At 34.7% G+C, this 65,341-nt stretch overlaps 3 protein-coding genes and 2 long non-coding RNA genes across 16 annotated transcripts; 4 read left to right on the top strand and 1 right to left on the bottom strand.

The window, feature by feature from the left end:
* The first annotated feature begins 15,383 nt into the window (after positions 1 to 15,383).
* On the top strand, positions 15,384 to 21,838 carry LOC148782245 (Ribosomal L29 family protein). Its single transcript, XM_088864799.1, has 2 exons — positions 15,384 to 15,738; positions 21,495 to 21,838. Exons 1-2 carry the CDS (start codon positions 15,406 to 15,408, stop codon positions 21,672 to 21,674), a joined length of 513 nt encoding a protein of 170 aa, XP_088720925.1. The 5' UTR covers positions 15,384 to 15,405; the 3' UTR covers positions 21,675 to 21,838.
* Positions 21,839 to 23,347: 1,509 nt separating this feature from the next.
* LOC105421303 (peptidase) lies at positions 23,348 to 29,128 on the bottom strand. Of its 2 annotated transcripts, XM_088864800.1 has the most exons (3): positions 28,920 to 29,128; positions 28,655 to 28,760; positions 23,348 to 23,543 (listed from the first exon to the last, which is right to left on the bottom strand). In XM_088864800.1, exons 1-3 carry the CDS (start codon positions 29,112 to 29,114, stop codon positions 23,524 to 23,526), a joined length of 321 nt encoding a protein of 106 aa, XP_088720926.1. In that variant the 5' UTR covers positions 29,115 to 29,128; the 3' UTR covers positions 23,348 to 23,523. The 2 variants fall into 2 exon arrangements, with proteins under 2 accessions (XP_088720926.1, XP_011626513.1); XM_011628211.3 differs by having other exon boundaries at positions 28,655 to 29,114.
* Positions 29,129 to 36,364: 7,236 nt separating this feature from the next.
* On the top strand, positions 36,365 to 48,006 carry LOC148782244 (uncharacterized). Of its 8 annotated transcripts, none has more exons than XR_016054047.1 (5): positions 36,365 to 36,586; positions 38,105 to 39,148; positions 39,254 to 39,329; positions 47,520 to 47,621; positions 47,887 to 48,006. It is a non-coding gene; the product is annotated as an uncharacterized LOC148782244 (long non-coding RNA). The 8 variants fall into 8 exon arrangements; XR_016054050.1 differs by lacking the exons at positions 47,520 to 47,621; positions 47,887 to 48,006 and adding an exon at positions 41,748 to 41,935 and having other exon boundaries at positions 38,105 to 38,207; positions 39,037 to 39,148; XR_016054048.1 differs by lacking the exons at positions 47,520 to 47,621; positions 47,887 to 48,006 and adding exons at positions 40,568 to 40,671; positions 41,748 to 41,935.
* Positions 48,007 to 48,056: 50 nt separating this feature from the next.
* On the top strand, positions 48,057 to 55,082 carry LOC148782243 (uncharacterized). 4 transcript variants are annotated; one of them, XR_016054056.1, is made up of 3 exons: positions 48,057 to 48,624; positions 48,737 to 53,573; positions 54,232 to 55,082. It is a non-coding gene; the product is annotated as an uncharacterized LOC148782243 (long non-coding RNA). The 4 variants fall into 4 exon arrangements; XR_016054054.1 differs by having other exon boundaries at positions 48,057 to 52,640; positions 53,433 to 53,573; XR_016054055.1 differs by having other exon boundaries at positions 48,057 to 52,640; positions 53,136 to 53,573.
* A 6,170-nt stretch (positions 55,083 to 61,252) lies between these two features.
* Positions 61,253 to 62,216, top strand: LOC148782242 (transcription factor bHLH36-like). Its single transcript, XM_088865333.1, has 3 exons — positions 61,253 to 61,500; positions 61,631 to 61,915; positions 61,995 to 62,216. Exons 1-3 carry the CDS (start codon positions 61,258 to 61,260, stop codon positions 62,064 to 62,066), a joined length of 600 nt encoding a protein of 199 aa, XP_088721459.1. The 5' UTR covers positions 61,253 to 61,257; the 3' UTR covers positions 62,067 to 62,216.
* The last annotated feature ends 3,125 nt before the right edge of the window (positions 62,217 to 65,341 follow it).

Here is a 65,341-nt window from a genome sequence, read left to right as displayed (position 1 = left end):
TGCACCGACAGCTCTGACTGGGTCCCCAACTTCCAATGTCGGGCCTGTGGTCCAGCTTACAAGTAGGCCCAAGCTCCTTTTTCTTCATTTTGCGTTATTTTCTTTATTTTATATTACTACTCTATTTCTAAAGAATTTACCAAATTTCGTCTCATCTTTCCTAAATTTTTCCAAAATTTCTTTTGGTTTTAAGCGATTCTTAGTCAGCAGGGCTGGTGGTCCACGGGAAAGAGGTCTTTTCCGGACTTCCTGTGGATCGATAATTTGATGGAACCCCTAATCTCCATCGAAGGTGTTTACATGAGAAACTGAGCTAAAAGTGTTATTTTTACCGATATTTTGCGTACAAATAGTCTGACGCCTACCGTGGGCCCCATCAAACTAAAAATCGCTTAAAACCAAAAAAAAAATAAAAAAGCCACCCTGAATCTCTATTTGAGGGATGTTTTTCCTTTCTTTTTTTTTTTTCTTTTTATTAAAAAATCAGGAAAAGAAAATATATGAGGCATATGCAGGACTGAAAGAGTGTGTAATCCACCTTGGCCATGCACGACCATGTTTATATGAATTTTTTTATGATGGTTCTTATTTAATCTTAGTTTTGTATGTTGATTATATGCTTTTGGCATGCAAGGATAAGGCTAGGATTGATGATCTCAATGCATCTTTGAGCAAGAGTTTTGAAATGAAAGATCTCGGATCTGTAAAACAAATACTTGGAATTGAAATCCAAAGAGATCGACGGAGTGAGAATTTGACACTTTCACAAAATAGCTTTTGTAGAGAATATGCTTGATAAGTTTGACATGAGAAAGGGAAAGCCAGTGAAGATTCTATTAGCTCATCATTTCAAGTTGTCTTCCAATCAAAGTCCGAATACTGTGGATGAAAAAGAGAATATGGCTAAGGTGCGTATGCAAATGTTGTGGGATGTCTAATGTTTGCCATGATGTGCACTTAACTAGACATAGCATATTCGATTGGTGTTTTGAGTCACTTTATGACAAATCCCGAAAAAGCTCATTGGGAATGTGTAAAATGGGTGCTTCATTATTTGAGAGGCATGAGTGATTATGCCATGATATTTAGCAAAGGCTATGGACACATTTAAGGCTATGTTGATGTAAATTACGTCGGTGATCTTGATAGAGGAAGATCAACTACCGGCTATGTTTTTAAGTTCACAAATGGACCGGTAAGGTAGAAGTCTAAGCTTCAATCAATGGTGACATTGTCTACCACCGAAGTTGAATATATGGTGGCAACCGAAGCAAGCAAAGAAGTGGTTTGGTTTCAAGGCCTCATAGGAAAATTGGATATCAGTTCCAAGCCCATGGAAATACTTTGTGATAATATGAGTCCCATTAATTTGGCCAAGAATCTCGTTTATCAAAAGATGACGAAGCACATACTAGTCTGATACCATTAGGTTCAACAAGTTGTTAAAGATGGTTTGTTTCGGTTGGTGAAAGTTTGAACCAAAGAAAATGTGGTGCATATGCTCATAAAGATGGTTTCGGTAGAGAAGTTGGAATAGAGATTAGGTTCTTTAGGCTTCATAATGAAGTAAAAAAGGGATTCTCAGCAAGGCAAGTGATTTGCTATCATGGTGGAGATTGCTGAATGGTGATAGATAAATCACCTTTTGGATGATTTTGTATTTTTTCCATTTGTTTTTGGGTTTTTTGTCACTACAATTAAGTAGCTTGTATAAAAGCAAAAAGATGAGGTTGTAAGATTCTTTTTGGTTAGAACTCTTCTCTCTCTAGAAAGGAGCTAAAACTTCTTTTGGGTTATGTTGAGAAAGGAAATGAGGTGAATAATGATTTCTTATCCTATTTTTGGGAGAAATTATATGAGCTTGTAGTGTTCATATTTTTGGATCATCCAAAGTGAAGCGGGGTAAATCGTGGTTTTTAATGATCACAAGAAGGTATTTTTGATAATTTTTTCATCAATTTTCTCCTTTGAGGTAACATAGTGGAATACTTGCTGGCTTGCCTATGAACATAGTCTTATGGGGTGAATCACGTTAAATTCATATTGTGTTTTTTGGATCTAATTTTTTCTCATGACTATGTTCTCCATCTCTAATTTATTTTATTAAATTATTGCATACGATCCTTGAGCTTATTGTTGGATTATCGATTTTACATATTCGTCATTGAGTGTGTGATATTCGGTGATCAGTTAAAATGGGGTTTCGAGTATTCGAATCTCCAACACTTCTCAAAAAAAACAAAAAAAAAAGACGAAAAATATCATTTTAAGTCTTTTTTTCAAAAAATAAAAATAGAGAACTCTATTTGTGTTAAAATGAAGAAGAATCAAATTTTAAGGCCATTTGTCCTTCAAAACAAATCATTTTAAGGCTATTTTCAAAAAGAAAAAGAAAAATCTCTATTTGTGTTAAAAAAAAGAAGAATCAAAATTTAAGGCCATTTGTTCTTTTAAAAAAAAAATTCTAAAAAAAAAATTGTATTTCAAATCCATTTTATTGCCATTTTTTTCTAAAAAATAAAATAGGCGGTTTTAAAGCCATTCTTTTTTTGAAAAAAAAATAGTTGCTAAAAAATACATTTCTAGGCTATTTCATCTTAAAAAAAATTCGTGTTTTTAGCCCATTTTATTTCCTAAAAGAAAATTCCCTTATTGTAAAAAAAAAAAAAAAAGGCATAAAAGAGTTGCTCCGATGCCTTTTTGTTTTAAAAAATAGATTGAAACAATTTATTTATTTATTGAAAAGTAGATTCAAACAATTTATGTACAAGTAATTTGAATAAGTTTTGAACTTTTGATATGGTTATTTATTTGAAGGATGAGGTTTATATAAGTCCAGCGCTTTATAAAAACAAAATAAAGCCTCCCCTCTAATCCTCATTCGAAAAGCACTTTCGGCAATTGAAATCTCTATGATGGCTCTAAAATCATTTTGCATCACCGATAATGAAATTTGATATTAAAAAAATGGTACAGATCTTATGGATCTATTAACACTTATTTTTTTAGGGCGAAATGGACGGTCTAGATAATTTGTATATACATTTTGAGTTTGAAATCCTTTTTTTTTTTTCTACAGTGTTCAAGCCAAGATGATCGATGTAAAGGTTTCCTAATGCTTGAATTGCAATTGTTGATGAGTTATGAGGTGATGATTTACTTATTTTGATTCGGCTGCTGCCCTATGAACCCATTTTAATTCAGATTAGGGTCCTTTGAATCAATCCATTTTCATTTAATATGTTCAATCATTTGAATCTGCTTTTCTTTGAATCATTTACACCTTTGTGTTCTTTAGTTTTTTTTTCCTTTTTTTGAATTTTCATCATTTTCAACCTGACCCGATCAGATAGGTCAGATCGAGGTCTAGTGGACATTAACCCAACTATTTGAATCTAGGTCCAAGTTAGACTATTTCATATCAGCTTCACCCTAGACTGCCCTATCTCTTGGGTGGTAGAAGATGCGAGAATGTTAGACAAAAATGACTTTGTTTTTATTTGTGTGCGCTCAATGGAATCCATAGGATGCATGCTTTTGTGACCTCCATGAAATGGGGTTTTGCTACTTGATAATGAGAAAGATCAGAAGATCCCTTATCAGATAAGGACCCGGCTCTTATGCGGCCAAGCTCGCATATGTAGAAATGCGGGTCTATTAATAAAATTATTTTTGATCTATTAATAAATCTATTTTTGAGACGGAATTTTGGACTTAATTTTTAAGGACATGTAATCTCTAACGTGAAGATCATGAATATGAAAAAATAAATAAATTTTAAAAACTAGAAATAATAATTATAGTAGGAAAACATTTGAACTGTTAGTTTCCATTGATTTTAGATGGAACACCTACTTACATCCATCTTTAAGATGGATGCTTTACACTTTTTGGACCGCATATGCAGCCATGCGGTCTAACATGAAGATCATGAATATGAAAAAATAAGTAAATTTTAAAAACTAGAAATAATAATTCTAGTAAGAAAACATATGGACTGTGACCGTACGATGAAGTTTGGATGGTGATGAAGGTAGATGAAATCACTGTTCATTTTCGCCTATAGGCGTTTTGTAGTATCTTCCTATAAATATTATGGTACTCTTCCCAATGACATACATGCAAGCTAGATAAATGTCTTTTGTTTCACATGATCATATTTTTGTATATATTTGTGATTTATTTTAGCCATGAAATTTGGAGCTCCTTAATGATAATTTATTATTATTTTGTTTGGTGATAAGTATTTTTATGCAGTTTGATGCAACCAAAACATTTTGTTCCCACACTTGTGGATGGATCCCACTTTTGTTAGGGCTCTATTCATTGGTAGAACCCAACTCAGCGTCTGATGCTCTCGCTAAATAGGGAGCAACATAAGGCAGCAAACATGGAATTTTTTTGGGCAACATTTTGAGTATATGGTCTCCAAGTTTTTGTATGTTAATATCTTGTTTATATTTTGGATGTAAAACATTTGTTGAGTACGTTTGCGGGTTTTTGTATACAGCAACCTATTAGTGGGCTGCCTAACACTTGTATTTGGTTTATTCTTTATATTAACACAACAATGAACACATTAAAAAAAAAAAAAAAAAAGATGTAAAACATTTGTTGAGCCCCTTTGCGTATACATCAACCTATTGTAAACTATGCTCTCTTGGTAATTATGCTCTCTTGTAAACTATGCTCTCTTGGTAATTAGTTTCATCTATTGTAAACTATGCTCTCTTGGTAATTAGTTTGTGCAATGTTGATGAACTACTTGTGTTATGAATAACAAAGACTAGATTTTGTGTGTTCAAATTATTATACATCGATTTAGAAGTTGTATAAAAGATTTGGGATTTATGTTGTATAAAAAAGGTATTAGGGAATGTCAGCAAAGCACAAAATTCATTCGGCAACTCTAACTCTCTCTCTCTCTCTCTCAAATACACATATCAACAACTAGTTCTCACCTCATCTTTCTCTCTCTCAAATACCCACAAACACATCAACAAAAAGAATGCCAAGGAGATTTTGGCACAAAAAAGGCATATAACCAAATTTCTATTGCTGATAATCATAAAATCGTGCATTATGGACTGCTACAAATTGAGAAGCAAGCAAAACACAAGATATCTTTAACAATTTTCTTGGATTGACATATGACATTGTCTTGCTCAGTTTCTTCAACAAAAAAAGGTCATTGTCTTGTTCAATGGTAGAATCCTGAATTCATAGTAACCCATCCTTCTTGGTCCTCTACGGTAAGGCACTGTCGTTCTCAGAAATAGCAACCCATCCTTCTTGGACCTCTACTGTAAAGCACTGGGAGAACCTACAAAAATTTCAAGCAACAACAGATACTTAGCCATTCAAAATCAGCTAAGCTGCAATTGATACTGTCTCAATTTTTTTGATGAAGGAGCTCAGAAAATCCATAACAACCAAAAAAAAAAAAAAAAATTCCACAACCCACTAATTATTACTCTTTTTTTAGAATACACATTACAAATATCATGACTAGGTTTTATATCTTATAAAGAAAAATAATTATTTTTTTTACCCAAAATGCATGTCTTGCTCGTGTACATTCATAGAGAGAGAAGGTACATCTCTCTCTAATATCTGTGGCTCTACCGAAGAAGAAGGCACATTGCTTGTTTCCTTTTCACATATTAGTAATTCATTGAAACTAAAGAAAGAAATCATAATATTAAGAGAGAAAGAGAGAGAATACATTTGCCCTGGTTTTTAGAAAGATAGAGATTCCTTTCTCTTATGTGCCTTGCATTGCTACTGTACATCCAAAGAGAGAGAGTTGCTCTTGTAAAGAGAGAACTTCCACGCGTCTTCTGCCCTGATTTTTAGAGAGAGAAATATGTTTTCTTTTTCGTTTACGCTAGTTTTTAGAGAGAGAACTCCTCCGTGATCGTGTAGAGAGAGAACCTAACTTGCTATTTTTATGAGAGAGAACTGCTTGCGTAGAGAGAGAAAGTGTGTGTTTTAATAGACTGGGATAGAGTTCTTGTAGGTAACCGGTTACCTGCTTGGAAGTAGGTTAACCGGTAAAGCCCGATCTTTTTCTCGAGATTACAATTAGGATATGACGGGGATCCTGGCATCGTATGTCAATGGGTGTGTTAGGGTCTTGTAGGATTATTACTCTATTATTGTTATTGTTGTTGTTGTTGTTAGATTAGAGAAAATTAACTTTGGGGCGAGCAAAACAAGTATTTTACCCCATTAACATTTGAAGAGAGGAAAAACATGAGAACTGAGCAAAACTAGAAGAGAGAGAGAGTTGCAAAAGTTGAAGAGAGAAAAAAAAGAGGCAGGAGCTGCAAGTGTATGGCCCTGCTCTTTCCTACTCATACTTCATTTTTTTTGAAAAGTATATAATGAGATTATTTATAAGGTGGTCACATTTTATCCTGATTGAAATTAGTTGGCTACATTTATTTTATTGACTAAACTCAAAATTCAAAAAGAATTTTTTCGAACTTGATGACACATCTAAGCTATCAGATTTCACATTGGATGGTTATAAATAATTGTGACTTCCTTATACCAAAGGTAAATGGTCTCATATATACAACACCTTATTTTTTTTAGAACAAATTTATTTCTTAATGTGAGAAATTAACGATCCCAATTTCCCATTTTTCTTTGGAGCTTGTCCATTGTTAGATTTAATAAATGGTGGATAAGGCAGAGGGAGTTGTCATACAGTTTGCTACCATAAGAGCACGCTATGCATATGCCCATTTCATATTTTACACTTGCCTCCCGCTTAAGCTGAAATTTTGTTAAGACTTCTCACCATCACTGAACGATACAAAATACAAAAAAATAAATTGAAATAAATAAAATTGGCAAAACACCCATGAATACTATAGGTGTTTTTGACCAAAACACCACCCATGAATACTATAGGAGTTTTAGTTCATTTATTATTTATTTATTTTACATGTGTATAATGATAAGAAGTATGTATATGTCAAATTTGAGATTAATTTAATATAAAAACAATAAAAAAATAAAAAACACTATATACTGTTAAAAATGAGACTTGAGTGTAAAGTATTAAATGTAAGAGACTATGTCTAACTTCTAAAAATAAAATCTATAAAATTTTCCAAATTTTTATTCGCAAAATAAACTAATTTTAATTTTTAATTTAAAAAACCCCCTAAGAAAAACTAATTCAAAAGTATCTCCAGTTATGTACGTAAGCTACCCACGTTTTTCGCTTTTGCATCATCTTAAAAATACAAAGGAGCTAGACTAATTTGAATATAGGGAAAAGTTTATATAAAATGTCAATTATATACTTTTGAAGTAAGGCGCATCTCAAAAACCTATTAAAAATGTTGTTTTGATGTTGAAAAACCCTCAAATTGATAATCTCAATCTTGAGATGTACGGATATGAAAAAAAAAAAATTTAAATCATGAAAATAATGCATCTTATAACACATTATCTAGACTATCTATTTTAAGAATTTTTAATTATTTCTAAGTCTGCTTGATTTGTATCATTTTGAAACTTTGAATTTCATAATTAAGGGTAACAATAGATTTTGTGCCATTGTAAGGCTTTTTAGTACTGAAACTATATCAATCAGCATGGTTTCGATGTGCCCCTTGCTACAATAATATAACAGTAACACCTTATACATACCTCACCCATACATAAAATTATTTCTCATTTAACTTTCCCTTGCTTACTAGCTGTTAGTAGTACAATTTGGAAAGTTATAAGAGGAGCAGTATTATGGGAGGTATAGAAGGAGCGTAATAGAATGCCTTTTGAAGGCATGTTTTGCCTTTTGATAGAGTTCTCAATAACATCAATCACTTGATTTGTAGTTGGTTGAATGTTACGAAGGAGTGCAAAGATTTTTTGATTTGCAGTTGGTTGAATGTTAAGGAGTGCAAAAATTTGTCGCAAGTGGATGTGATGCTTGATCTTCATAATTTAATCCATCATAGAGTTGTCAAAAGTAGGTCTGTAGGGGAATGGACACCTCCAATACATGGTTGCTTCAAACTCAACTTTGATGGTAGCTACTTTGTGTTAGTAAATCGTGATGGAGCGTTGATCAAACCCACGATCAGAGAAGGGGTGCCGTGAGGCTGGTGATCGCAGAACCCAGATTTTCTATCTCTTCACTTTTAGAGAGATATATGCCTTTTCCTTGGTGTGTGCATCATCTCTTTGGCTTCCCATTTTATAGGGAGAAGAAAGGGTAACTGTTGCATTTCTCTTACTGGTCTCTGAGAAACAAAAGGGTTCCCTGATCTCCAATGGATTTCTAAAGGGTTACGTTCATATGGATATGACCATTGGATGTGCCTTTTCCTTACTGTGTGCATCCTCTCTCTAGCTTCCTATTTTATATGGAGAAGAAGATATAACTGTTATATTTCTCCAACTGGTATCTGATAAATGAAAGAGTTCCCTGATCTCCAACGGGTTTCTAAAGGGTTACATTCATATGGATATGACCGTTGGATATATGGAATTCCTACAAATGTAGGTTAAGACAAGTAAGGCTTCATAGCTATACGGGTCAACATCTCTCACTTGACTATGATTGCTGAGCATAATAAGTTACATACATACTCCTACTTTTAAGTATGACCTTAATAAGTTACATGCATACTCCCACTTTTGAGTATGACCTCTAAGAAAATATCTTTTCATGAGGTTTTTCTCACGTTTTTATGGATATATCTCTTATAACAAACTTCTATTATGAAGATTTTCACGCTAATGCGAATTTGTCACTCATGAAAAAATGTTTAACTGAAAAAAAAATGTTTAAGTCCCATTTAGTTAATAAATGTCAATCATGAGGATTTTCACGATAATACAGATTTATTACTCATGGAAACTGAACAGACGTCCATCATGAGGATTTTCATGTTAATACGGATTTATCACTTATGAAAACTGAATAAATATCTATCATGAGGATTTTCACACTAATGCGGATTTATCACTCATGAAAATTGATTGACTTAAACATTTTTAAGTTCCATTAAGCTAGTGTATTTAGACAATGTGTTCAACACTTAAACCTTTTGTTAATGGATCAGCGGTCATATCTGATAAGGGCAAGTAACTAACAGTTATTTCACCTTTCTCAACTACATCTTGAATGTAGTGATATTGAACATCTATATGTATTTCTTTGGAGTTATTTGCTCCACTTTGAATTAATTTGTTTATAGCTTGATTATCATAAAATATTTGGATTGGTGCATCGATTATTTACAACTTCACGTCATCTATGACGCGTTTTATCCAGACGACAAAGTTACAAGCAGTGCTACATGCAATGTATCCTGCTTCCTGTGTATATCTAGTTGTACACCATTGTTTATTGCTAGACTAAGAAACAACTGCATCTCCAAAAAAGGAAAATATGTCATGAGGTGGACTTATTATCGTCCTTATCCCCAGCAAAATCTACATCTGAATATCCTATAACTTTAAGCTTATTTGCTTAAAAACACAATTTTAGATGTTTTGTTCCTTTACTATACCTTAGAATTCTTTTTACTGTTTTTCAATGAGTTATGCTTGAATTACTTCGATATCTACTAACAAGTCATATGACATAACTCAAATATAGTCTTGTACATCTTACTGCATATACCAAGCTACCAATAGCTTGTGCATAGGGAACGTAAGGTTTTTTTTGTCCGTCTACTGAACAATCATTCTTAGACAACTTTACTCTCTTTTCAACAGGAGTAGACAACGACTTACAATTTTTCATTTGAAAACTTTTGAAAACAGAGTCAAGATATCTCTCTTGGCTCAAGCACACCATTTTTTATTTTCTACCTCTAGTTATTTTTATGCTTATAACATAAGATACTTCTCTCATATCATTTATCTCAAACCGAGAAGAAAGCGATGACTTAGTCTTATCAATTATTTCTAAGTCATTTCCAGCTATTATGACATCATCTTCATAAAATGAGAGTATTGAGAATTCCTCCTACTCTTCAATACATACACACAATGGTCCAATCTATTTACTTCATATCCCATATGTGGGATGGCATTATGAATGTTAAGTACCTTTGTCTTGAAGATTATTTAGACCATATAAAAACTTATTTAATTTGTATACTTTATTTTCTTGGCCTTTAATTATGAAGCCCTCAGGTTGCTTCATGTAGATTTCCTTTAGTTTATCATTCAGGAATGCAATCTTTACATCCATTTGGTAAAGTTATAGTTCTATGCAATGATTGCCAAATTATTTTAATGGATATAAATGTTGCAATTGGGGAATAAGTGTCGACTCCCTTTCATTGGGTACCATCTCTTGTTTCTAGTTTACAAGTTTGTCATCACCTTTCTATCCAAATTTTACTCCACAATGGAAACAAAATTCAGCTGCAATAAGTTGCTGCTATGAATAATACAATTGAGCATTTGAACTTTGAACTAAAAAAGGGTTTGTAAGTGAAATCTTAGGACATATGATGTGACCGTCTGAACTGTTCAAAGAACAGTTAGACTCATACATTGGCCATGAGTTATCAGAGCCGTTAAATTCAATGTTAGATTTAATTGTGGACTTTTAGACTTCTCTTCGTGAGAGAGTTCTATGAAGCAACTCTGTAAATTAATGGTAATATTTTTACCGTAAAAAGACAACACGAATTCTTAAAGTCACTGCTACTTTAGAAAGCAAGTTCTCACATTGCCTCTCTTTTTCTTCTATATCAATAAGCAGGTTTCACTTATCTATGTTGTCTAACACCCTTGGAACCCAAAGATGTCATGGTAAAAAACAAAAAAAATCTCGATCCCTACTAATAAATGTTCGATCCCTACTAATAAATGTGCCCCACCATTATCCATATATCACAATACAATTTTTTTTTTTTTTAAGAGAAAAATTAAGAATGCAATACTTGTAGCAAATTGAATCAAACAATAACGAGAATACGCCATGACCATGTAAAATCATTGAATACTCAACTACAATTTTAGAATGCAAGCACAAATGTCAAGTATTGCATATCTCTTCACTTCTCTTCTTTTAACATGGTGTTGGGACCAATTACTCAGAGAAGATGGAGCAACTCTTATTTCACCATGAAGCAAAATTTACAAAGCTCTTATCTCCTATTTACACCTCTTTTGGCCTCATATTTTGTGAAAGAGAACTCAAATGCTTGAAAGACGGAAATTTTATATTTCCCAACTCCATTTTGAAGTACCCAGATGCAAGAGAGAAACTCTTCCATCTTCCCTAACTAAAAAAAACCATTGTATCAGCAACGAAGTACTTCTCTCCCACAACAACTCGAGATTAGAATCATTATAAGGATGAGGGAGAGAATAGGGGTGTGCTCCCTTAAAAGAAGGAAGAGGGAGAGAATAAAGGTGTGCTCTCTTAAAAGAAAGATGAGGGAGAGAATAGGGGGGTGCCCCCTTAAAAGAAGGAATAGGAGAGAGTTTCCCCTTTTCAGAGAGAGAAAACCAGGACGAGGAAACTCTGAGATCTTAGGGACCAGTGATTTTTTTTTTTTTTTTTAATTTAATTTCAACTGCACGGATAATTGTATTCATAAAGGCAATTATATCTTTGTGACATAAAATTCGACCATATGAAATCTAAAATATCTATCCTTCCATATTATTTTGTAATTCCAAGCAATCTCTTAAACAAAGATATACATGCTAATCTTTTAAACAATTGTGATGATGGTCTAAAGCGCCAGATTAAGGTTACCAGCATGATACTTGTAAATTATTGTTATGATTAGGCATTTTATTTTATATAAACGTATTTATTGCCCCATTATTTATTTATTTATTTATGATATTTGAATGTAATTAATGCACTTACTGCCTTGGTGTGATATAGAAATTGATACTTGATATTTGTTCTTTTATTATAAGGGTTCACACACTTTGATATTGCTCTTGCACCCTTAATAAATAATATAAAGGGAATTTTTTTATATTACATTTGATAATTATACTGCTTGGTTATAGTTTTGAAGAATGTCCGTTTCATATATTTTTTTAAGGCATCAATTAATAATTGACATTATTTATGAAATAATTGCAGTTCTCTTTGTCTAGGAAAGATTGTCCAGTAGAAAGACAAAAAAAGCCTAACGTTCCCTATGCACAAGCTATTGATAGCTTAGTATATGCAGTAAAATGTACAAGGCCAGATTTGAGTTATGCCATAGGACTTGTTAGTAGATATCAAAGTAATCCAAGCATAGCTCATTGGAAAGCAATAAAAAGAATTTTAAAGTACATTAAGGGAACAAAACATCTAAAATTGTGCTTTCAAGCAAATAAGCTTGAAGTTATAAGATATTAAGATGCAGATTTTGCTGGGGATAAGGACAATAGTAAATCCACCTCAGGACATATTTTCTCTTTAGAGAGGCTGTTGTTTCTTGGTCTAGCAAGAAACAAAAGTGAAGAGGCTGATAATCGCAAAGCCTATATTTTCTATCCTTTCACTTTTAGAGAGGTATATGCCTTTTCCTTGCTGTGTGCATCCTCTCTCTGGCTTCTCATTTTATAGGGAGAAGAATGGGTAACCGTAGTATTTCTCCAACGGGTCTTTGAGAAACGAAAGGGTTCACTGATCTCTAATGGGTTTCTAAAGGGTTACGTTCATATGGATATGACCATTGAATGAAGGGTTACATTTATATGGATATGACCGTTGGATATATGGAATTCCCACAAATATAGGCCAAGACACGTAATGCCTCATAGCCATACGTGTCAACATTTTGGTAATCCGCGAGAAGCTGGAATGGGGGAAGTAGTTAGAGATTGAAATTGGGACGGCATCCTTTGGTTTTGCTGGACCTTTGGGTCAAGCTACAACTAATCACGCAGAATTAGCAGCATTTCTTCAAGGACTTAAACTTTTCAAATCTTAGAATGCGGGTTTTTGTTGCTTGGTGGAGGGTGATTCGATGAACGTGATAAAATGGTGCGAAAATGAGCAATTTCTGCCTTGGGCTCTCAAGGCTTTATGGTGTGAAGTTCTTGACTTGGTTGGATTGCTTACTATTTAGATAACTATTGGGCGGATTCCTTATAGCTAAAAGGGGGGTGCATCTTTTTAGGCTTTTGGGTGTAGATGATGTAAAGTTATTGTAATACTTGCTTTTCAGCAATAAATCTCCTAACATTTGTCAAAAAAAAAAAAAAAATCTAATACAAAGTGGAGCAAGTAGCACTAAAAGAAGACACATAGAAGCATAACATCACTGACCTATTGACAAAGAATCTAAATGTGGAACCATTTTTTTAAGCACACTAGCTTAATGTGACCTAAAATTTTTTTAAGTAAATTGGTTTCCATGAGTGATAAATTCATATTAGCATGAAATACTCATGATGGATATTATGGACATTTGTTATGAGATGCATATCCACGAAAGCATGACAAAAACCTAATTGACAAAATATTGCCTTAAAAGTCATACTCAAAAGTGGGAGTGTACTTATGACTTATTGTTGTGCTCGACAGTCATGGCCAAATGGGAGATGTTGGTATATACAGCCCTGAAGCCTCATGTTACCTCACCTATTTTTATGAGGAGAATCCCATGTATAATTATTTTAATACTTATCTATTCTTAAAACATTTTTCTTAGATGTAATATACAAATAAATAATTATTTTTTTAATATTCATGTGAGATGATGATAAGCATATAAGAGTTTGTTTCTTAAAGACCCGTGGAGAAATAGAATGTTGGGCCCCATCTTCCTTCATATAAATATTGGAAGTTAGAGATAGGGAAAGCGCAACAAAAAATATTTATAGAGCTGTTGTGTTTACAAAAGCTACTTTTCACTGTCTAAAAAAGAATTGTTGAAATAAAGTCCGGGTCATGCAATAACGAGCCTCATGGCATACCCCTCATGCTGGCTCGACGCTCATCCACAATTCAAAATTCTTGTTTCGTTCATTAAAAACCCTACATATTTGCTGTGCCCCAATCCCCACAACTATACCGCTAGATTCTTACTGATTTTCATATAGGCACGGTCAGTCTAGTCCAGGTTGGCTTGTTGTACCAAGCCTAGGTCGCGAGGTTATTAAGGGATGATGGGTTTATTGAGGGTTATGGCTAGACGTTTGTACGATTGGAAGAGTTAAGATACATGTGGATGCTGCTTTGTTTGACTTAGTTGGCTGTGAGGTGATTTAGAGTCAGTTGAGGCTCAGGGATTGTAGGTATTTCGTTAGTTTAGGATTGATTATTTTTTTATAGTAGAGAACTTCGTTAGTTTAGGATTGATTATTTTTTTATAGTAGAGAACTGTATCTCTTATTTCTTCTTCTTTTCTTACTGTTTTATTTTTATTTATTTTTATTTTTATTATTATTTTTTGCCAAGGGTGAACATTTAGAGTAAAAGAAAAAATTATAAAAACCCCAATACTAAATTTTATATGCAACTTTTTCTACCTTTAACTTTTTTTTTCTCCTACTTTTTCCCAAAACAAACTTGTAAATACCCATGAAGAAAGAAGAAGTTCATTTTTTAGACGAAAATACCCTTCTCATATACAAAAATCATTTTGACGTTGACTTTTGGAACCCAATAGCATATTGCTAGAGCGCACAAGTGTGGGACCACAACTGCCAGATCAAAACTAGGTACTTCCGGACCTCTTTTATAGTGCCGAAGCCATAGAATCAAAACTAAGTACTTTCGGACCCTTTACGTAGTACCGACACCGTAAAATCCAATAACATCTACTGTTGGACCACCTTTTGCAACTGTCGGACTGCCTTTTGCAACTACCGGACCGCATCTTACATAGCGACGGAGCTCTATTGCCACATCACACTTTACACAATGCAAGATCACTGCCGGATCATACTTTACACAATGCCAGGGCCTATTGTCGAACCGCATAGCGACGAAACCCCTACTGTCGGTATACTTTACACAGTGCCAAGGGCCTACTGCCTGACCACATATTACATAGTGCTGGAGTTCCTATATTGGCAAGATAGAGGAGATAGAGGTGGATAAGGTAAAAATAAGAGAGGGTATTTTAAGTATTTTTTTCTATTTTTTATTTTGATTGGGGAATTCACATAAAAAGCATATTTTGGAGAGAAATTTGAGAGAAAAAGATAAATAAGAGATAAGTTGCATATAAAGTTTCGTTTTGAGGATTTTTGTAATTTTTTCTCCCAAAAAAAATGTCAACCTTATGTAAACTTTTCCGTTACTTTTGATTTTTTGGTGGGCTGCTGCAGGAAAATATGAGAAAAGGGGCAGGGGTATTTTCGAACATGAAAATAATGACCATAGCCAGGAGAACTGGGGGGTTATCCCATTATCCATCCAGTCACAGCGACGAGAGTTGCGGAAAGAGAGAGATGGGTGGGGGCGTGTTGGATTTGTGTTCTCTAACCTCGGGGCTTTCTCTCTCTAAACCGCTCTCCTCAAAGATTTCACTCGCCAACACCTCTTTTCACGGTTTGAGGATTCAACCCGTTTGCTCCATTAGAAGTGGTTTTGTCTCCAAACAATTCACAAATGTGAAGATGATGGCCAAGAGAGAGGAAGAGTTGAAAGACATTAGAGGAAAAACAACGGAGGAAATCAATGAGGAGATTGTCGATTTGAAAGGGGAGCTTTTCATGCTTCGCCTGCAAAAATCAGCCAGGAATGAGTTCAAGTCCAGTGAGTTTGGACGTATGCGCAAAAGGGTACATTCTTATGCCCTAATTCTAGGTTTTATTAATGATTTACTAGGTTTGTTTTTCTTTTTGCTTTTTCTGCACGTATTTTTTTTTTTCTGAATTTTTTGTTTGATTCTAGTACAAAGGAAGATAGATTTAACGAGTGTTTTTCTGGGGATTATCTTTCTGTTATTTGGGTTTCTTTGCGTTTGTGAAACAGCAATATGAAGCAGCAGTATGTTCGACAAGCGCATGTTTAGGTTATTTATTTATTTAATTTCCAAATAAAAAATCATTAAAAAAAAAAAAAAATTGTAATGTTGCAGTTTGAAGTTCAATCTCCAAGTTGGAGCTTGAACTTCCCTTAAATTCCCTCAAATTCAAAACTATGGTTCAGATAGGCTCCACCCAAATTCTCAAATTAAAGAGTATTCACAAAAAATAAAATACAATAAATTAAGTTTTAAAGTTGGAAATTTAATCCTCAAGTTACCTTTTGCACACTGTCTCATGCTTTAGTAACTGGTTTCTTCTCCATGGGTGCTGCTCCTACTCTCAATTCCTGTTCAAAACTTGCTTCTACCCAATTCCTCAGGTTGTCCTAAGTTCCAACCCTATTCTCTCTGTAAATTCTAGTTACTAAGTTAAGACTTATTTGGAAAGTTTGGGTTTAGGTTGAATTTGATATAATCTATGTTCTGTTTGGATTTTGGTGAACAAGACTAAGTCACTCTCATTCTTTTTGGGGAATGCAAGACTGTTGGACTACGATTTCCTCAGGAAAAAAAGATTTTGGATTATGAGTACCGGTCTTCACGTCATGTCTGAGAAATTGTGATGCTACTTTAATATGATCAAATCATTTTCAGTGGGATGGTTATCCAAATGTGAGTGTATAATATGCTCAAAGATTGTTGGACTATGAGTATAGGTCTTCACGTCATGTCTGAGAAATTGTGATGCTACTTTAATACGCTCAAATCATTATCAATGGGATGGTTATCCAAATCTGAGTGCATACTATTACATGCATTTAGTAGATTTTTGCCCATTTTTCATGTGAGATCGGTCTTTGTAGTGATATTTTATTCTGTCAATTGGATTAAGGACCTATTGAATCAGCCAATTTGGAAGAATAATCAGAAGCATTGGATTGTATTTTAAAAGAGAGAAAAAAAATGTATCTATTTCGAGTTTTAAACGTGGCATCCCATAATGCTGTTTTCTGAGGTTCAAGGCCTCGCTTACCCACCTCAAAATTCAAATAAAAGGAAGCCATTTCTTTCTTATATTCATTTAGGTTTTGCTTGCTTGATGCAATTGACTTGATCCTCCTACTTGTATGCTCTTTGTTGAAACAAACAGACATTTGAACCACATCGTAATCGCCAATTATTTTGAGGCAAGCTGATTAGAACCCGAGAAAATTAATTTAAGCTGTGTAGCAAACAATATAGCCAACAAAAAGATTAGAGCAAGTTTCAAATCATAAAATTGGAAGCTATAAATATGATTCCAAAGGCATTAAACACCTGCATATTCATGCCCAAGCAGCTATAATTGTTAAAATTTGAGTACACTTGAAAGTAAATCAAGTACCTACATAAAGACCTAAGAAACTTTAACACTTGTTTTCCTTTAGAGCCTGCTTGTTTTCCTTTAGAGCCTGCTGGCATCAGCGATGAATATTCATGATAAAGTTTTGATTCTTAAGAAGAAATTTTTTTGTCATTTTCCTGCTTGTCCTCATCGACCTATTCCAAAATAAAATTTCATATATTTGCAAGAAAGAGACGTGGAGAATATCTGAAAGGGAAGAAAGCTCCTAAGTATGGACTGGTATATTAACCAAAATCAAACAGCTTTGATGTGGTTTTACCTCCCTTCATTGCTGTTTTACCTCCCTTCATTGCTTAAGGACTCCACAATAGCATCCGTTTGACACAAGGTCAGGTGTAAGTAACTTGGCAACTTGAGATCTCACAACTTGAAAACTTAGGTTTGCCACTCTATCATTTGGTGTCCAGTCCATGTGTTATGTATAAAGCTTTACTAACTTATAAGGATTCCTCTAGAGTCAATTATTAATGAAGGACTCTGCCCTTAAATTTAACCAGGATTCATTTAACTTACCTAATTAGATACCAATTTGGACTTGACTAATTTTTGTTTACAACTCAGGGGTATATAGATATATATTTTTTTAAATCATTTTCTTACCACAAACACACCCCTGAGAGCCCAAAATTTGCTGATGGACTTGTTTTTGTATGATTTATCCACTAGATACATTGGAGAAAAAACCACCAAATTTGACGGATTTGAGATATTGAAAAATCAAATTTAGGTTTTTGCCCGATCTCAAAAGGTTGCAATTTCATTGAAGCGATTGGTTGATATTCCATGAAATTTGTTCCCAACCCTATTTTTGCCATGTCTGTTTTTCGCAATGAGCAAGGGAAAAAACTTGGACTTGTGAGATTTTAGTTATCAGGCTTACTATTCATTTGAAGATTTCAGGACCTCAGATCGACTAGGTCCAAACTTGAAACCCAAGTTTGGTTTGGGGGTTTCAATCGGGGTTATATGAGGAAGCTTTGACGAGGACTTGAGGCATTGATTTGCACCGATCAAGAAGTTTGATGGATTGGCTTGAGGCTTGAGATTTTGGGTAGATCTCATTTTTTTCAATTTAAATTCATATAATTGGCTATTCTTGGGGTAAATTTTATTTTTATCACTTCTTCATATTATCCATATTGTATACACTTGTTTATGTTTTGCTTAAATTTTCTATTTTTACTAACATATTAAAAAAAACAAATTCTATTTTTACTAATTTTTCTCTATTTCTCCCATTATGTTTGGGCTTTTTGGGCTCTTTGGGCAGCTCAGTGAAGACTCGGGCAAGTTGATCGGACTCGCCTGAGTAAGGAGATTGGTTAGGGTCAGAGTTTAACAGCCAAGCGATATTTTCGAATATTGGCTTACAAAGATTGGTTGATTATGTGGAGTTGTTCAAAAACTCAAGTCAGTGGTAAAAAATGAATCCACTCGTTAAATTAAATGTGAACTCGGAAAACCTGAGTTTTTCAAATTCTTGTATGAATATTTCTATAAGCATATATTTATATATTATGGGAGTCTAACCTGGTTGTCATGCAGCTCATACCACAGTGCTACCAGGTTGTAAGCACCATTATTTCTCAAACTAAACATCGATAGTTGTATACAATGAAATACTTGGATATATCCTCAGTTTTTTCATTTATAAAATTCATCAACCTGGCAATTGAGTTGACTCAGGCAAGTTTTTCCACCTTGAATATGAGTTTGTATTCATTGAATATGCATGTAGGAAAAATAACTTCTTTCTGCTTGGAAAGATCATGTTTCCGTTCTCTTTCATTCATGGTCTGGAACATAGTTGTCTGGTGCGGGTGCGTTCTTGGGAGCGGGAGCTGGCCGGGGTCTGCAGAACCGTGGATTGTTGGAAGCACCTTATGGTTGGGATCGTCGTCCATACGATCCTATATCAAGGGAGCACGATCCTTGTCACGATTCCATGAGGAAGGAATCCCAATAAGATGTTTTAAGGGATCGATAATGATGCATGGGTTCACAGTATCATTGGGCAGAAACCTGAATCAGTGCCGAATAGAGAAAACATCATATGCATTGCGCTATGCACTTGAGAACCGCGGTTCAAACCTCCTGGGAACTAGGATCACAATATAGGGATCCGTGTTCCATCCAAGATCCCTATCTGGAATTGCGGGATCAAGGTTCCGGAACGGATCCGTGACCTTTCCTTCAAGGTTCCAGCAACTATACTTTGGAATGTCTTGATTCTTGGTGTTGTACTCATGTATAAAGTATGGGCGCCATTTCACGTACTTTTTAGTTCTATTATATTATCTTGTGATGGTCAACACCACCTCTAGGAAGCATAATCTTTCTTTCTCATACTTTTGATAGGGTTGAAAAGTTTAGGGAGTCATTTGCTGGCGCCCTGTGTTAGGAGACCTAAAGCGATGGGCATTGCAATCTACTGTGGAATATACGGGTATGTAGAAAGAGGCCAAGCATTCTTTCCATTTCTATTGTATTACAGTGTAATGGAGTGTGCATTTTGAAGGGTCACTCCATTGCTTTTGCTGTTGGCAAACACTCGGCAATGTCTCCCCTTTGAACTACAGAAACCTTAGCTGTATTAGATTTTTATGCCATAAGAATGACTCGCCAAACCGAGCCTATTTCTGAGTTTAGTGACCTTATGCACAGAGGAGCGCCGTTCTTTGGAGGGGAATATCTGAAGTTTACTAAGAAAATGTTGGATATTTTTGGGTACTAAATGATGTTAAGGGCAAAATAAAGATTTACCTAGGGAAGTCGCCTTCGATACGGGGAAATGTAGAGGTAGCATTGTATTTTGATACTAACTCAGTTTAGAAATATGGTATAATCTCTAATGTTTGCTTATCAAATATAATTTATCCAATTATATCGAAAAAAGAAGAAGAAAAGAAAGAAATACGATGGCATGAAAGAGAGACATGGAATAGTACTTTCTGTTGAGGGATTCTAGACAACTATGTAAAAGCAATGAGCATATGGAGAACGTGGCATGAGGTATTGATGCACGCATTGCAATATCTTTTGAACATGCTATAATCAAGGATAGTTGTCCAATTGTTGGACAACTGTCCAGGAATTGGATAACTATCCTTGATCACATAATGCTGCCCAAAAATGGAAAGGATGTATGTTCCAAATGTTCATTGTTGGAAAGTTGGTCCTGCTTGTGTCGAGGATAATCTGGAATTTTTTGTTTGAAGAGTAAACCATTTTTTAGTGTTGCAAGGGACACAAGAGGCTGGTTATATGGCGGAACCAAGAAGTGTTGTGTTGACATTGTTATTAAAGTTTGTGCTACATGTTATGTGTATTTTAGTTATATATATTTCTGTATCTGATGATGTAGTGTTTATTAATTACATCTAAAGTGTATTGTTAAGTATAATGCAGTGTACATGAAAATGTATATAATAACTGCATTGTGGCAGCGGTTATGGATGAGTACCATGACCATGTGTTTTGGAAACATCCTTTTTCTTTTTTCTCAAAGACGAACTAAATGCAAAAATTTATGTCATGAATAGGTTAGATGTTTAAGATGAACAAGCATTGATGCATACCTCGTTAGACCTTGTTTATTTCACTGTAAAGTATTTGACTGTCACTTTTTATGTTTTAGGGTGTTAAACCTTAGATGAGGATCTTATACCATAGAAAGTCATGAATGGCTTTGAAAATCATTTGAGAGAGGTGATAGAAGTCTAAACTTCAATAGTTGTGAAACACAGTCACCTTGACCCATGTTCCTTTCTCATAGAGACTGCCTTGGATGGATCTTTTCATCTTTCATTGCAGATTCTTTTTGCATGTTTTATGAGACATCCAACACAATTAATCCTAGCATTCTATGTGTGTCACAAAAGGAATCACTAAAAACAGAGAGAGAGAATGTGCTTCACAAAAGGAATCACTAAAAACAGAGAGAGAGAGAGAGAGAGAGAGAGAGAGAGAGAGAGAGAGAGAGAATGCGATTTTGGAAAAGCGGCCAAAAATAATTTTTAACAAACTTTGACTCTCTCTCTTTCTCTCTCTCTCTCTGCCATCAAATTGAAGTTCACTCTCTCTTGAGCAGTTTCAATCAAGTATTTTTTATCTGGATGCCCTTAGTCTGATTTTTCTTATGATGTCGAGGTTTAATCGTATAGGTTGCTCGAATGCTCACTGTGAGAAGAGAAAGGGAGATTGAAGAAGGCATCAACAAGCGGTTGTCAAGGAAGCTTGATCGAAAATGGAAGAAAAGCATTGTTGTAAGACCGCCTCCCTCACTGCGAAAGAAGCAGGAAGAGGAGAAGAAGGCTGCCGAAGCATCTGAAAAATCAACTTGACCTGTTTAGATTATTCATGGAGCATTGTTCATTGCTGTAGTCTATGTAGCTTCACTGTAGTTTATGTAGATTCTTTTTATGAAGCCTCATTTGCTTGTATTTTCTTCTGTTTTGTGGGAACATGGGAAATTTTGTTTTTGAATCATAGAATCAAAATTTGATCACACTTGCGCTCTTCTTGTGTTTCTCCTCTACTTTCAGTATAGTTATATGGTGGTGACCTCTCCAGTGTTGTAGCCAGGCTCTGTGGTGCTCTTTCTCAGCCCTTAGGTTGGATAGGAATCTGCGTGTGTGTTCACAGTTGCCTAATGCAGTGCGACCATGCAAGCGACTATTCTCCTGTTCTTCAGTTTGATACATGATTGAGACAAATTTTACAGGTATGTGAGTGAGAGAGAGAGAGAGAGAGAGAGAGAGAGAGAGAGAGAGCTATTGATAAACCTTCTTGCATTGTCCCAAGCATTTTCCTTATTAGATCTTACTGCCCATGCATATTCCTCAATAAATCTTACTTGGGTCATCTCAACTTTGGATCTTTTTCTTGCATTATAAATTTTTTGCTTTATTTACACTACTTCACCCATAGAATGGTTAGGACTTCTATTTATTTTTTTCAATTCTGAAAGTACGATCTACTGTGTCTGTGGGACAGTGGGAGCAAATCGTAAGTTTACATCCCCATAGGCAAAAGAGAGACCGGGTGATTTAAAATTTTGGGATCCACTTTCACAATCTAGTTTGCAAAGAGAAATGGATTCTGAGTTTCTATGCGCTTCATTTGACTTTCGGAAAATATGACGGATTTGTTTTCAAGCATTCTTGGAGTGCATATGCAATTTTTTTTTTTTGTATGGCTGGGTGGAGTGGGTCACATTACCAAACTGTAGGGTGCTAGAGATACTCTACTCGCAGCTGGGGTTTCGCCCAAAGGGTGCAGATGTACATTTTTTTCCCATGGGCACACAGACTTGGCAGTTTAACTAAAGTTTAGCCGGTTGTTGCTAGTCAGTGTATACAGTGATTTAAACTTCAGCACATCGCTTTTATATTACACAACGAAAATGATTACGCAATGAAAATGATATGAACCCCTTGCGAATACAATTTATATCTTATGATGCAATAAAAAGGACTTCACTTTCACAAACTAAATCAAGAAAATGCATTGGGATTTGTACCACAAGAAATTTTGTTTTTGCTACAAAAGGTTATAATTAATCTTAATTGTCGGATGTAAAATCCGATGATTAGGTGTGCCTCACAAAGTTTGCTTTTTGTTTTTGACAATAGTCTGATAAAGGATGCCTCAAGCGGCCAGCCACTTTATCTCACATATTATAGCTAAAGGTGATTATTATTTTCATGTATGAAAGATAATGGCTTTATTATATACTTTCTCATAATAAATTATATGGCACATAATCATGAAATCTTTTTTCACAGATAAATTGGAAGAATTGAGTAAAAATTGTGTCTTGATCATGAATTTTTTTTGACAGATCAAATGGAAGAACTGAATAAAACTCGCACAATTAACACCTTTGAGAAATTGTTTGGACACAACAAAAATTCATATAAAATATCATTTAATTCTATTTTTTTGAAACTCCACCCTTGATCACGATATATACACCCATCGCATGTAAGCTATTGAATATTTAGTCAGTGTCAAATAAAGAAGGCCCGCTTAATGTTCCATAATTGAACGAATTTTAAATGTCTGTTGAGGCCTAAACAAGTGACTACATTTCGAAACACTGAAAAACCTCTAAAAAACAAAGCTAGTGGACAATGTACATCCACAATTTATATAATGTAAAGCCATATACAACCCCGAATATGGCGAGTCTCATGGGATAAATTTTGAACCTGCAAATCACAAAGTAAACATCAATTAGTATAAATAATTTATGAAAACCCACTTTGCAGTTTCATTTGAAAATTTGGGAACCACCTAAGGATCACCAAATGATTATTTTCAAGAGAAAAAAATTTGAATTTTAAACTTTTGAACACTTAGATCATACCCTCCAAAAATTGAACGGCCTTTGTTCAATCTTGAGATGTTATTTTTTTTCAGGCCTATAAAGAGTGCAGTTTGTTTTCTATTGAGACTAGGCTGGTCACATGTGCAAATTTTGATGTCCTAAAAGTTAATTCTAGATTGATATCCTAAAGTTAATCTTAGATTGAGTTTTACATGAACGAGTAAATAGACAATATACTCCCATAGGAGCATAATAAATTATGCCTCACCAACAATGTTCACTACTCTCTACTGGCCTCAACCCCCAATCAGTTGAATATAGGGAAATGTCAATCACTTGAATTTAGGGACATGGTTTCAAAAAAGATGTTTGCTTTGGGGAATGCCAAATGATTTTTGTACTGTTGTCGAGCGTTTTCGGTTTCAAACAGGTTGTTGGCAGCTCCTTAATCACATGATGTCAACAATGGATGGTTGAGAACTATCACTACCCTGCTCTGAACATATCAAACTTTGAATCCCACCCCTCAATTGTTTGTTGCATATTGAGGAGCTAGTAACATGCACTTGGAAATACAAACCGTATCACAACATATTTTTTCAAATTTCCATATTAGTAGAGTGAAACTCTCTTAATACTTTTAAGTGGTGCATTAGGGAACAAAAGGTATCATGGGTTTTAAGGCCGATTTAGATGCAGATTATATATATGTTCTTCTTTGAATGTGTCGTTCACCCGTGCGTATCGAGGCGAATGAGGTGGCTGATTTTTTGGCAAAGCGAGGATGTTCTTTGTTTAATCTTGTAGTTTATGAGTTGTTGCTGTTTGCTTTGTAACTTTTGTATGGACGAAAATTTTATCAATAAAGATCTCAACATTTGTTTTTTTTTGGGTAAATAAAGTTGTTAACATTGTCAACAAAAAAGCTTTTTGAAATTTCAACTTCAAATGTATATAATTATATACGTCTCTCCCACTCTAGGTGTATTCAATATTAAGGATGTTTACTTATAAAGGCAATATTGCAAATTTAGCTAACAAACTAGGGCATAAATTCTAGGGAAAGAAATAACTAGCTATTTAACTTTTTACCCTTTTTCGCAACTATTGCGAGTTATAATTATGTGTAATTTGATAGGTATTTTAAAGTTAGATCAAAAGAATTATATAATATATTAAATAATTCATCTCTTAGATATTTTGATAAATTTCCCTAAATTCTATTAACAATTTAACGCCAATTATTTTATATACGACGTGCTTCCCATGCTCCTAGTCAGTTTGGATGCAATAATAGTCCAATTAGCATGTGGCAATGCAGATTTGCATCAGAGAAAAATGGTATTGCTAATAATGGTCATTGCTTTTCTGAAAAATATTACCATTGAAAAGGTTGGCAATGGATCCGGTCTGTGGGTCCAAGTTTTGGACCCACAGGTAGGGTCCGGCTCTAATAACGGATAGCCGGATAGCCCCGGGTCTAGGTATGGGTTCTGCTACACCCGATCCAGCGTGTACCCGGACCTAAAATTTTACTTTACCCAGAGGCCAAAGTCCCAACTCTAAATCATTTCAATATTTTTTGTCTTCCCCTAGTTCCCCAAATAGCCAAACCCTATTGCCATCCTCTCTCTCTCAGTTTTTTTGGAGACTTAGCTCTCTGTTTAGATCTCAAACGTCTCTCTCTCTCTCTCTCTCTCTCTAAACGCTCACCCTTAAAAAATTAGTTCTATATTGTTCACCATTGTAGGCTACAAAAAAAAAGCTCATAGTGGGGGTAGCAATGGATCCGACCAGAACTGAGACTCGACGGGATAGACCCAGGACCTAATGAGAATGGGTATCGGCTCAACTTTTAGACCCAACCGGTCAGATCCGGGTCGAAAACCTAAACTCGAATACATTAGGGTCTGGGTCCAGATACGGGTCCAGCCGGACCCGACCCATTGCCACCCCTACCATTGAAAATGTAACGATCAAATTTGTAGACATAGATCTTCATAGAGGAAGATAACTCATTGGAACCGATTTTACATGGACCCCAACATGAGTATCATGCTAAATATCCAGTAGTTTGGTCTTGGTCTAATGGCAATATGGGCATACATTTCTTTGTTGCAATTGTTTTAAAAAAATATAGAATAAAACTATTTACCATTGGCATATGGAACTTGCAGTCAACCATGGTCATTGATTATGAAATTGGGAGGCTTGATTGTGAACTACTAATATTGAATTAAGTGGTGTTATGGTATTCATGCTATTAGTGTTCTATAATATAGTATTTTAAAGTATGTAATATAATAGTTCATTTTTATTGCATGTAAATGTGATTTGAGCAGTGGTAGGCTTTATGAACTTGGTAGAAGCTTATGTGCTCTAAAATTAGGTTGGACATAGGGCGTAGGGCTTCTTCAGTAGAATTCATGTCTATTGCTGCGCCAATCATATTTGATATTTCAATATTAATATAAAATATCAATATTTTAGATTTATAATATATTTTAATAAAAATTATTATATATGTATCATTATATTACCTTTTTGAACCTGAAGTAGTAGACATTTCAATATTATTGAATGCAATACATGTCCCAACAATATAACATTGCGTTCATCTGCATAAGGGGGGCGCCAAGCTCAGGTTTTCTACTCATAAATAACAATGCATACTAACTTTTTGATACTATTACAAAATGTTCAGATAAATATGAGGGGTACCACCAAGTTTGGGGTTTCTAACCATATAACATCGTTTTATTATTACAAGATATTAAGATATATTTATGTTCTGGGCCTTGTGGCACTGCTACTATTAATGAAGCGGAAGCTTGGGATATGCTAAAAGGGTTCAAACTATTAAGAGGCATGGAGTGCGGTAAAATTGCTTAAGGGGACAACAAACATTATACCTTTGGGCAAAGGGAAACTAGGTTCCTATGGAAGTTAACGTCGTTATTTATGGAGATTAGAGAGCTTTTAATGTCTCAATCTGTTGTCATGTGCTATAGGGAATCCAACAATGAAGTAGATTCTCTTACCAAAAGTGGTGCTCACCATGACTCAACTACTAATTTTGCTTAATTGTTTTATATCTCTTTTTTTTTTTATTTCTCTTGAGTAAAATATTAATATTAAAAAAAAGATATTTAAATACATGTTATTTTACATGTCTTAGCATATTGCCTACACATTGTACACCATAATCATCTCAATGATTGCTTTCAGCCACACCCAAGAGACCTAGGAAAGGGTTTGAACCCCATACCTCCTTTCCCAAGTTTATACAATCACATTTAAATTTCAGGTGCATTAAATGTTATTATAATATAATAACCACATTGATATGTCTTGATACTTTTTTTTCATATTGGCGTTTTAAGTTAATAAATTAATATAAATATCACGTGCCGACACAAGACATCAAATATTGGGTAACACTTACTGAACCCCTCGTATAATTGGGTGTAGAGGATTTTTCTATTAAAATTTCAATTAAATGTAAAATGACTTTTTAAACAAAAATGAATCTTTAAACGTTTTCTTGGTGAAAATTATAAAAGTACATTGGACAAATATATAAAATTTCACAAATTACAGGGAAGAACAGCAGCATCATTGTTCGTTACCTCAAACATTAAGATCCCTCTTTAAGCAATCGCATGCTATGATCCGATCCAATTTCCAATATTTTATTTAAATAGTTTCCCATAAAAAAATGGAGCACCTTAATTCAAATTTTCAGATAAATTTTATACTAAAAATTTATATCAAATTATTGCAATATAAAAATATTACAATTTAATGGCCGAATTGCATCCTAACTTTGGTAAGTTAATTTTCTAAAATAACAGTTTTCTGGTTGAGTTGGCTTGGACTCGACCGAGTAACTTTGTCTTGACAACCTGCATAGGAGTCTTATTATATATTTTAATCTCTATTTTTTTTGAAATATTTCCAGATATAAATCAATTTTTTTATATAATTTTTTATATTTTAATGATTTCAAATTACTTATTTTATTTTTTTTATTTTTATTTTAAAGAATTTATTGTATTTGTTTTGAATTTTTGAGGTCTAGTTTGGTGCTGTGCAAACTGTACAGCATTCACAGACTCCCTCTTGTCCACTCAAACTCTGGGAAGTTACCCGGACTAGCCTTATGGGTAAAGCTGAAGAGCCCAAAAAATATTAAAAAATAAAAAAAATAGAAAAATAGAAAATAGAAAACACAACCATAAAATTAGTTTTTGAAAAAAGTTTATATAAAGATGCTGCTTTATAATGAGAACTACGGATGCCCCTCAAAAGTCCATGGGAATAGGTAGTTTTAATGTTGAAAAACTTTCCGATTGATCATTTCGACATTGAGATGTATGATTATAAAAAATAAAAAGATTTTAAGTCCAAAAAATAATGCATTTTACAACATATTATCCGCAATTTCTATTTTCAAGATTTTCATATATTTATAGATCTAGTTGATTTTAACTATTTTTTAAATTTAAAAGTTTATAATTAAATATAAAAATAGATCTTGAGATAATATTAAAAACATTTTACCTCAAAATTACATACCATGATAAAATTTGAAGGTGCACCTTACCTCTACACCTACGGATGCATCAGTATGCAAACTGCACCCTTAGTTTTTTTTTATCATTTGGATAGTTCTTAAGGTAGTTCGTTTGTTTTTCAATTTTTCATAAACATTGAAGATCTAAATCAAAACTTTTAATTACACTTTTAATAAAAATCTTTTACAGAGACTTTTCATCTTTTTAGACCTATAATGATTTCTAATACTACTTTCTTGTTTTTCGTTGTTTTCAACTATATTTGAGTTATTTCACCCATTTCAGGGCTTGGCCGAGTCCCTTAGCAGAGACGAGTTGACGACCCTGCTCTGAACCAAACCGAGTTTCTGAACATTGTTGAACTAAAAGGAGAGAGAGAGAGAGAGAGAGAGAGAGAGAGAGAGAGAGAACGCACCCGGGTGAGGAGGGAGGCGCATGGTGTATGGGGCGAGGGAGGGGCATGGGCGTGGTCCACTGCGAGAAATCTCTGGCAAAGAAGGTCCAATCAGGCAACAAAACCCCTGCAACAAGGACAAGAAGAGTCGCATAGGTAACAACCATTTTCTTGAGAGAGAAACAAGTGTACAACCCCACTATGCACACCACTACCCCCACGCAAACAACACTCAGCTCAAAACCCTTCTCTGCATCTTCCTCTTTCTCTCCCCTCCCCTTCTCACCTGCCATTCTCTCTCTCTCTCCAGGCTTTTCAATTCTATGGCTTCTCTCCTGCTTTTTCCTTTACCCCAATAAGAGATCCTCTGTGTCTCTCTCTCTATAACCATGAACTGTGCCATGAAGCAGGTCTTGGATTTAATGGTTTTTGTTGGTGAGCCACCCCCGAGCATTGAAGTCCTCGATGTTGAAAACTTCATGGGCTCAATAAATGTTCCCGCATATTGCCGGTTATATCTTAAATTTGTAGGGTAGCCAATGGACCTGGAGTTGAACCGGGGCTCTAGGGGTAGACCCGATCCGGGTCAATGGGTCCAAAAATTGAATCCAACGGGTCGAGTCTTGGTCTAAATTTTGAATCCAAATACTGTTTGGGTCTAGGTTTGGGTCCGAGTCCCGGTCCGATAATATTTTTCGGGTTCCAATATATGAAATATATTTCAATATTATTAAAATACATAGATATTTTAATTTTTGGGTTAGGCTCCGTGAATTCGGGTATGCTGGATCTGACCCAACCCATTGCCATTCCCATTAAATGAATTGGGTTTAGCCAAAAGAAATTCTACTCCCTCTTGAGTATATTGTCGATTTACTCCCTTGGGTAAAATCCTACAAGGACTTAGTTTTAGGACCCCAAATTTGAAAGATATAACCTCTTTAATACTTATATTAACCTTAATAGAAATAAAAAAGTATACTTGCACCTTTTAAAATTTTATAAAAAATAATGTCTCAAGATTGAGTAGAGTTTGTTCAAATTTTAAAAGGTAAAGTCTAGGTAGTAGGAAACTCAAATTTTAAAATCTTCTTTTCAAAGTACTCACCTAATAATTTTTAGGTGGCTCCCAAAATTTCACATTTGAATAAAAATCCTCCCAAGTAGGTCAACTACATGTGCTCGTTGGAAAAATCTTATCAACAATTTCACGATAATCTTGTGTCTTGACCACCCGATCATCACTGTGAAAAAGAAAGAGTTCAAAGGTTAACATATGATTTTAGAGCAATCAAAATGAACGGTCCAAAAGAAATCTGAAATCCAAGTTTAAAATCATAATTTTTTTCACCTTTTCTGTTTGTTTTGAAGATTTATAATATTTATAGTATTATTTTGAAGATTTATAATCGTGGTAGTTGGGTCATCCATGTGTGCAGCTGCCAATAATCCAGGCCAGACCTCGGGCTTCGTGCCACAAGAGAGTAACTGTTCATCGGGCCGGGCCATGCCTTAGAGACCGGGTAGAAATTGTCCAGAGAATCCCGAAAACTTGCCACCGGGTCAGCCTTGACTTTTTGGCCCTGCCCAATAAGGCCTGGCCCATTTAAAACCTTTCTTTTTTTACTTTTTTTTTATTATTAATTTTTATTTTTTAAATCTTCACACGTCAAACTTTTCTAGCTTTTCTTGTTTATAGAAAAAAAAAAAAGTTAAAATGTTTCATAAAAAATTTTAAACTCATCCTCTGGCTCTAGAAACCTAATCTCCTTATAATTTAAAGACATGGGTGGAAAACTAAAATTTTAGATGATCGACAGATGGAAAATCATCATTGTGTCTTGTCATTAATGACGAGGTTCATTTTATTATTTGGCAAAACTTCAATGTATTACCCTCGGAAGCTTTTGGGGGTTAACATAGTATCCCTTTCTCTTGTTATTTTAGTTTTTTGTTCACTAATTCATGACCATTTTGGCTCCATAGACTAGTACATAATTGAGCTAGAATTATTTTTTTCATGTTTCACAAAAGCTCATGTATTTTATGATTGTTTTTGCAGGTGTATGTCACATTTTTTTTTGTAACATCAAAAGTTTTACAAATTTTGGGCTTCAAAACTTCAATCTTCATATGAAGCAGGTAATGAGTTACATGTATGAATAGTGGGTTGAATGAAGAGTTAGCTTGCAAACATTATGCTGAAGATTCCACCTAGATTGAAAGAAATTAATGGAGTAGAATGAAGTTGCAAAATGTGAAACTTTCTTCCACCTCAACGTTGGACTTTAGTTTATCCATGATCTAGGGAAGGAAAACCCTGATGTACATAAATATAGAAAAAGCATGGTAATAAGAAACATCCTCTCCAAATTTTAGCCAAATTTGCCGTAGGAATTAGGAGAAAAGACCAAAAGAATAAGGGGTCATCGACCTATTTTTGTTGTTTTTTTGGGTGAATGATACCTGCAGTAGCATGAAAATAGTATGCTACTCTGGAGATCTCTTAAAAAATAGTAGCAGATTGATCTAAAATTTTGGATTTAAGCATTTCAGGGGGCCTTCCCATCACCGTACAACATTTCAACTCCATTGCTCCCTCGGTAAATTGACCCACTTTTCTATGGTACGAGATTGCTGTCTATGCTACCAAAACTTTTCTTGAAAATATTTTTCGAGAAAACATTATCAAATGAAGGTATTTTCATATGAAAGCATTTTTCTAGAAAGCATGTTTTTAGAAAACATTAGAAAATATTTTCTCAGAAAACAAATTTCTTAGAAAACTATTTTTTAGAAAACAATTTCTTAGAAAACTAGTTTTTAGAAAACATTTTCATATGAAAAGTATTTTTATATGAAAACATTTTCTAGATTTTTTTTTTTCTAGAAAGCATTTTTTTAGAAAACATTTTCTCAAAAAGCATTGTCTGGAAAACATTTTCTCAGAAAGCATTTCCTTGAAAACATTTTCTCATAAAGTATTTTCTTAGAAAGAATTTTCTCAGAACACATTTTCTTAGAAAGCATTTTCTCATAAAGCATTTTTCTGGAAAATGCTTTCATATGAAAATGTTTTCTAAGAAAACATTTTCTAAGAAAACATTTTCTAAAAAATTGTTTCTAAAAAAATATTTTCTCGAAAATATTTTTTGAGAAAATATTTTTAGGAAAATATTTTCTAGAAAATGCTTTCATGAGAAAATAGTTTCATATGAAAATGCTTTATATTTTCTAAGAAATTGTTTTCTGAGAAATATTTTCTAGAAAGTGTTCTATGAGAAAATATTTTTCAGAAAAATGTTTTCTAGAAAAATTTTGATATGGAAATGTTTTCTTGAAAATATTTTCATATGAAAACATTTCTTAGAAAACATTTTCAGATGAAAATATTCTCTCAGAAAACATTATCTCAGAAAACGTTTTCATATGAAAATACTTTCTAGAAAATGTTTTCTTAAAAATGCTTTCATATGAAAATGCTTTCTAAAAAATGTTTTCTAGAAAATTTGTTCTAGATTTTTATTCCGGAGGTTCTCCAATTATAAGGATCCTCCAAAATTTGCTCGGGTGTGTGATTGTTTGTGGGGATTTTCAAGCCTTTTTTACTTTCTTGGTAGCTAAACATAGATACCTATTTCTTGTTGGAGCATACAACCTTGTATTTTTGTTTATGGGCCGCTTCGATCAGAAACCAACATCTATCCTACCTTTTTATGGTTTTAGGGTGAAATGAGGACTTGGTGCCCGCCTTAGATTAGAAGTTTGTTTTTAGGAATAGGTTACCCCAATAGGGTTGGTTTGATGCTCTGATACATAAATACGGCCAAATAAATTGCCACCCTGAATGTCGAGCACCCAGTTGATGCGAAATGCGAGACATTTGATGATGTTTGGTTGTCATTAGAGGCTTCTAATTCCATCGACTTTTGGTGGTACCTTTTATTTTCTAGGTTTTCCCTTGCACAATTCGGTTGGACAGGTACCTTCACTGGTTTGCTCCCACATTGATTGCATTTATTATGCTATGTATTTATGTTACCTTCGCGGAAATAGGAATCCCAAAAATTGGATCCCATCAATATCCAGTTAGAAATAAAATATGAGAGATCACGAGCCATAATACGAGAAATAAAATATGAAACACACAACCACACAAACACAAAGATTTACGTGGTTCACCCTAAGAAGGCTACATCAATGGATACAACAAACTGAAACCCACTATACTAATAAAAGTTACATCACAGATTTTGGGATAGAGATTTATATCTCTAACCCTAGACAAAACCTAATAAAGCAAACCCTTTTAGATCCGCTATTTGGATCGGCACAACCCGTCGATATCTCAGCTCTATTCTACAGCTAAACCACTATCCAAGAAGAGGCCCATCTTAGATCCACAATTGAGCTATTGTACACGAGGAGAACCTTGAGAGCAACTGAGATTTTCTCTCTCTAAAAGGTGAAACCACTCAAAATCTTTATAGGACTTTCTATCTCTAAAAGATGAAACCGCTCAAAATCTTCATAAGAACTGCTTCTCTACAAGAAACCAGCCTATCAATCTACAGGAGACACATCCATGGTGTTTTTCTCTGTAAGAAGCTCTCTTCTCTCTAAAAGGAGGTATTGTCGATGCGGAGGCGGCCCTGCCTCTCTCTTTAGAAGAAGATACCTTTCCCATATGATGACCCAAATAAGGCTATCTCTTTAGAGAAAGCCACATTTCCCATATAGTGATCCAAATAGAGTACACAAATTCTCTGCACTTTCATCATATATATAAAAGGTTAGGAGTTCACACCAAATAAAAAACTTCATATAAGTGTTACATATATCTCAAGAACCAAGAGATATTCTAAGAGTCCTACTCCTTTTGAATTTATATTTCCTTTAAGAAACTTGTCAATATCAATCTCAATTCCACATAACATAAGATTTCCTTATGTGGGTGATTTTGGATAATCACCCTATCCAACAGTTTAGTCATAGCAAGGTTAAAAGGGTTTTATTGGATTTGACGTTGCCGATCTTCCAATGCAGAGGGCAGCCATTTTATGAAATCGCATCTCACTATGAGGAATATACCATGACACTGCCTTCATTTTCTAGGTTTGTGCCCACACTATTTGCTCGGGATCGGTTCCTTCATAGTTTTGCTCTGAGCTCAATACCATTTGTTGCGATGGGTGCCATTTTTGGTTTGCTCCCAGCAGGTTTTGGTGGGCCTCATTAAAGGTTTTTTGCCATACAATTGGTTCATATAGGCATCAGTTTGCGGGTATTTTTGAAGCACCTACTCCTACTCCCAGTGCAAATAATAGAGGAGGTGGTTGCAACCGTGGCTTTCCGACACCAAGTATATCTGAAAAGCCACAGAAACATGTCTACAATAAAGCCCCTACTATAAAAAGCATCTATATAACATCTCGGCCCCAAAAAAGGCACATGAGTGCCTTAATATCCTGAAGACATTTCTCAAGTTTTAACCTGATTGGGGAAGGCTACAAGGAGATACAAGGAAAGTGAGATAAAGAAGTATTATGCTTCATAGGTGTACAAGCAAACAACACAGTAATACTCCTGGAAATCGACCTCAAATGGCCTCTAGACCATCCCGGACGACGGCAGAAGATTGAAAGACCCTCAAGCCCCAACCCCCAAAATTCAATCCAAATGGACATTTCTAGTCCTACGTTCCAAAATTGGGTAGTTTCTATACTATTTAAGATTCCACATCTAGTTTCCAAAACTAGCAACATGCTACAGCGCATCCTCCGAAATTGGTGAACTTTGTGCCCTTAGATCTCTTTATCCGCAACCTGGATCAAGCCAAACTTTGGATATGTCGTGCTCCTCGGCTAGCGTTGATCTTTTAATATAGGGCTCACATTTGATCGTTGACTGGATTGGAAGCTATCCTAGAGAGAAATCTGAAAGTTCTCAAGCACATGCAAAAATTAGTTTGCGTGACCTCTTCGTCCTTTAACGATCATAATTTCATATCCGACCATCGAATCAAGCTCAAACATAGTGTATTTCGATTGTGACTTGATTATCGTTGATTTGGCATAAAAAAAGTCACGATCGTTGTCCGAGACAATGACCATCCAAGGTTCAAAAGTGGGCAAAATTTTTGAGATAACAAAAAATTGATTTTTTGGCGACTTGCCAAAATTATAACTTAGTAAATTGGGAGTCATTTTGCATGATTCTCGATGCAAAATGTGCAAAATGATCGTGTCGGTATCCCCTTTGATCTACCATTAAAAACTCAAAATAAACTCGGTATTTTTAGAGTAATTGATTGGAGAACACAAGAAAAGTTTGCATGAAAACCCTGAAACCCCAAAAACATCAAAAACTTCATCAAATCTCTATGGTTCTTTGTAAATCATATACCAATATGATGATGATGAGACAATCTATGATTTTTTGGCGATAGATTGTCTATTTTGGTGTCGGAAATGCCAAAGCCAAGATACTATGTGATCGGGGTTGGAAGAGGCCCTTTTTGAAAGACCTATTTGAAAATTTTGAATTGTGCATGGTTTTTTTGGTCAATTTTTTTTTTTTGCACGAATTTCAATTATATTTTTGATAATTTTATTTTCATTCAATTCTTTAGGGTTTTGGACATCTATACTTGTTTAAAAGGGGAGCTCTCCATAAATCCCTAACTCATGTAACTTAAAGAGATCTCATTTTGCTTTAGGTTAATGAAACTCTGATACTTCGAAAGAAGAAGAGAGAAATATTTTGCAAAAGAGTTCTTATATCTAGCCTTAACCCAAAGTTAGTTACTTTTAATTACTTTAATCAAACTTTAACCCACTTTAATTAAGTCTCTACACTTAACCAAGAGTCTCGTAAACCCTAACCTAATCCCACTTTCTTAACGCAACCACTTATCCCACGTCCCATCCTACTATCTAAGCTACGCTTTAAGCTAAACCATAACCCATAGCTAATCATGCACCCCATCCTAGTCTATACCTACCATACTCTCTAGGCCCCACCATACCATACTCTACAGCCAATACTCATTGTACTCACTCTACCCTACTACCCACCTTGCACCATACTATACTTCCCATGTTCATCCAACCCACTTAGCCTAAGCTGGTTTAAGAAGGCTCTCCTACGTAGTGGCACCTGTATGAGCTAGGGCCCGGTGGACCCTGTTGAAGGATCCCTCAGGGTGCATCGGCTAGTTCTAGCAGCTTTTCCCGTTGTCGTCTACCGTACCCTAGGGAAGGTGTTGCTGTAATTCTGTCGGATTCTAGTCGGCCTCTCTTATAGCCACATACCTAGATGCCATCTATCTACTCACAACCGAAGCCGAACCAAACCTAGTAAGCGCAAAGGACACACCAATCATTGTGAGTGTGCGAACACCGACGAGGTTGGGAACGTGAAGGAGTCGGATCAAACCGCGTTTGTGAGGGATGTTGGAGGGCTTTCGGTGGCAACCCTATGCCAGGATGGATCTAAGAGGGCTAAGTGCCAGGCGCGTCCGATTCCAATTGTAGATCCGAGGCATTTCAAATTCGTTGGTTACCCATGGCACTGCATCACACGTTTTTATTCAAGGACGTACTGCAAGAGCAACCGGGTCACACTCGCGTGCGTACACGTGCACGCAAGGGCGGCATGGGGGGATGTCCGTGGTGGCTGACCGTCCAATACCCTTAAAGGTTTGCTGTCGTCTAGACGTTGTTTGTAATGCAAAGTGCCCTATCTACTTTGCCTTCAGCATGTGGGCTGCACTGGGTGCCTTTTTAAGGGCTTGCTCCTGGGTTCACAACCGCAAAGAGTGGTGCAAGGTGCCATTTTAGGGGCTTGCTCTAGGTTCACCAGGTATATTAATTTCTTTACAATTGCAAGGGGCCATTAAAGACATAAATCCTGGTTGCTGGGCAGGCTGGTTGTGACCAACAGGATTTGAAGGTGCATCTTACTTTGATTATTTAAAGTAGTCTAGTCTGCTTTTGATAAAATCAGTGATTTAAAAATTGGATCGGTGTCTCGAATCGGGCACCACAAAATCCATTCGGATATGTGAATCGACGTTTCGGATCGGAAATCAAGCAGAATCGGTAATTTTTATCTCCAAAATCTTTAAAAAATCATTATAAATCTCTAAAAATAATATTATTTTCATTTGTAAATGAATTTAGGAGTGGTGCATTATGCATTTTCATTACTTTGTAAAAATAGGTGATTATTGAGACATCGTTTTTCTATCTAGATGTTTATATAATTAAAATAAATAAATTAATAAATAAAATATAAGACTTAGTTATCATTGTAATTAGTATAATTATTAATTACAATATTATAATAAACGTGATTCAAAAAACAAGGGTATGACCCTCACAGATAAATAAATCTAATATATAACAATTAGTTTGGATAGAAATATAGAATTTAGAAATATAAATTTACAATAATTTAATAAAATTAAAAATTAAATGAATAAATTCATACTTGTAATGTCAGGTAACTAGTTACAAACACTTCCATGTTAGAAGATTAAAAAAATTAATTTCGCACATAAATAAGTATTACATCAAAGTATCAAACATTTATTAATTTGTTTTACTTATCCAAAATTATTACAACTTAACTAACTATAATAATATATATGGAAATTGAGGTTGTTAGTTTATAATTTTAAAATTTATAATTATTTTACTATACAAATGAAAATATAAAATGTTTTATATGTCATCTAATTTAAAAAATCTTATTTACAATTATAAGAAAAAATAATATATTATAAAAATTATAATATAAATAAATTAATAAATAATATTAAAGATTTGGTTATTAATAAATTAAAAAAATATATTTGCAATGTGGGATAATTGATAAAGTTACTTGAAATAAATTCTAAAGTGGTATGAGTTAGTGTTATTTTTCTATCTTAAAATATCCTCTAAACTTTTTTTTTTTTTAATATCGAATAGATTAGAAATATTATTATTACTATTTTTATTTTTATTATCCTATCAGCTAGTACTAAAATTTTAATCCTAATTAACTAATTAATTAATTACTACTCATATAATAAAATAATGTCATGATATAATAGCTTAATAGAGTTTTTATGTTTTTTTGGTAAGTAAATTTTAAATTGTTTTGGTGAAAGATAGGGGTGATGGGCACCTAATTATTACTTTTAATAATTTTTTATCATCAAATTTCATTGCCACAATCGGACATACAACTTTCTTATTCATGGGCATACACCGTCGTGCGTATGATATCTCACTGCAATTTATCCTAAGCTAATAATATTTGTCAACATTTTTTCAATTCACAGATATATCTCATATCGAAGCGATGTGAGAAGAACGAATACTATAAAATAACCCAAAGATCTACTTATATTGAATGTTGTATTGGCCATTTGAAACGTATGTATTGCACGTTGAAACTTTTTAAGCTGACAATCATGTGTAGGAAGTAAGGTGGGGAGTAAAGCAATCACGTGTAGGAAGTAAGGTGGGGAGTACGGCAATCACGTATAGGAAGTAAGGTGGGGAGTAAGGTGGAATGGCAGCTGGTATGAAAATTTGTCAATCACTATTTCAAAAAAACCAGGGTGGGTGTATATTTTCAATCACATTTCAAAAAAAACCAAGGTGGGTGCATAAAAAAAAAAGTCGAAATTTGTCAATCACTATTTCAAAAAAACCATGGTGGATGCATATTTTCAATCACATTTCAAAAAAACCAAAGTGGGTGCATTAAAAAATAGGAACCCGCGCCGTCTGGTTTTACCGATGGATTTGGAGCGGTATTATCGATGCCCGATTTCGGATCGAATATCTGATCTGGGCGGAATTGACAATTCTTGAAACTTTTGAAGCGGTATTATCGATGCCCGATTTCGGAGCGAATATCCGATCCCGGCGGAATTGACGATTCTTGAAACTTGTAACCTATTGTAAATCTTTTATATTTTAAATTGGCACCAAACATGATCTTTGGTGGCTAGATAAAACTGTAACCTATTGTAAATCTCTTATATTTTATTCATCAATTTAAATTGGCACCAAACATGCCGGTATCCTTTTTTGTGTAGCACTTCTCATTTAATAAAAAAAGAGTTTTCACTTTTCATATCCTTCCATATTGCTGACTTGGTTTGAATTTTGACAATTACTTGGTCGAATATTTATAGATAGAGTTTTGTTAGAGTGCTTTCATTATGGAGCAATTTAAAATGCTAATAAACAAATTATAACTAAAAAACCGACCTAATAAAATAGATGTAATAAATCTGTAGTGGACATTTTCATCCCTAAAAAAAAAATTTGGGGGCACTAAAAAACGGTTTTTGGGACATGGGGTTTTCTCCTCCGGCTCAAATTTGAAGCACCCAAAAACAGGGCACCCTCTTCCTCTTTCCACGCTTCCTTCACGATCAACCCTTCCACCCACCGGAAATAGTTTCAGCTGCCTGATAATTGCCGTAGCCCACCCGTGAAACAACTATATTAGGTATTCATCGATCTATCCCTTTTGGAAAACCCTAGCTCTATATCCTCTTTGCCTTTCTCTTACCCCATCCATCTCTCTCTTATCTGGTTTTTTTTTTTTTTTCAGGTTCACAAGCACATAGAGCCCATCTCGCTCTCTCTCTCTCTCAAGTTTCACGTTTTTAGCTGGTCTTTTTTTTCAGGTTCGTCAAACACAGAGAATCCATCTCTCTCTTGATAGAAATTTGTTGCGAAAAAGAATTCAAAATATAAAATAAAAATGTTTCCACACAAAAGAACAGATAGGAAGCTTGTAACAAAACTTTCACTATTGCTTTAGATTAAAAAACAAGATTGTAGTATAATAGGGCAATATGATATGCAGGACTATCACTTCAGTGATCTATTTTTTTATTCTACCTCTCTCACTCTATGGGCTGGTTCTTAACAACACACTTCATTTAGCATAACCAGTGTTTAAAAAAACGCCGAGTCGAACCGGACTCGCTCGGTTCGACTCGATAATCGCCATGAACGGATCGAATCGGCGAAAAAAACGGGAATCGTCTGGTTCTAGAGAGAACCGGACGATTCTGTACAGTGAATCGGCGAGTCCCATACGGTTTTTTTTTTATTTTTTATTTTTTATTTTTTTATTTTTTTTTGTATAATCCATGATAGATTTTTTTGTAATACTTGATCGATTTTTTTATAATCCATGATCGAATTGTTTTTTTTTTTTTGTAATCCATGATCGAATTGTTTTTTTTTTTTGTAATCCATGATCGAATTTTTTGTTTTTGTAACCCATGATAGAATTTTTTGTAATCCATGATCGAATTTTTTGTAATCCATGATCGAAATGTTTGTTTTTTTTTCTTGTAACCCATGATCAAATTTTTTGTTTTTTTTGTTTTTTTTTGTAACCCATGATAGAATTTTTTGTAATTCATGATCGAATGTTTTGTAATACATGATCAAAATGTTTGTTTTTTTTTGTAATCCATGATCGAATTTTTTGTTTTTTGCTTTTTTTGTAACCCATGATAGAGTTTTTTGTAATCCATGATTGAATTTTTTGTAATCCATGATTGAGTTGTTTTTTTCTTTTTTTGTAATCCACGATTGAATTTTTTGTTTTTTTTGTTTTTGTAATCCATGATCGAATTTTATGTAATCCATGATCGAATTTTTTGTAATCCATGATTGAATTTTTTTAAAATTTGTGATTTTTTTTTTTTTAATCCATGATCGCATTTTTTTTTGTAATCCATGATAGAATTTTTTGAAAATTTGTGATTTTTTTTTTTAATCCATGATCGAATTTTTTTTTGTAATCCATGATAGAATTTTTTGAAAATTTGTGATTTTTTTTTTTTAATCCATGATCGATTTTTTTGAAAACTTGTTAATTTTTTTTTTTAATCCATATTATTCAAAGAGAAAATGAGAGAGATGATGATTCTGAGGCCACCATATCCCAGCCATATTATTCACATATCGAGTCTCAACAGCAACAATGTAGGGATGAGCACGACAGTGCAGGTGAGCATGAAAGATGGAAAATCTTCGGGGATTTTAGATTGGGAACACAACAAAACACTAACACTCAGGGATTTAGGAATAGTTAGACGCCTGCTAATATCGATAATTCGGTTTTAGATCGAATCAATGAATTGTTAAACGAATTCAATCAATGGCACCAGCGTGACCAAGAAGAACAATAACGTCATCTATCATTTTATTTTTAGATCATATGTTACTAATTTATGCTTTATTGTAGTCCATGTATGTTGATATACTTATTCCATGATAATTCTATGTTTATACTTTTGTGTGATGTAAATTAAATGTTGAATGGCGGTTCATGCAGGGAAAGAACATATCAATATTCACATATTCATTCAAAAACATGAAAATTCTTAATAGAGTACCCTCATGTCTTATTGAATTCCTAAAAAATAATATTTATAATGAATTTTAATAATTTTTTCGGATTTTTTTTAAGCTTTATTCTGATCGATTCACCCGATTTCCCATCCGGATCGCTGATTCGCCGATCCGAATCGGTTTTTTAGAAGCCCGATCCGAATCACTGATCCGTTTTTTAAACCATTGAGCATAACAATCACTCTCTTTCACATACGCCCTACTCACCCATTCTAACACTCAAACTAACATCTATTATATATAGACTTAACAAACCGCCCATTCATATGGTTTACGATGGGCCACATGGCCCATCACATTGTTCGCTATGGCCACGTAAACTTCAATTCACCAAGTCGGTTTAGGTAAACCGCATGTTAAGAATTGTCTAGAGAGAAGGATCAGGAGTGACGCACAAGCAGACAAATTATTATTATTTTTTTAACATCCTTTTTTAATATGTCACTCCGTCCAAATAACATTCTTAAATGAAAATGTTTCAGTCGTTAATAGCTTTGACAGAATGCCTGCAACTCGTTCTTCCGATATGCAAAACACAAACTCGACTTCATTATTCTTCACATGTTCTCGAATGAAATGAAATCATATAGCTATGTGCTTGCTTCTTCTATAAAATACTGGATTCTTGATTAATGCTATTGCTGACTTATTGTCGACCTTGATCGTTGTAGGGCCTTCATGTGGTGCCTGCAAATTCTTTAACGCATTTTGCAACCAAATAATATGACAGACATATGAGGATGCTGCTACATATTCGGCTTCATATGTGGATAATGTAACCATGGGTTGCTTTTTTGAACACCAAGTAAAAGCTGTGGATCCAATATGAAATACATAACCTGTAGTACTTTTTCTATCATACAAGTCACCTCTCCAATTACTATCACAATAACCAATAATCATGAGTTCATTTGAATGAGAATAGAGTAGTCCATAATCCAATGTACCTTTTAGATAGCGAAGAATCCTTTTGGCTGCCTTCAATTGAGTTTTATTAGGAGTTTCCATATACCAACTTATTAAGCCCACTCCATACAAAATATCAAGTCTAGTACATGTCAGATAACACAAACTTCCAACCATGCTTTTAAAATAAGTGGCATACACTCTAGAATCATCATAGCTTCCATTCATCATGCAGTCTACAGGAGTAGCTACAGAATTGCAAATTTCCATTTTAAAATATTTGAGAATTTCCTTTGCATATCTATTTTGGCAAATAAAAATCCCTTCGTTACATTGTTTAACTTAAATTTCAAGAAGTAATTCATAAGCCCAATATCTATCATCTCAAATTTAATAATCACGGATTACTTAAAATCATCAATCATGCTAAGGTTATTTCCGGTGAAAATTAAATCAACAACATATAAGCAAACTATCAATAGATCATTGTTGTCATTTATCTTCAAATATAGAGCATGATCAAAGGGGCACTTATAAAAACCATTTTCTTCAAAATATTTGTTAATTCTTGCATTCCCGGCTCTAGGAGCTTGTTTCAAACCATAAAGTGCATTTTTCAATTTATAAACCTTACTTTCATGCCCCTTTATAATGTAATATGGTGGTTGTTCAATATAAACTTCTTCTTCAAGATGACCATTTAAAAATGCAGATTTGAAATCCATTTGAAATTTTTTCCATTTTCTTTGGGCAATCAGAGCAATAATTAATCTAATAGTGTGCAATCTAACAATAGGAGCAAATACCTCTTTGTAGTCAATCTCGGTTCTTTGCTTGTATCTTTTGGCAACCAGTCTTTCTTTATATCTTTCTACTTCAGCTTTCTCGTTCTTCTTTGCTTTATACACGTATTTCACTCCAATTGCTTTATGCTGATCTGGAAGTGCTGTAAGCTTCCATGTGTCATTCTTCTCAATAGCTTGAATCTCCCCATCCATTGTTTTTTTCTACCTTTAGTCACGAACTGCATAGTCGAAACTTACAGGTTCACATTCAACACGAAAACAAAATAAACTATGCTCATTGTTAGTATTTTTTATTTGAGCTTAAATTTCATTCAAACTTTGTGTCCTTGGTGGCCTTTCATTTGAACTTTCATCCAGGAAGAAATAGATGAACATGACTCTTGTTGAGGAGGTGAGAGTGGAGTATTTTCTTCTTGTGTTCTCTCTTGAACATTATTATTTCCATTCAGTCCAATCCTTACATGGCTTTTCTCTTCTGTTTTGTTCCATTCCCATGAGGCTTCTTCATTAAATTCCACATCTCTACTTTATGAATTTCTTATTTTCAGGATCATAAAACATGTAAGTTTTTGATTTTTCATTATAGCCAATAAAAACACATTTTTGGATTTTGTCCTCTAAGTTGGTTCTCATTTGATTTCGGACATGAGAGTATGCAATGCATCAAAATACCCTTAAATATGACACATTAGGCTTATGTCAACTCCAAGCCTCTTGGGGTGTCCTAAATCGCACACTTTTGGTGGGACATCTATTCAAAATATAGACAGCACAATAGATTGTCTCAGCCCAAAACTCTTTTGACATATTTTTGCATTTTAACATGCTTCGTGCCATATCCAAAATTGCCAGGTATTTTCTTTCAGCCACTCCATTTTGTTGGGGTGAATATGGTGTAGTAAATTGATGCAGAATACCATGATATTTGCAAAATTCATCAAATGACTTTGAGAAAAATTCACTACCCCTATCTAATCTTAAAATTTTAATAAAATAGTCACTTTGTGTTTTCACAAAAGCTTTGAAATTTTTGAAGATCCCAAAAACTTTAGATTTTCTTTCAAGAAATAAACTTCCGACTGAAGTCAACAATGAAGGTGAGGAAATATTTATGTTGCCCATAAGAAATTGGGCTAAGTGGCCCACATATATCTGTATGGATGAGTTTAAGGGGTTTTGATGCTCTATGTGAAACTCCACTCGGGAAGGTTTCGCGATGATGCTTCCCGAGCATACATCCTTCATAAAGTTCTGCTAGACGATCAATTAGTGGCAGTCCTTTTACCATATTTCGATTATACAACAATTTCAATCCATTAAAATTGAGGTGTCCAAACCTCAAGTGCCATAACCATGGAGTTTCTTTTAAAGATATATTTAAGCATTGGAAAATATCAGTTTTGATATCCAAAGAAAATGCCCTGTTTTTTTAAATGCCAACTCTAGCAATCAAGTTCTACTTTCTATCTTTTATGGTGAGGGCTAAATCCCTTAGATGAATATCATAACCTTTTTTCAAAAGCTGCCCCAAACTAAGAATATTATTTTTATGCTTGGCATATAATAGACATTGGAAATAAATTCATGCTCTCCATTCTTGAGTCGGATTAAAATTTTACATTTCTCTTTGACCGGAACTTTTCAGAAATCACCAAATGTTACGTTACCATTCACTGATTCATCCAACTCCACGAACATTTCTTTTCTTCCACATATGTGGTTGCTTGCCCCACTGTCAACAAACCATGAGTTGCTACTTTCACTTTCTTCTTCTTTACACGCCAACATGAGGGTTGGTACTTGATCTACTTTAGATTTTTCTACAAAGTTCACTTGTTCTTCATTTCTTGGGAGTTCTTAAATCAGCATTTAGAACTGTAATGACCAAATTTTTTTCAATTAAAGCATTGAATCGAATATCTATCATACCTTTGACGATTGAATAGTCGAGTAAAGTTTCTACCACCTCAACCTCTTGAGGATTGTAACATCTAGCTGTTTCCTCTTCAGGCATTGAAATTGGTATTGTCATAGCCTCGTCCATCTCTATGGAATGTCCCACTTCCTCTTTGACCACTGCCTCTAAATCCTCCTCTTTCATCTTTTAGCGAGAGATTAGTTTTGAGCACTTGCTCCAAATGAGTATTTGTTTTTTTCATTATTTTTTGTTCCTGGGCTTGTAAGGAATCCACGAGTTGATCGGTAGTCATGGTCGATAAATCTTTACTTTCTTCTATTGCTACAACTATGTGCTCAAATTTATGGGTAAGAGATCTTCATATTTTCTCCATGATATGCACCTCGTCTAGCACCTCACCATTTCTCTAGAGTTGGTTCGCTATTGCCAACACTCTTGAGAAGTAATCAGATATAAATTCTATCTCTTTCATGTGGAACATCTCGAACTTGGGTCTTAATGTCTGCAGACGAACTTTATTCACTTTTTCTCCTCCTTTGAAAACATGTTGTAAGATTTCCCATTAGTGTTTTGCGGAGGTGGTGGAAGCAACCTTTTCAAAGGTGCTTTCATCAATGCCATGATAGATTAAAAATAGAGCTCTCTTGTCTAGTCTCCTCGATTATTTTAGAGCAGCTTTCTGATTGTCTGTTATTTCAGCTTCATCTTTTGAGGTTTGGGTTCATTATACCCTTTTACAAAAACCTCCCACGCATCATGTGATCTGAGTAGCACTTTCATCTGAATGCACCAATTTTCATAATTTTGTAAGACGAAGAGCTTGAGGTTGGAACATCATACTTGAGGATGCCATGCTTTATGAACCTTGCTCTGATACTAATTGTAGAATATTTTGGAACTCAAAAAAATATCAAATATATATAAAACCCTTACTTTACATGTGCAAAGGACCGAACCAGAAAAGCTTACCACCAATGTGAACAACAAGGTGGTTAAATGCTGAAAAGAGGTGATGGTCCCTAATAACCACAGTGTGAACATAAACTAGCAAGATATTTGATAATGGAATGGCATCACACCTTCACTCTTTAATATGTAAAAAGTTTATATAGGGATGCAACCATATAATGTAGAACTACGGATGCACCTCAAAAATCCGTCAGAAAAGGTAGTTTTAATGTTGAAAAACCCATTAATTGATCATCTTGACATTGAGATGTATGACCATGAAAAACAAAAAATTTTAAACGTTAAAAATAGTGTATTTTGCAACATATTATCTGCACCGTTTATTTTCAAGATTTTCATATGTTTATGGATCTACTTGATTTTAACCATTTTTGACCTTTAAAATTTTATAATTAGATATAAAAATAGATTTTGAGATAATCCTAAAAACATTTTACCTCAAAATTACCTCTAACAGTTATGGATGTGTCCGTATGCAAACTTCACCCCTTTAATATTGTATTACACCACTCAATCTCTCTTTACAAATAACTCTATTTTTCTCTATTACTCACCCCTCTCAACCCAACTCTTTCTCCACCTTTTCCCATGGGCTCACGTGCACACCAACATGAACAGGCTGCCCCTATTTATAAAGAGGATAAACCGCTTCTTGGACCATCTTTACTTGGCGGTAAGGTCAACCGCCTTTCCAATGCACCGTCTAAGAATGAGGCATAGGACAAATTATTTTTTTATTTTTTTATTTTATTTTTTTTAACATCTCTCACATGTTCAGGTGAGTTTTTTTTTCAGTTTCTTCAAACTCCCCTAATTTTTCAATTGGCTTTTCAATTTCAGATCCATAAAACACAGAGACCTCAGATTCATAAAACACAGAGACATGATTTTTGGAGAGAAATCAGCCATGGCACTATCTGATAAACAAATGAGAGTTGATGGCATACCCTCTCTCCCGGACCCTAAAATATTGGATCTTCCGGGATACTGTAGTTGCAACTTCAGGCCTTAAATATTCCTTTCTTCTAATCTTAACTATTCATATTCCCCCATTGCAATGCAAATGTGGGTCTTCTTTATTCCTTCCTAAAATATTGGATTTTCAGGGGATCTGTTTGGGCAACTTTAGAGCCCTTGGGCCGCCACAGGTGAATGCTCATGTCACACATTATCTCTCCACCAACATTATTCATGTAGGGACCTGGTTTTATGCTGCCAAGCCCGCATATGTAGGAATTCAAGTCTATTAATAAATCTATTTTTGAGATGGAATTTTGGACTAATTTTTATGGGATCATGAATAAAAATAAATGAATAAATTTTAAAAACTAAAAATAATAATTCTAATAAAAAAACATTTGAACGGTTAGCTTTTCTTGTTTTTAGATGGAAGAGCTACTGGCATCGATCATGCTTTCTCCACTTTTTGGACCGCATATGCAGTCCTGTCCGCATGAGACAATTTTCCTTCATTGTAGAGAGAGAGAGAGTATACCTTGTATTAGGTTTTTACAGAGGGTTGTACATAAAGAGAGAGTAGTTTTAGAGAGGAGGGTTTTACAGAGAGAGAGAGAGTAGCTTTTACATGGAAGGTGGGTTAGAGAGGGAGAGATGAAGAGTTAACAATGGTAGGAGTACATTTGTGTAGGGTGCTGGTGCTGTATATCCTTAAAAACAAAGCAAGGAATTGATTGCTTGACAGATGTGATATGAGCTGGATGATGCTAACTGCTCCCTTCCTCATCCAAAGTTTAGGGTTGAGGAGCAGCACCACTTTTTTCACTCGCCCTCTCCTCCTCCTCCTCCTTCTCCTCCTCTTATTATTCCAAACCCAAACGCAGCAGATGCTGTAAGGGGGAAACCGTAAAGGGAAGCGTCGGAGGCGGGACGAGATGGCGGCACTGCTTGCCTCTCTCAGATCTCTTCTCCCACTCCATTATCTCAAGGTAGTCTTTTAACCACACCCACCTCCAACAATGTTATTCTAGAGAGAGAGAGAGAGAGAGAGAGAGAGAGAGAGAGGGTTTTTGCATGTTCAGGTTGGGGTACTGACCTTGAAAGCTTTGAAGAGAGATATTGAGAGTGGTATCCATGGGATTTATGGAGAGATGGTAGGTTTTAAAAGATTAGAGAGAGAGAGAGAGAGAGAGAGAGAGAGAGTGTTTTGTAGGGCTCTAAACAATAACAGTGCACATGCTTCTTTTCTCTCAGGGGAAGAGGTCGATTTGTGACCAATTATACGAGGCAACCAATTACATAACACACCAGAAGGAGAAGATCCAGGAACTGAGGGAGACAGGGGACAGGCTCAGGAGTGCTGCAACAGTCGAAGTGAGGACCTGCGGAGATGGTATCGAGGTGATGATCCGGGGAAGTCGGGATGGTGAAGTTCGGTCTCCGATGTAGTTGTCGTGTTGGAAGAATTGGGAATTGAGGTGAATTCTTGCTTTTCCACATGCTCCAGGGACTGCTCGTTCCATTGCCTGAGGTGTGAGGTAAGTGCTAATGTGGTGTTCATATTTATTTCATGGAGGAGAAACTTTGTCTCGCAACATATCTATCGTATTTGCAGGTTCGAGACCGCGAAGAGATCGAAGTTCGTGAAATTGAGGAGAAGCTGAGGCATCTCTTTCAGCACTCGTGAAAGAACTTAGAGTTTCTTAGTGTACAGTGGGATTCTTGGGGTTCTCATCTAACAAAATTGGGATGTCATGTTCAATTTCCTCCATGAATTTTGATTCTATTTTACCTTTTATCTAATTTCTTGATCTAATGGAAAGAATTTTTGGGTTGCAACAGCCTGGCATATCACATAACGTCCAAGATTGTAGTTTCCTTGCTAACTGTGAAAAAAGAAAAAGGGCAGAAAAAGAAGAAAGAATTTTAGGGAGGAGGTCTAAGCGGAATTAACTTTGCAAAATTTTTAATTGGCCACCAAAACCAACTAAAGTAAAATTTCCCTAAATCTTGTTTTGGATGTTGGACTTTGGAATTGTACTCATTATTTTGTTTTTTTATTCAATATATTTGTTTTCTTGAAGCATTTCTTCATGATACTCAGTGCAATCCGTTGTAGAATCCTAATAGCTACCAACCCACATCTTATGGTCATTTCCGAGATCCAAAGCTTTGTGTGGGTAATTTCATCTCTCCTTCCATTTACATGTATTTTAAACTTTCATTGCAATTATTGAGGCTTCATGGATGATCACCCATTCTAGCTGAAATAATTTTTTGGTGATTAATAATTGTCAGTTGCTCTCTAATCTAATTCTTGGTGTCAGTTTTGTTTCTGCATATTACTAAACTTGGTTGCACGTGTTACTGTTGTCAATACCGTGTTAGCTTTTGAATAATATGGAGTTTATATTTGTAATTTCTATATCATTTTCAATTTCTATTCTGTAGACCTATTTTCACATTTATTGTTCAATTATGCATGTGTGGGGGAGGGAGATTAGGAATACTTCACTGGTCAGTCTATCAATAATTGGTTTTCTAATGAAAATAGACATTGATAAACAAGATTACTTCTCATTGATTGTAAATTAGTACAAAGAACAAAATTGGTAAACTTAATGGAAACTGATGCAAAATAGATAGTGGGTTGTAGTGTGCAGTAGAGGTGTTATGTCATGTATTGGGTAGTTATTATAGAGTTGTTAGTTATTGTGTAATGTGTTTGAATGTTAGTTATTGTAAGTGTGAGTAGTTATTAAATATATTGTTAATTATTGTAAATGGGTAAGTTATGGCTGTAAGTGGGGTATAGGCCAGTTGTTAGGTATTTATCTGAACCTCTATTTAATAAAGAGATGTGCAGTCGGCAAAGAAGTGAAGCAAATAAAGCAAGTGAACGAAAAGAGCTTTATACTTACACGTATGTGAATGAAGTAGATATTAAAACGGAGTCCAAGTAGTTCAAGTGAGGTAATTAGGGGGACTTCTACGGCCCTTTAGGCCACAGCATGCTCACTTAACCTTTATCTTTTTCTCCTTATCTTGTTTATATTTAATACTGCTCATATTTTTTGAGTAAGTAATCCCTTGTTGTGTTAAAATAGAAATATTGCCCCACTGTGTGTGTGTGTGTTTTTTTAACATTACTTTCGGTTAAAATTGGATAGGTTAAACATAAGGAAATAAGGTTTTGGATTCCACATCATTATTTATCTAGACAGAATGCATATTCTCTTATATATTAGGTTGTTAGCTGGAATACAATCTAGATGGCTCTATTTTTCAAAACTAATGGAATACAATCTAGATGGCATTATTTTTCAAAACTGTGTTGGTCTCCTTTTCTACACTGTACAAGTGACCATCTGTGATTTGTTATTAGTTAATAAGAATGTTTGGTTCATGCTTGGGTTTCAAGTTCACGTTTTCATTGTGATTACATTAACTTAAAACACCTTTCCTTTGACTAATTAGATACTCTTTTGTCGAAAAATTACATGTAACAATTATATTCCATGTGAACTTTATTAAATCATGATTAAGATATACAAAACGCTATATTGCTGAATATGGTGTTAATAGCTAGCATCTTTTTTAGTTTTTTATTTTTATTTTTTTGTGTAATTCAACTGTGGGATTTGAACTTTGGGTGAAGTACTGCATTTCTCAACAGAAAACCACTAAAGTTTCATTGACTTTTCGAACCTATATATAATCACATCCTTCAATCTCACCCTGTTAAAGGTAGAATTTCTTTGATTAAATGCCTTTTCTTTGGAGCTCAACGAACTTGTTGAAAACATTTATCGAGATGTAGCAAGTTTGTGACTGAGGTTGAATGCTTTAGGGGTGGATTTCTGTCTTTCATGAGATAAAGTCCTGAAAACAGTTACATGATGCAGATATTGGCCGATGTACATTTAGATATACATGCAAATCTGTATATATATGACATCTAGAAATCTTAAGTTCAAGAGTAGGTCGTCTTGAAATGAGGGTAAATCGATAATGGATAATTGATTCTCTCTTCTAGATGTATACTTGGGTGAGTATATCTACAAAATTACTTGTTTGTCTAAACTAAGATATACAGAGACAAATTATTTTGAAATAACCTTATTGATACGAACACCATGAGTATGTCAAGCTGATTGATTCTTTTATGAATGTATGTTTCTTGGTGATTGCTTAGAGGCACCCCTAATGTTCTCTTTTATATTGGGTATGTAACAAGGGGAAACAAACCTAGTTCAATGTGGACTTTCCTTTTATATTCAATTTTAATAGCAATAATTCTCCAAACAAGGAGTAAACTTTGGAATACACTCTTGTTTTTGAAGACTTCATTCAATTGCCCTTTATTTTGGGGATTGTCTACAAAGAGATCATTTTTCTTTTGCATAAGGAGGTCACAACTATTCCCACTCATTAGATGTTAAATTGAATAGTTTAGGGTGAGTTATGAAGTTCGAGAAATTTTTTTAGAACTTTGTGTCTATTTAATGACACTCTTACAACCACCCATTTTGAAATTTAAGGGACAAAAATGATTTGTGACCTCGTTGTACAAAAAAGCAATGGTTTCTTTGTAGATAATTCCTATTTTGGTTGCACTACTTTAACAACCTTATTATTAGTTGCTTTTCCTGTGCTCTATATTGGAGCATATTTATGAACCAAAAGTTAAAAGTTTTCAACATATTCGTACTCCTTTGTCCCTCATAATCCCCCAAAACCATGCTATTTCTTGGTGATCTGTGAAATTGTCTTCATCTCAACTGCTCTCGTGCTCTCTCTACATCTTCATAGTATTATTGCACTCATTGTTTTTCAACTTTCAAATGACCAGAGGAAAAGTTTTTTGCCCTACTCTAATTTTCTTCGGTTATATGCATATGCTTTAGTTGGCCTTATTATTCCTTTGTGTAGTGCTAATTGTGCTAAGTTGGTGGTGCATTCTACTTATAATTTTTCCCTCAGCTTCCAAAATTATATACAATTTTTGCGTCGTAATAAAATATTTATTACTTCACCCTCTATGGCTGCATTCTTTGCTCATATTGTCAATACAGGAACACAAGATTCTCCTTTGTCATCTTCCCATTAGTTCATGTCAATTAGATATCCAATTCAACTAAAATGCATGGATCACACAAATTATTCAAATAGAACTTTGAGACCTAAAAATATTCGCTGCAGCTCCTTTAAAAATGGATTTTGATGTGAAATCTAAAAACAGAAAAAAAGTAATTTGTCTCGTTCTCTCTAATCGCCGCCTCTCTCTCTTCTCCAACTCATCACCTTCAGCGCCTCTATTCTCTCTCTGGAACTATTCCACGTCATTCCACCAATAATAGGAAGGCACGCACAAATATTACGTTACTTTGTGGTGAAAAAAAATAGATGGTCGAAGACCATAAAAAACTAAGTAGTATGGTGGTACAAAACCCTATAAAAAAAGGATGACATTCGACATATTTAGTGAATACGAAAATCCATCCAAAACGGGATCTCGAGAGATATTTGTACAGGAAAGTTAAAAGAAGGTTATGGTCCCTAATGACCATTATATTTGTTTGTTATCAAAATCATTTCCATTGTATCAATGAAATAGTGAAATATCTTTGAGCCCCTATTGCCTCCTCTTCACCCCTATTATCTTTCCTTCCTATTTTCTGATCAAATTATTATATCGACGCTTCCTCAAATTTCCAACATTTGGTATAAGAGCCTAGATTTTTGCTTCCTAAAAGGCCCCCGCATCAACCTCGGGTATGAATTATACCCAAAATTTAATACCCATCCTACATGGAGAAGATTACGACTCATGGATTCTCCAAATGAAGACTCTCTTTATCTCACAAGATCTATGGAATATTGTTGAAGAAGGTTATGCAGTACCAGAAGATGCAGCAACACTTGATTTGTGGTCGCATGCAAAGCAAAATGAATTCAAGGAAAATAAAAAGAAAGATGCAAAAGTTCTTCTCTTCATCCAGCAAGCTGTAAGTAAATCTATCTTTCTTAGAATAAAAATTTCCTCAAAATCAAAAGAAGTTTGAGATATTTTTAAAAATGAATTTCAGGGATCTGAAAAAGTGATTTCTATCAAACTCCAAAATTTATGGAGAGAATTTGATGATGAAATATAGTGAAGCTGTTCAATACTGTTTTACTAGAGTTGCTAGAATAATAAATCAAATTAGATGTTGTGGAGATGATATTCCTGATAAAAAAATTGTTCATAAAATTTTGAGAACCCTGCCTGTAAAGTTTGACCATGTTGTAGAGTCAAAAGATTAATCTAAATTTTCATTACAAGAATTAAGTGGGTCTCTTGAAGCACATGAGCAAAGAATGGATGGATTTTCAAACCAGAATATAGAACAAGCTTTTCAGTAAAAAATGACAATTTCATAAAAGAAAAATATTGAAGAAAATAAAGAAAGAGGGACATTTCAAAATTATCAAAGAGGTCATAGAAGGAAATTTTTTTCCAGAGGCCAAGGAAGAGGAAGAAATAATTTCAACAACTATAGAAATCCAGATAGAAAAGGTAAATCTGAATCTTACTGTATTATTTGCAAAACATTGGGACATGAATCCAAGGATTCTCGATATAAATGTAAAAAATGTAGAAACCCCAATCATTCTCAAAGAGATTGTTGGTTTCAACAAAAAAATGAAATACAAAAAAATAAAGCACATTTCTTTGAGAAAAATAATAATACAAGCCATATGTTTTATTCTTGCATGAATGTTCAACATAATTCATATGATAATTGGTATTTGGATAGTGGTTGTAGGAATCATATGACAGGAAATCGAAGCATTTTTGTTGAGATAGATGAAAAAGTCACTTCTCAAGTTAAGCTCGGTGATGGGAAGCTCCAAATTGTTGAAGGAAAAAGAGTAAATTACTGTAAAACCAAAAGGAGGTAATCCTAAATTAATTTCTGATGTACTTTATGTTCTTGGCATGATTCAAAATCTTTTAAGCATTGGTTAATTGATGAAAAAAGGATATTCGGTCATTTTCAATAGAGATGAATGTGTGATTTTTGATAAAAAAAATAAACAGACCATAGCCAAGACCCCAAATAAGGTTTTTCCTTTGGTGATGCTGTCATGTGAAAATTATGCATTGAGTTATGAAAATATTGATAAATCTTACTTGCGGCATTTAAGATTTGGGCATTTAAATTTTAAAAGTTTGAAATTGATGAATCAGAAAGGTATGGTAATTGGACTACCACCAATAAATGATGAAAGAAAAATATGTTGAAGATCTCTTGAAAAGATTGAGAATGTCAAATTGCAAGCCAGTGAAATTGTCAAAATATGATGGTACAGAAAAAGTTGATGCATCGATTTATCAAGGCTTAGTTGGATCTTTAATTTATTTGACTAATACAAGGTCAGATATTGTGCATGCAGTTAGTATTTGTTCCAGGTTCATGAATGAACCAAGTAAATTGCATTTTGCAGCAACAAAAAGGATTTTAAGATATATCCAGGGAACAAAGAAACATGGTATTAAATATATTTATGAAAATAATACTAATCTTATTGGATTTTCTGATAATGATTGGGCAGGTTCTATTGATGACCGAAAAAGCACTTCCTGCTATATATTCTGCCTAGTACAAAAGTGATATTGTGGTCATCAAGAAAGCAAAATACTGTGGCTTTATCGTCAGTAGAAGCTGAATACATCTCAGCAACAAGTGCGGCATAATAAGTTGCTTGGCTCAGAAGAATTTATAAGACTTGTAGTAAAAGCAGGATACCCCCAGAATAATTTTCTGCAACAACATGTCAATCATTGCAATGACAAAAAAGTCAGTATTTCATAGCCGATCGAAGCATATAGAAATACGACATCATTTTATCAAGGAGCTGACTGGAAAAAGGAAAAATCGGGCCAAAATTCTTCAACACAAATGACCAGCTTGCAGACATCTTCACGAAGACGATTTCAACTGAGAAATTCATCCAGTTCAGAGATTTAATGAGAGTGACAAATTAAGAGGGACGTTAAAAAAAAGTAATTTGTCTCTCTCTCTCTCTAATCACTGCCTCTCTCTCTCTTTCTCCAACTCATCACCTTCACCGCCTCTATTCTCTCTCTCCAGAACTATTCCACCTCATTCCACCAAAAATAAGAAGGTACGCGCAAATATTACCGCGTGTTGGTTACTTTGTGGTGAAAAAAAATGGACGGTGGAAGATCATAAAAAACTTAGTATGGCAGTACAAAACCTATAAAAAGGGGTGGCATTCGACATATTTAGTGAATCTGAAAATCCATCCAAAAAAGGGTCTCTAGAGGTATATGTAACAGAAAAGTTAAAAGAAGGTTATGGTCCCTAATGACCATTATATTTGTTTTGTTATCAAAATCATTTTCGCTGTATAAATGAAATAGTGAAATATCTTTGAGTCGATATTGTCTCCTCTTCACCCCGATTATCTTTCTTTGCTATTTTCTGATCAAATTATTATATCGATGCTTCTACAAATTTTCAACAGTTTGAGTATTCTAGATGTTGGTGCTAATTTACTTAACTTCCTTTACTGGATAAATTAATAGTTTCAAATATTTCTTTTGATATAATTATGCTTTGCAGTATTATCAGAATGTTGCATAATTTATCGACCAAGTTTTTCAATTTTATTGATCTCCAATGCCAATTAAAGTTCTTATTGAACTATTCTAGCTATTAGTAACTAATTGAGGGAACAAAAAATAAAATAAAAAATAAATGGTAAGTCAGTGGGAAATATAGACCTTACCCATTGGTAAGAATGTAGTCAAAGACTTTATCATAGGGCTCGTTGGTACGACCCCGCTAAGGCCCCAAGCCTTTCCTAATTATTTGCGGAATCCATTTAGTTAAAAACGTTTTTCGGAAATGGCATGTATCGTGAATTAATGTTGTTAACATTGAAACCTTGAGATTCATTAAGGACTCGAAGAAAAGTACTGAATATAAATTCCCAGAAAATGATCTAGTAAGCAACTAGAGTGAAGGCTGGACATATGTATTGACCTACATTTTTATTTTTCTTGTGTTAAACAAATCATGGATAGCTTTTCTTCCTTTAAGGTGCTTATGAACCTGATGATTGAAACAATGTGCTAAAGCTCGTTTTAATCTTGAGAGAGTGTTTCTAAGGAAATTTATAGTTTCATATTTATCATAGTTATCTCACATTCAATAAGATATTCTCACATTTTATGCCTGTAATGAGTAGAAACTTCTTTACCAAGCATCATAATGATTGTTTTACTTAGACAGAACACTTTATTGTAGAAATAAAAACCACTTGAGCAATGATACTTTCAAATTCAGTGAATACATAAAATATGGGATTTGTTCCCAGTCAACATTCTTTCATTAAAGATCTAGTCATTCGATTTTGACAATTTTCTAGGATAAGAAAAGTAGATAAATACTGAATAAAAATGAAGAAAGAAAACATTAAAACAACAAAAGCCAAATTAAAGAGATTGAATGGTGTGACCAGATTCTAGCAGCAATCAAATAAAAATATCATGATAATTGTGATATTTATCTAATTCAAAAAAGCCATTATTTTGCCAATGTTAAATGGCTCAACACATCATTTGAAATCTCCTATGACCGTGCATATAGATGGCCAACCTTTAAGGCAAACTGCTCAAGCAGTGTTTGCAAACTCAGCTAGTCCAACTAAGAACCGGCCGGTCAAAAAACTGGCCGATTCAGTTTTGGTCGGTTTTGGTGGTCTTGTTAGGTATTTTAAAAACAATTTAAAAATAGATAAAATCCCAAAAAATTGGGGATTTGTTTTTAATACGTTTTTGAATTTTTGTTTATCATTTGGGCAAATATGGGAGAGTGTTTTCGTTATGAAAGCTTATTTTTACATTTTTTTAAAAATAATTTTAAAAATACCTTTGGGGGCAAATCGATTTTTTAAAATTCATTTTTTCCCTACTTTTTAACTTCATTTAGATGTGTTTTGTTTAATCATGATTTAAATATATTTTTCTTTTTTTTTTTGTATTTGTTTTGGTACTTTTTGGAATGGCGGGGACTTGCCCGATTAGAGCAATTTAACCTGCCAGTTTACTAGTTATTTGATCCTAGCCCTTGGCCGGTTTCCAAAGCCGGTTCGATTTTTCAAACACTGGCCCAATCATTTTGGCCTGAAATAATTGGAAAACCACAAAAAAAATGGACTTCAGGAAATAGAAATAACAGTGTTTGTACGGTTGGATGTGACTATCCAAGAGTAGTCAAATATGGATAATTGAAGAAAAATACAAAAAAGTTTTACGTTAAAATGGAAAATAGAATGCAATTAAGAGAGAGAGAGAGGGAGAGTAAACTTGTGAAGTATCTAGTTAAGAAGCACAAGGGTGTGTAATTCATTGCGGAGAGAATTGAGGAGCCCCAAGAGTAAGGTGGTACGAAGGAAAGAGGTTCTACTCCACACTTTTCGTATATATAAAGAATTCATTTGCAAATTGGATTGACATGCTATACATAATATCTTGAAGGCATTATGAAAAGTGATAGTATACTGTCCATAGCATGCGGACACTTGAAGGGTGCACAATAATTCAGATTGAACTTAATATAAAGTAATTTTAATTTTTACTTTTATTTTAAATTTATATTTACTTAAAATTTTGGATAAAAACAGTAAAACATATTTTAAAAAAAAATATTAACCAAAATAGATTTAATATATTTTTTATTTTTATTTAAACTATTTATTATTATTTTTATTTGATTCCCTTATAAAAATTAATTTAAACCCTAAATTTTTAAAAAATATTATTCAAATAAAGTTAAAAATAAAAAATAAAATATAAAATAAAATTTGATTTTAGCATTTGGTTATGCGCATTTAGATGTGGTTCATTTGGATATGGCCTTATTTAAAATAAACCATTGGAAGGATGTTTGTACACAATTCCAACAATCCACATGATGCGGATGATGCGGATGGGAGACTTTCCCTTATGAAAACTGGGATGTTTTAAAAGATGCAAAAATGGGAAGAAACAATTTGTCAAAAAAAAAAAAAAAAAAAGTGAAGAAGCAACCATGAGCAAATTTCAGTGATGCGTACAATAGTTTTTGAATAATAAAATCCTTAGCAAGTTATTTCGTTTGAAGAACATGTTATGCCGTTCATACATTCTGTTAATGCATGTTTTAGCCATGCTTCCATTATGAATTAACCCTAATGATGTTAACGTAATGAGTCCCGCTCGGCCATTGAGAAAAACAGAAAAGGAAGAGGACCTGCACTGTGGGCAATAAAACTACATAGTTTCTAATCCATGCCTTCACTTTGCCCCATTCTTACATGCGTTGTCAAAAATTGGAAGAAAGAGGGTAAATCTATATGTTGTCAGATGAAATTGGTTATCATCGAAAGTATGTTCATAATCCAAGAATGGACCATGTCATTGCATCGTTGCCATAATCCATGCTTGGCAGAGTCAATTTCAGGTTAAGAGATTGTTCCATCAATGAAGCCTAATTTATTTTTTTGCACTTAAGGATTCAAAATAGCTCGTCTCCAAGTAGAATAATTATTACCAATTAAAGGGTTTGTGACCAAAGTGATGCATGAATTGTCAGAATGGTGTAAATAAAATGGTAAAGAGACTGTGACAATCTCATTTGCTGCATCATTGTTCCCACTACCTACCATTTGAAGGAGCTAATTCTTTGTTCGATCAATGGAAGAGCTGGCACAAAACTTATTTGTGCACAAAAAAAATAGTAGTAAGGAACTAACAAAATAACAACCAAATCATGAACCAAAGATAACAATAATTACCCCAAAACTGCTCAAACTTGTGCACAGAATAGCAGTTATCAACTGTGCTAAAAACTTGCACAAATTTACACTTAAAAAGCAACAGTAAGTACTCAAGAGGACTGCACAAACTCGGGCATAAACCGGCTGTTACAGATTGCACTAAAAGCTTGCACAGACTCATGCAAAGTGTGGCAAGCAAAAAAGCAACACAACAACAAAATAGTGGACCTTTTAGAGAGAGAAACAAAGAAAGAGCAGCAGAATACTAGACCTTTAGACGCTTCCTTTCTTCTTCTCCTACTTTGCTATCTCCTTCACATGATAAAGAGGCACACCTGCTAGTGAGTAAATAGTTGCACACCAAGGTCTTGTAAATGGTACAACTTTTAATGGAAAATATTCGCACATCAGGAGGGAGAACAATCACATGCTCTTGGATATTAAGCTTGGATACTCTATTTTACGTTGACCCCAACTACCTTATGTAGAGGAATGAAACCACAACAAAGTAGGAGGAACAAGAAATCAAAATCGAGCCCAACTTTGATATGAAATTTCAAGCGCTTTGCAACTTCAGGTCAGACCTTGCAATGGCTATCAAGGATTATGTTGTGCTCAGATACCATGTTACGAATTGGTAAATCATATGTATGTTTCAATTGTGTATTACAATATGATATATACAACTTGGTTACAACCAACTCCAAGATTGTAGGGATCTTAATTTTGGAATGTACAACAAACTATCCAAATCACTATCTAAAACTATAAGAAATACAACATGTGATATCAATCCCAATCTACAACTATATAAAAAATACAGCATGTGATATCAATCCCAATCCACAGTTACGATATCATAATCCCGATCGGCCAATAATAACATTTGGTCGCCATTTTCTTTGCCATGGTTCTATACAGGACAGAACTCTACATGTAGAGGGGAGATGGGTCGTCTTTTAGGTTCTTTTATAGTCATCAAACATGGCACAATGAGAGACCGAGATGTAGGTGGAGCATATGTTTGTAGCCCACAAAAAAACTAAGTTTTAAATTGTATTTTAAAATTTTTCAAAAATTCCAAAATACTAAAAAAATTTAAAAATAGAGTCGATACCCAACAAACTAATTTTAGCCAAAAATAACCTTCATGGCTTTATTAAGGCCGTGATGCCCCAAGGCTCCCCATTGCAGTTTTTCTTGGGTATCACGGCCCTAATAGAGTAGTGGTGCACCATACCCAAGGTACCCTTGGATGCTTTGGAAATACCCAAGGAATCCAAGAGAGGGGACCTTGGGCATTACGCCACAATGGTTCATCATGTCTCTAATAGGGCCGTGATGCACAAGGAACAGCCCGGCCTTATTAGGGTTGTGAAGGGCATTTTGGGCTTAAACCCTAAAAAATTGGTATTTTTGAATTATTTTTAAATATAAGGATATTTTTTTATAATTTTTTTATCCAATATTTTGGAGGTTGGAGAAAATTTGAGCACTAATGAACTATAAAATACTACAAGAGAGAAACCATGTGAATTCCATTAATGTGTGTGGGGCTTCTTGTAAATAATAAAAATTTTAAAATAAGAAATAAGAAATATTAAATGTGGAGCCTATAGTAAATAAAAAAAATTACATAGAATTGATGCCGGATACTAATATTTTGAGGAAACTAGAGTTGCTCCTTTGAAAATCTGGATCAAGTTATTCTAATCCGAATTGATGTTATGTTGAACATCGGTTTTGAATTTTGACTATTTCTTGATTGCATAGTTATATGGCATTAGCCACACTCTTACACATTAATTTGAATAAGGAAAATTGTTCCATGCGTCGGGGGACACATTTCTTCATTTACATTCCCCGAGGTATAAAGCATCTATCTTAAAGATGGACGCAACAGGGTGGTCCATCTAAAGGGTGTGGTTTGTATTATGCTGGGCCCCTTAAACAATCAAAGTAAGGCACACTTTCAAATAATGTGGAAAGATGTTGTTTTAGTACTGTAAATCTTTGTGACATCCTTACAATACGTTTTTATCTCTAATTATAAAATATAAAGCTTCAAAATTAGTGTCGATCGAGTAGATCTATGAACGCTTGAAAATCTTGAAAATTGACAGTCCAAAAAATGCATTACAAGATGCAGTATTTTCAAGAATTGAAATCAATTTTTTCTCATGTCCATACATCTTGAGGTCGACATGATCGATTTGAGAATTTTTGGGCATCGAAACAACCTCCTCTTTTGAATTTTAAATATGTGCCTCAATTTGATTTTCCCTCTCCTAAAAAAAACAGTTGAAACTAACTCTCCTTCTAAAAATTATTAATTTAAAAAATTTAAAATATATTTATTTTTATATATTTGTGATATCCATGATAAAAGATTATATGTCCTTAAAAAAATAGGTCCTTTAAGATTTATGTATTTTTTTCAAAAACAGCTTTTTAAGGGGGGACTCATCTCTATCTAGACTCCGTGTCATTTTCTTTATTTTAAAAAAGATATCATAAACTCTCGGACCCTAAAATATTAGATCTTCCCGGATAGTGTAGTTGAACTTTAACACCCTTAAATATTCACAGTTTGAGACACGCACCCTGAATGCAAGTGTGGGTCCTCTTTGTTCCTTCCTAAAATATCGGATTTTCCGGGGATGCTGTTTACGCTACTTTATGGAAGGACAGGTGATGGCTGATGTCACACATTATTCATGGAGAGAGAGAGAGAGAGAGAGAGAGAGAGAGAGAGAGCTTGTTTTAGGGTTTTTTGAGAGGAGGCATATGAGCATGGAATTCAATGCATGCCAGATGGGGGATGAGCTGGATCCGAGCTTTTGGATTGAGGAGCCGCACAACGTTTTTCAGACGCCCCCTCCTCCTCCAAACGCAAACGCAAACGCAAACGCAAACGCAGGTAGTGTAAGGGAGAAAGCGAGAAGGATCCACAGGGATGTGGAGCGTCAGAGGCGGGACGAGATGGCTGCATGCCTCGCCTCTCTCAGATCTCTTATCCCACACCATTATCTCAAGGTAATCTTTTAAGCACACCCACCTCCAACAAAGCTTGGTTTTTAAGAGAAAGGTTCATGTTTAGGTTGGGATACTGAGCTTCTAAGGCTTGGAAAGGTTAATAAGAGTGCGCATGCTTGTTCTCTCTCAGGGGAAGAGGTCTATGTGCGACCAATTACAGGAGGCAACCAATTACATAGCACACCAGAAGAGGAAGAACCAGGAGCTGAGGGAGACAAGGGACATGCTCAGGGGTGTTCCGACAGTCGACGTGAGGTCCTGTGGAGATGGTATCGAGGTGATGATTGGGGGAAGTCGGGACGGTGAAGTTGGGGTCTCTGATGTAGTTGTGGTGTTGGAAGAATCGGGAATTGAGGTGACTTCCTGCGTTTCTACATGCACGAGGGACTGCTCGTTCCATTGCCTGAGGTGTGAGGTAAGTGCTAATGGGGGTGTTCATATTATTTGCTGGAGGAGGAGCTTTGTCTCATAACAAAAGCGATCATTATTTGCAGGTTAATGACACCCAAGATGACAAAGTTGGTGAAGTTCAGGAGAAGCTGAGGCATCTCTTTCGGCACTTGTGACATACCTTGGAGTTTTGAGACTCTTGGGGCTTCAATCTAACAAAATTGCCATCTCATGTTCAATTTCCTCCGTGGATTTTCATACTCTTTTACCTTTTGTCTAATTTCTTCATCTATTCAGCAAATAGAATAATTGTGCTTGCAACGGCCTACCCCTATCATATAACCTCGAAGATTCCAGTTTCCTTGCTAACTGTGGAAAATAAAAAAAAAAAATTTAAAAAAGGAATTCTTATTTTAAAAAACTATGAATTTACCACCACATCCAATGAAAGCAAATTTTCAGCTAAAACTTGTTTCGGATGTTGGAATTTGGAATTGTTCTCATTATTTTGGTTTTCTTATTTCAATGTTTTTGTTTTCTTGAAATGTTTCTCCATGATACTCAGTTCAATCCGTTATAGGATCCTTTTAGTCACCAACCCAGCCATCTCCAAGCTCCACTGCTTTGTTTGGGCAGTTTCCTCTCTCCTTCCATTTACATGCATTTTAGATTTTCATTGAGACTTCAAGGATTATCACCCACCTTACTTGCATACTACATAATTTATGACAAAAGGCGACTGATAATTGCTAATTGTTCTCTAATCATCATTCTTCATATTCCTAAAATTGTTTCCAAGTACATAATGTTGTGAATACCGTGCTAGCTTTTGAATTGTATAGAGTTTAGATTTGTAATATACTCTTTCATTTCTATTTTCTATCTCTAGACTTATTTTCATATTTATTGTTCAATTAATTATATGGGGGTGGTTGGGGGGAGGTCGGGTCGGGGCGGCACGGCGCAGGGAGTGTAGAAAGAGTTCACTTGTCAGTAACTGATTTTCCAATGAAAACAGATATATATAAACAAGATAATTTCTCCTTTATGGTATCCAAATTTAGAGAAAGAACACAATACTTTGGCATTCAAAATTGATAGGTAAAATATATGGAAAGAAGACTTTGGATTCTATATCTTTTTTTATCTAGAAAGCAAGCATATTCTCATAGAAATAAGTTTGTTTGTTGGAATACTTTCTAGATTCTTTTACTGTTCAAAACCGGCACGTTGGTCTCCATTTTTGCACATCGTGAGTGGCTGTTTGTGCTTGATATTACTCAATAAGAATGTTTCCGATTCATGCTGAGAATCCAAGTTCAAGTTTTCATTGTTATTACATGAGTGTAGACATGAGGGTGCACCCCTAATTTGAGGAAACACCCAAGTGGACCACAACCCTTTCTTGTTTGACTTACATTACAACATAAAGGGAGATGGGGAGAGATTGCACCTCTTCATGAGGGGGTTACCCTCCCATGAATGTCATCTATCATGCACCATAAGGGTGCCCATTCATGAGGAGGTTACTCCCTCATGAATGAGAGGGCCCTTTCTCTCATTATAAAACGGGGAGAGGTGTAGGTCTCTGCACACAACAACATACACACGAGAAAGGTGTGAGAGCTCCCATTGAGAGAGAGAAAGAGTGAGAGACTACAATCCCTCTCCCATTTGAGATCTAAGGAGAGATACGGCCTTGAGAGATAAAGAGTTATGTGTGAGAGTCGAGCTTGGATGGCTCTTCAATCACACTCGTTGAGAGTATTTGAGCTTCCACATCGCTCGGGATTTTTGGTGTGAAATAGATTTTGACAGCTCTAGTAGTTGTCAGACGCCCCTACGTAAGTTGATCATTCCTCTCCATATTCGTTCACTAAGACTGTTTTGCCAGCACTCAGGTATGATACTCAGTTCTCAGTTGTTTTATTTTGCTTTCGCTTCGATTATTGGACTGTAATTTTTCCAACATTGGTATCAGAGCCATCGGGGAACGGGGTTCCCCACATTATCATTTCCGCCTTACTTGTGAAGGCTTGGCTATGGTTGGCCTATGATGTTGCAAAGTGCACATGATGCTTATTTTAAGACCATAGGCATGTGCGCTATGTAACCTTATGTACCAACCACATAGTCGTGTTGGCCTTATACATGGGCTATGCAAGATGAGGCATCCTAGACCATGAGCATCATGGCTAACTAATCTTGATAGGCCTCATATGTTATGCCGTGCAAGTGAGCTCTACTCAATTTTTTGGCATTTTAAGGCCACATAAAAATGCAGTTTTTTTTAGTGGGAGTGCATCTAGGAAGGTGCATGTGAGGTATTTGAGATGCTAGATCCAAGAAAGAAACTTGGTATTGATTACAAGCAAGAGTACAATGTGGCCATGCGAAATTTTCTTATCAAGACTTTTAAAAGTCAAGTTTTTTTCAAGTAGGAAGACAATTAATAAGCATAAAAAGGATAATCTAAGTGCCATCATGTATCAAACAAACCATGAGACATCCATATTAATTGGTGCAATTTTGTTGTTTTGACTTAGAATGGCTTCTAAAATTGTGATCGCAGATCTCACTAAAGGTGAACAGTTGAGTTGGAGCAATTTTCCTATGTGGCATAGGAAAATGCAATACCTTCTAAATGAGCAAGGTACACTTGAACACCTAAGTACCATTAAGCAAAACCTGAACAAGGTGCTGTTGAAGAACTTCTCTGTAAGTATGAGGCATGTGACAATGCTGACCGTAACACTCACTTTACTTTACTTTGCTAAGTACTATGGTTGATGACCTCATTCGTGAATTTGAGGGATTCACCACGGCAAAAGCCATGTGAGTTGCGCTTCAACAGAAGTATGTTGGCACTTTTACTGCTCGGTTACGAGCCTTATCTATGGCTTTTGAGACATACAAAATGCCTTCAAATGTATCGATGGCAGACATTGTTTGAAAAATGTCTCATATGATACGTGACTTAGAGGCAGCTGGAAACAAACTCAGTCACGAGCAACAGATGCTCGGATTGCTTAGGTCTCTTCCAGAATCTTGGGAAAGTATAAAGTCATTGATGCTGCATAATGAAAGTGTAACAACTATTTCCTAACTTTCTCATCACCTTGAGATAGAGGCTGAGTTTCGCTCATCTTCTGGAGCTGGAATATCTCTAGTTACCCAATTAAGCAAGTCTCGAGGCCGTAAACCTTGAGGTAAGTTTAGGAATGAAGCACCTCAAAGGAAGAAGTAATCTAAGCAAGAGGTTGAGGAAAAGAAAAAGGCCAGGCATAGACGTGGGAGGCGCACAAGGGACAAATTTGAAATACCTTGCTACAATTGCGAGAAGAAGGGCCAATATGTACGCGAATGTCCTGAACCTAGAAAGGTATGAGCTGATTTCCCTAGTTATGCAAATGTTTGCACTCAGGTGCTTGTTGCTCATTCACAAATTACT

Source organism: Amborella trichopoda, chromosome 4, assembly GCF_054954075.1.
Source record: "Amborella trichopoda isolate Santa Cruz 75 chromosome 4, AtrichopodaSantaCruz75HAP2 v2.0, whole genome shotgun sequence".
Lineage (NCBI taxonomy): Eukaryota > Viridiplantae > Streptophyta > Magnoliopsida > Amborellales > Amborellaceae > Amborella > Amborella trichopoda.
This window is presented reverse-complemented; position numbering and strand designations above follow the sequence as displayed.

Coding starts and splice junctions, on each gene's coding strand:
- LOC148782242 (XM_088865333.1), top strand. CDS start 61,258: ATGGAATTCAATGCATGCCAGATGGGGGATGAGCTGGATCCGAGCTTT. Junction 61,501..61,630: donor TCCCACACCATTATCTCAAG/GTAATCTTTTAA, acceptor GTTCTCTCTCAG/GGGAAGAGGTCTATGTGCGA. Junction 61,916..61,994: donor TCCATTGCCTGAGGTGTGAG/GTAAGTGCTAAT, acceptor CATTATTTGCAG/GTTAATGACACCCAAGATGA.
- LOC148782245 (XM_088864799.1), top strand. CDS start 15,406: ATGGGTGGGGGCGTGTTGGATTTGTGTTCTCTAACCTCGGGGCTTTCT. Junction 15,739..21,494: donor TTGGACGTATGCGCAAAAGG/GTACATTCTTAT, acceptor TTAATCGTATAG/GTTGCTCGAATGCTCACTGT.
- LOC105421303 (XM_011628211.3), bottom strand. CDS start 28,926: ATGGCAGGTGAGAAGGGGAGGGGAGAGAAAGAGGAAGATGCAGAGAAG. Junction 23,544..28,654: donor GCGCCTCCCTCCTCACCCGG/GTGCGTTCTCTC, acceptor TGTGATTTGCAG/GTTCAAAATTTATCCCATGA.